The sequence below is a fragment of the Pseudopodoces humilis genome, chromosome 16 (genome assembly GCF_049639895.1).
Source record: "Pseudopodoces humilis isolate 2021_Gansu_Grassland_sample_001 chromosome 16, ASM4963989v1, whole genome shotgun sequence".
Taxonomy (NCBI): domain Eukaryota; kingdom Metazoa; phylum Chordata; class Aves; order Passeriformes; family Paridae; genus Pseudopodoces; species Pseudopodoces humilis.
In genome coordinates, this window is record NC_142215.1 from 8,063,666 (window position 1) to 8,134,926 (window position 71,261).

At 42.0% G+C, this 71,261-nt stretch overlaps 2 protein-coding genes across 3 annotated transcripts; both read right to left on the reverse strand.

Moving 5' to 3' along the window:
* Positions 1-16,834: 16,834 nt before the first annotated feature.
* On the reverse strand, positions 16,835-40,233 carry MTHFS (methenyltetrahydrofolate synthetase). Of its 2 annotated transcripts, none has more exons than XM_005521571.3 (3): positions 40,084-40,233; positions 36,337-36,601; positions 16,835-17,682 (listed from the first exon to the last, which is right to left on the reverse strand). In XM_005521571.3, exons 1-3 carry the CDS (start codon positions 40,195-40,197, stop codon positions 17,459-17,461), a joined length of 603 nt encoding a protein of 200 aa, XP_005521628.1. In that variant the 5' UTR covers positions 40,198-40,233; the 3' UTR covers positions 16,835-17,458. The 2 variants fall into 2 exon arrangements, with proteins under 2 accessions (XP_005521628.1, XP_014106527.1); XM_014251052.2 differs by lacking the exon at positions 40,084-40,233 and adding an exon at positions 37,363-37,431.
* Positions 40,234-42,788: 2,555 nt separating this feature from the next.
* Positions 42,789-45,245, reverse strand: BCL2A1 (BCL2 related protein A1). The gene is made up of 2 exons (XM_005521570.3): positions 44,771-45,245; positions 42,789-43,519 (listed from the first exon to the last, which is right to left on the reverse strand). The coding sequence occupies exons 1-2, from the start codon at positions 45,188-45,190 to the stop codon at positions 43,415-43,417; spliced, it is 525 nt and encodes a 174-aa protein (XP_005521627.1). The 5' UTR covers positions 45,191-45,245; the 3' UTR covers positions 42,789-43,414.
* Between the last annotated feature and the right edge of the window lie 26,016 nt (positions 45,246-71,261).

Here is a 71,261-nt window from a genome sequence, read left to right on the forward strand (position 1 = left end):
TTCTCTTCCTGTATTTGTTATCTTACAGAACCAGCAGCAGAATACAAATTAACCCATCCCATGCACAAGAGGGTGGGATCCTTCGAGGCTCTTGTTTTATGGATGAAATGAATTCAGTTGCTGGGGGTGAAAGGCTCTGTAAGTGTAAAGAAAACCTCACCTTCTGCATATCCTTTTCCTCTGGTCAAGAGCTTTCGGAAAGTGGTGTGAAGGGAAATGCCAACAGTGGCCCAGGACGGTCACAGTTTTGCCCTTATCGAGAGAAATGCTCCCACAGACTTCTACTCCTTTCATGGCAACTCCTTCCTTGGAGGAGTTGAAATGGCACTTGGAGATGACACTGAAATGGCACCCAAGGTATTGCTACTCATTTGGAAAAAAAATAAAAAAAATAAAAAGAAAAAAAGGGGAAACATATTTTAAAAGAAAAATGAGCTGACTAGGGAAAAGTATGTGAGCAAAAGTGGAAAAAAATATGTTCCTCATGTTTCAGCAGAGACTTGACAGTCTGTTTTTTTCCAGTTTGCAGTTTTCTACCTGAAAACACAAGTTTATATGTTTTACAGACCAAATCAGCAACTGTTATGCTCTGAAGGAGCGTGTATCTCCCTGAGAAGGTGAAAACACAGCAAGTACCAGGCTGGCAAAGCCATCTCACCTCCCCACCACCATCTCCTGCTCTGCACTGGCAGCACTGCAGAGTTATTTCCCACATTGTACCTCACCTTGGAATGCAAGAGAGATTTCACAGCTATCTTTAGACTGGACACTGCAACAAGAGATGAAGTTGAACTGAAAACATTCCCAATATATTCCTTTATCCCTATTTCTTGTAGATTAACACGGACACATCAATCTACAGCTTTTCAGGTTTGTGCCCTTTGCTGAAATATACTGATTTATGAGGTGGAGTCAAGAAATTGGTTGTAATAACAATATCCCTCACAAGCACACATTTCTTAAATTTCTATCATAGCAATTATTCTAGAGGTAGTGGGATTCTTGGGGCTCCAAGTACATCATGCCCAGAAAGTGACTTCTCTGTGAAATCAAACCACATTCAAAACCAAAGGGCACTTTTCAGATTTGTGATGAAATTCTTAATTATGCTGCATCAACCACAGCACTGCTATGGAGAAGCAAATTCTCTTACAAATTATGCACATACCACAAAACCACCCTCTGTTCCAGAGACAAATGCCCAATCATTCCAATCTATTTTGCCATCTACAGCAGACACTGCATCAGGCTATTTGATAACTATAAATTTTAATGTCTTTCCTCACTATAGTCAGTCAACTTGTGATTATCCAGACTTGGGAAGGGAGCTGAACTAGCCCAAATAAAGTGAAGCACAGTTGAACAAAACTGATATAAATCAGTCTGTGGAAATAAATGTTTTATTTTCTATAATAATCTTAGCAAAAACTGGAGTGACAATGTAGGAAAGGTCATCTAGGGGAATAAAAGTGTTTTAGCTTTGGTATAACAGGGTTCATTTGCAACTGGATAATCTGCCCACACATAATTAAAAGCTGACTGTGTCTGTATTGCAAGATAGGTGAGAGAGTCAAGGAAAAAGCAAAGTTGATTTTGTTTCAGTCTTTGCAAAGATTCTGCTGGCCCAAGTGATGGATTAAGATGGAGCTGGGATACAATTTACAGCTCTGCCCCCTGGGCAGACTTTTCAGAAAAAAAAAAAGCAGTGATGGATCAGCACAGTCCTGATCACTTGGCAAAATGTAACGTGCTTCCAAAACACAAGGGGCAGGGCCACAGACAGGGGTTTAAATAAAACCAGCTTGTGAGAGAAAGAGCTATAGCTTAGTGGGAGCTGCAGCCAGTGCCCAGCCAGATGGGGAGGATGGACCAAAGGCAGAGGAGGAACGGATCAATGTGACCATCACACAGCTCTTCTGGTGCTAAGACATACAGGAGTGGTGCACATAAAGGGGAGGCAGCTAATGCTTAGAAGAAATTCTGTACATTCAATAATCATCCTTTTCTGTACACTCAATAATCTCCCATACAGAGATTTGATTTCCTATTACATTATTCTGAATCGTATTAGAGGTCGCACACAGCATAAAGATTGGGCTCCCTCATTCTTTTATTCCTCTAAACCCAGATGGAATGCTAGAAAGCAATAAAACTCCTTTTCTTTATTTTTTTTTTCCCTCTTCCCTCTTTACTTAGAGGAAAAGGTGCTTAATAGTAGTTTTAAGATTAAGAAAGAAAATGGGTATTTAAAAAAGAAACATATTCCTCTTGGGTCACTCTGAAAAGCTGCTTCATTATTGCCTAGAACCAATGGAGATAAAGCCAGCATGTCATCAAATCCTTAATACAGCATTAGATCTAATTGAATTTTTTGCATCTATTTTTAATGAGCAGCTTGTTTGTTTAACGTGATGGCTACATAATTATGAGTATGGGTTTGTTCTCTACTTGGGACATATTGGTTCTAATGCAATGACATTTAATTACCACCTCTCAAGGAATTATAAGAAACAAGCTGCCAAGCTTGAAAATGCAGTGAATTATTCCTTGTTCATTGGACTGAAGAGCCCACACCTTGTTATCTGTGAGATGTCCCTGAGGGGGGCCAAACCTTTCATCCTACATTTCTCCATCCACATTTAGCACTGGAGCTCTGTACAGAAGCCAGCTAACACCAACATATGCAGATGGGTGAGACTTGCCATAAAATGAATCAAAATCCTCATATTACATGTGCAGTAGCTCAGAGGAGCAATAGTGAGCAATAAGAATGAGGATGAGATCCAGCTGTTGAGACAGAGACAAGAGCACACATTGGGAACGCACATCTGTTTTCTAAGAAACAGCATCGTGTGCTTTCTTTGCCCTCGTCTGACCCTGTTTCTGTCTACCCAAGAGCCCAGAAATGGCTTTAGAAAGCCACCAAGGCTCCTGCTGGGAGCTGTCTGTCCTGATTTCTGTCCTCCAGGCCCAAGACTCAACCTGCTGTCCCTGCCACATGTCACTGCCCCACACCTCCTCTGCTCTGCTCCAGCAGTTGGTTGTTGCCGAGGGAGGTGACAGGAGTGGAATTATTGTTGGTGATAACATCCATAGCAAATCTGGCCTTCCTGCCGTGCTTTGTCTTAACCAAACCTGTGCCCTATGAAGGGATCAATCACTTGTAAATTCCCCCAGTGCTCAAATGAGGGGTGGCTGCCAAGGCCCATGTGCTTGGTCGGTTTTGCCTCTTAGTGCTTCGATCGCAGGTATCTGTGATTAAATAGAAGTTCCCCAGTAATTAGTAAAACTCCTTAAAGATGAAATAACAAATCATTACCCTCCATCCAACCCCACCTCAGAGGGAACAGCCTACATCCCTTGACCTGTTCTTTTTAACCCCTATCAGTGTTTCTAGTTTCACTAAAAAAGGCTTTTCCCCCTGTTTTCACCGAATGGCTGCGTTGCTGTGCCTTTGCCCTTCCAGCCAGCCCCGAGCTGCCAGCGCTCCACTCAGCAGGGCTGAGCACAGGTCATTTCTCAGCCAGCCAATTTGCCATTCTCTCTCTTTATGCCATTACTCTTCCCTTTGTGTAAGCCTCCCTCACACACGACCCCATCAATAACGAGAGCTGAGCGCAGAGCTTCGCTCCAGAAAAATAGCCATGGATCCTCACTGCTGGTGCTTATCCAGCCCTTGCTTAAACAGAACAACTGTTTGGGGGCTGGTGGCCATAAGGGAACCCCTTCAAAATGCCTGATTTCCTTAACAATGTGTCCTGCCTGCTCCAATCCTGGGCTGCTGCATTGGCACAAGTTAATTGGAAAGCAATCAGGGAATATCATAACTCTGCTGACATGAGTAACTGCAGAATTGCCATTATTTCCAGCAGAGTTATAGTGCAGCCCCACAAAGAACTGTACAATTAGATAAACCCTGCTGTTGTTCTTCAAATGTTTTCTAGATAACAGGATCTGTTGTTATGAGGGATTTCATAGGTATGCATTAAGAAAATTAAAGATTCAGAGTTAGGCTAAAGTCAGAAACTTCATTGACATTACCAAATCAGTAAAGTTGCTAATAAAGTTGCTACTTTATTCACATGAAATAAAGCCCACGTAATTCTTGACACATTTTTTGCCACAATAAGAATGATTTACCCAGTAAAACACCACTGGACAGACACAGCTTCAGTTTTCTTATAGACTGTGCAAAAATGGTAACCCAAGGGACATCCAGAGCAGCAGTTCTGCTGGAAAAGTGATCTAAGAGATTACCCCATGCTAGGAAAAATCTGTATGGACTAGGGATGCAAATGTGTAGGGGAAAACAGAGCTGACAAAAGCCACTTTTAGCATTTCCACCATTTGTTCCAGCTTAGAACACCACTGCAATAGATTCTTTAATTTTATTTTTTTTTTTTGAAGTTGCACATTTTGTCCTTCCAACTGGAAGAAAGGCAGAGAACAGGAGGAGGAGAGGGGACAGCACAGATTAAAACACCAGCTTGGGCTGGCAGTGAATTATCACACTCAAATGCCTGAATAACCCACCATGAAGCAAAAATTAGACAAATTAACAATAAAACTGATTGTCCCATCTTGTCCTCAACAAATGGAAAAGTAATGGTAATCTCATGAAAAATACATGGTAAAGTTAGTTTAAAATGGATTTAATGAAAGTAAAAGAAGATGAGTACTCGTTCCAGGCTGCTGATTTATATTTTCTGTATTTTAGTCCTCATAACCAAGTTCTGTCTCATTAGCCATTAGAAGTTTAATACAGGGTTACATGTTCAGTCAAAATCCAAGCAACTTTTAAGACTGAAGGAGCAAAATGCTGCATTTTGAAAGATTAGCAAGGGCGTCCTTGGCTGGGTCCTTGCATATTAAAACATGAAGTTCAAACCTGGGTTTTTCTTGGGGGATGGGGAATAATTCAAACCATCTCGCCTTTTCTTTTTTTTCTTCCATTGAACTTGGTATAATGTAAAATTATACCAAACTTGCAACAAAAGGAATAAAGGTTTACAAAGAATTATCTAGAAAATGAGTGGCTCTTGTGAAGATGAAACATGCTCCAAAATTAGCTGAGGGTTTGGGTTTTTTTTTAAATTCTATATTCTTTGTCTTTCATCTGCTTGCAGATTTTAGAAAGAATGAGCTAATTTTTCCCACTTTGTCTCCTCAATATTTTTCCATGGTATAAATAATACATCACAAATAACAATATTTGGAAGAAGTGGGATCTGTCTTGGTGTCAGAGCCGTGTTGGAGGCAGACACGGTGTGGATGAGGGTTATGCACCATGGTGAAACCCTCATGTCAAACAGTGAGGACCACAAACAAGCAAACCCATCCTTAGGCAGGTGTGCTGGAGGAACATCTTCAGAGGGATGCTTAGGGATGAGTGACCTTTTAAACGGGCAAATAAGCAAATGTCCTTTATAAGGCAGGAGGATACAAAGCACAGCCCCAGGCTGCCCACACTGCTCTCTCTGCCAGTGACTCAGCACTGAAACTGAGCCTCTCCTCGCCCGAGCAGAGAGCGCAGCTCCTCTGACTCATCCCCAACACAATGGTGAGGCTGCCAAAATGCCAGCGGGGTCTTGTGACAAAGGTGCCACACACCAGCACCTGGGCTGAGACCAGCCCACCCACTCACTGTAGGAAAGAAAGGGCAGCAACTCTGGGAGGCCACACCTGACCCAGGCTGGACACAGACCTTGGAGTGAGAGCTTTGTCATCTCTGCAGGTGAATGGGTGAGATGGAGCTGCTGCGATGGCCAGCCAGGGGCTCATTAGCTAATAATTAATAGAAAATGGCTAATTAGCCAATAAGTAATTTAGAAGACTGAAGCTGCTGTCAGCTCCCCGGCTGCAGTGAGAGAGCATGGATCCAGATCTCTGTAGTTTGACAGCAATGTCCTTGATCTTTTTAGCTGTGTAAATAAGTGCATAAATAAACTACACACACGTGCTTTCCTTCAGAAACGAATGGGAATTTTCCACACACAGACAAGGAGCAACCCTCTACTCAAGGTTTCTTCCCATGCCTGTCCCCAGGACTCCAGTGTAACACGAGATCCTGCTGCAGCCTCCGCTGGCATCTCTGAATCTCAGCTGCCATAAAGCAGCTGCTGGTGCTAAGTGACTTTCTGCACCAGTGGTCCTCTCATGAGCAACACTGATTTTTCTTTCCTTAGCAACTGAAGATGCAGTGTGTGACTTCAGTCAATTGATTTTGATGGGGATTGCATCCGCTCGCACGGGGAGGAATTGGATGCGCCGCGAGTGCCTCAGTCCTGGAATGAAGCATTGTACCAACAGCAAGGACACAAAGGCAACACATCCCAGGCTGTCACAGGTAGCAGTAACAGTCCATCACCTGCAGGAAATGACTGTGGTACAGTCATTTCACCCTGGAGTGAAACCATCCTGCTCCCAACCTCTCCCAAGTCAAAGAAGTGACTCATTTCTTAATGAAACTCAGCTGGGCTTTATTTTCCCATGGGTTGCGTGATAACTTTGGAGTCCCCGACCAAAATGAAGGAATGCTACCTTGGCAAAGCGAGTGGCTTTTAGATGTAAATTCTCCTGGTGCCTGCTCACTGTTCTGAACTCTTATTCTGATGCATCAGTATTTATAAACCACAAGTTGCTTTCGCTTTTTCCATCATGGCTTGGCCTCTCAGGCCTCATTCTTGTTCCCAAAAAAGAGCCCAACCATCCCATCCCATCCAGTGAAGGTGACCTCTGTCCTGTGACAGTCTTGCAGTGCTGTGAAGGGATTGCCTGGGCACAGCCACATCCCAGCTGATTAACAGATGGGGAGAACTTGACCATGAGCCCTGCACTTCTCTGTGTTTGGTTTCTGGATACTTGTAACCCTAAAAATACAGCATCTGCAACCAGTAGGCTCTCAAATACCACAAGCAGGGCAGCCAGTTGTGTTTTCTGTTCTCCATCCCCTACCAGCACTGTGGGTTTTCTTCTCTGGTGCAGGAGGAGCAAATATATTACTCACCACAGCAAATGCCAGACAGACAAACACAGGCACTCCTCGGGCCCTGGTGAGTAGGGCACATCTCTCCCCAGAGAATAATCTCCCTGCGATCAACACATAACACTGAAAGACAAATGAGAATAAAAAGGCCTCTCAAATTTAATAGGCTCCATGAATTACACTGCCTTTCATCTACATGGACTGTCACTCTTTCCATTAAAGAGTCACTGTCATCAGTAATCCATTTAAGATTTATACATGTGGAGATTTATAGACTTGCTGTTCTTATCTGCCTTTTCTCCCCCATGCCTCTCTAAGGGCTCCCAAAAGGTGGGATTCTATCCAAAGCCTCTCTCCTGCATCTGAAAATATAAACCTGTGATGGGATAGAGGACTTTTGAATTGGATGCCAACAAAATTAATAATGTTGATAAAGATAGCAAGGATGGTAACTATGAGGGGGAGAGAGAGGAGCAATGACAAGGATGGGAAAGGATAAAAGATGAGCAGGAGAAATAAGGGGCATAATCCAGATTTTTATATATTTTTCCCAGTTCTCACTCTATAATTCTATAATTTCAAGAGAGAAAGAGAGAGAGAGAAAAAGAGAGCGAGAAAAAGAAAAAGAAAGAAGGAAAGAAGGAAAGAAGGAAAGAAAGAAAGAAAGAAGGAAAGAAAGAAGGAAAGAAAGAAGGAAAGAAAGAAAGAAAGAAGGAAAGAAAGAAAGAAAGAAAGAAAGAAAGAAAGAAGGAAAGAAAGTAAGAGAGAAAGAAAGAAAGAAAAAAAGAAAGAAAGAAAGAAAGAAAGAAAGAAAGAAAGAAAGAAAGAAAGAAAGAAAGAAAGAAAGAAAGAAAGAAAGAAAGAAAGAAAGAAAGAAAGAAAGAAATGAAAAAAGAAATGAAAAAAGAAATGAAAAACTTTACTCTGGTAATTTTTTTACTTAAGAGGAAAAAAAAAGCTTGCATCCTTGAAGTGAATGTATTCAGGTCCCATTTTTGCATCCAGGAAGGCCACTTTACAATGCTCACAATAAAGAATATGCTCAGGTGGGAGTATGCTGATATTACAAAGTCTCTTCAAACAGCTAGAGGAATTTTAGTACAAATGAGCCTCAAGCTACCTGCTTTGCATATTTTTATCTGATTCTAGTGCAGTGGCACAGTTTGTTCTGATAGTAGTTGAATACCCATATGTGGATTAATACCTCCAACACAAAAGCATTTGAGTATGCTCATGCTGCTTGAAACCAGTCTGTTTGCATGTGCAACTCTATTCTGGATAAAATTGCAAATACGTGACTTAGAAATCAAAGTACTATTCAAAAGCTTCTCACTTCATTCTGGATCTGGTTTTGGGACATGTGTGTGAGAAACAGATCTAGTTATCCTCATTCCATTATTCCTCGTATATTACTCTGACAGTAGACAGTGTTTGAAGCAACACTGAAGAAGAAGGTTTAGACTAAATTCCTTAAATTAAGTAACATTAAAAATCTCCATTCTCTGTATTTTTTTTTTCATGTATTTGTACCTGCTTGTTTGTAAGAAGAACTAGGACAAATCTTTTCTGAGTTTTTTTGCTGCGTGGAAGAAAGCTGTAATGTTTGGTGAGCTACCAAAGAAAATGCTCTGGTACAAATGGCTACAGTGTAAATCAGAGGAAGTCCGCAGGGAACACTATCCATGTACATCAAAAATAAGGCTCTCTTCCCAAATGCAAATTTACTTAAAGAGCAGTGAACTGTGGGGACTGAATGTGTAAAATATTCTAATTAGCTTCCTCTTAATCATAGCCATTACCACAGGCTATCACCATATTGGAAGCTGTGTCTATGCTGATCCTTTACACCATGCACATGTGACAGCTGCCAAAGTAATTATCAGCACAAATTTCACTTTCTGTTTGTATTTTCCAGCTCCAGACAAAGAGAAACTAGTGGTGGATTAATTTTGCTGTGCTCTTGGGGATAGGCTGGGCTAGGATTCATTTTACATTGATCCTTCTCAAGCTCTTCAGCAGACAGAGCTATAACCCTTGAAGTCAAGATCTGCCTTCCTCAGCTCCAAAGTGTTACACAGGAAGGAAGCCACGAAGCCAAAGCTGTTAAGAGTCTCCTCCTTGAACAAATAGTTGCCTTAAAAAGTGCTCTGGGCTCATTGCCTTTAATAGTGTTTTTCAGTGCTGCCTCAAACACTACCTGCTGTCAGAGTAATATGTAGAATAATGGAGTGAGGATAAGTAGATCTGTGTTTCACACACACATCCCAAAATCAGACTCAAAATGAGTTAGAAGTTCTTGAATATTAGTTTGCTGCTTTTTTTTTTTTTTTGGTCTACATATCGTTAATATGCTCGTATTTGTCCCCCAACACCATTACTCTCTCACAAAACAGCTCCTAGACTGGGTCTTTTTTGTACACCACCTCTTGCATGGCACAACAGATATTTGAGAAATAAAATTCAACAGAGCAGAAGGGCAGATGATGGGATTTTACTGTACTTACACTGCTCTTGACCCATCTTTCAGGTGACACCAAACAGAGGTCACTTCATGGAGCAACAGCATTGTGGATATCTTGAAAAGAAGCAGAGTGCTCAGCTGCAGGAAAATTCTTCCTCTCTGGGAAGTGTTTTACTGTATTTTAAACACCAAAGGGATGTTTGTGCTGTTCCATGAGCTAAGAAAATGGGAAAATAGCGTAGAACTTGGTCAGCTTTCCAACTCTACTCCTGAATGAGGAGGCTGTCCATGGTGGCTGCCTCCTCTTCCTCCTCTGCCTGAAGACAGCAGTTTGAAAGCACATAACCTGGCACCTGGGCACCTTCCCAAAGCCACAGACATGCTCATTTGGCAAATGGCCTCTCTCCTTCCCCACCTCCCTTGATTTAATGCCCTAAATCTCCAGCAGGGCCAGTTGTGCTGGAAAGCAGAAGGTGAGGGAGGACCATAGGAGGCAGCAGCCTCCATGTCCACATGCGAGCTTGAAGAAGAACAAGAGGGATCAGCTATTAAATACACCCACAAACAAAGCAGAAGATTGAAAATGCCATTTTGCAGCCTCCTGGCAGCAGTCATCATGCTGACAGGGAGCAACACAGCATCAGACAGGGGCAGAGCCCACACCTCGTTTTTTATACACACATCACACCTACTTTAGGTATGACTTAGAGATCAGAAAAAGGACTTGACAGTTTAATATTTAAACAAGTTATTTCACGTTTAGACCAACATGTTAATGATCTGTGTGTTACAACAATAATCAAGAGGGGTAGAAGATTGCTTGTCATTAGCCACTTCTCCTGTCACACTCTACAGCATCTCAGACCTATGGCTTCTAATTTTAGACAAATGCTTGCTTTAAAATCCAATTTACATTTTGTTTTCAAAATAATATCCACAAATACTTGTGTTCCCATGGTTCTGTATAAAAAGTTTCCTGAATGACAGGAGGTGAGTCTGTGACAGCCCCCAGTGAAGAGCTGCTGCCTTCCCTCCTCCCCAGCCATTCACCCTTTCTGCTCCTCTTCCCTCTCCTCCGTCATGCCCAGACAGCTGCAGCTCTCTCCCTGCTGTCCTCAGGGAGAAACATTTCATTTCTGGGTGCCACAATAAGCAAGACAGCTGCTGTGCCCCTTATGGCTTCTGTCCATGCACCATAGTCTGTCCTATAAATGTGGAAGGAGGATGCTCATTCCAAAAATTTGTATACCAGTCAGGGAAGACAGAGGCAAAGCCAGAAAATGATACATGCAGACTGGATTTGAAGTATTCGAGAGGTGAGAAAATAGCCTGGCTGGTCCTGCTGCTGCTCCCCAGCCCTTACGCAAAACCAGATTTAAGCCTATTGCACTATAATCCCCTCCTCTTACCTCTTTATTCTTGCTCTTGAATAATCTGCATTGTGCTGGGACTAATCCCAGCCAGAGGCCTGTTGTGCTGGAGATTATGCTCACAAAACCAAGACCAGTGTCACACAGAGCTTTAAACCTCACTTTAATTTTGATAGAAATTATTCAAAACAAAGTGTTCACAGCACTGTTCAAAAGCTGGGGAATTCCACCAGGAGCTTGTGTTATGTTGAAAAATGGTGATAGACTTTTTTTCTTCCTTTAAATAAAAGCAAACCAAGAACCTCATCACCAAGAATGGCTTCCACCAACAGTAGCCTGGATTGTTTTTACACCAGCAAAGAGTGTTTGACTGACAGCCCAGTGCGTATCAAACCTCAGCTGTGCTGTGGTGGAGCCCTGAGCAACAGCATCCACAGCAACACAGCGCCTGTGCCTCTTCAACAACTTTATTAATGCTGTACAGCCCAGCCCACAGATTTATGGCCAACTTCCAGGTCTCTCCCAGTGCTCTTTATTTATGATAACAACAGTGTTCGTACACCAGTGTCCGTGTTAGTGTGCCCAGCAGCGTTACAGCACAGGTCTGTCAAAGTCCTACCAGTCCGGGCAGGAGATGTCTCAGAGAAACAAGTGACTCCCAGCTAACAAGCTGCAAAGTTGCTTTTTCAGCCTTTGTAAAGTGGAGGTTGCTTTTTTCAGCCTTTGCAGAGCATTTATCAGGGCTGTAAAGGGACAGTTTGCATCTGGTCACTGACTCCTGCAAGGTGTCCCCAGGAGGGTGGCTGCAAAACTGCTGAAGTCTGAACTAAGTCCTTTCCCACCAAGTCATAGCAATCCAGTTCTTAGAGGGTAATCTTCTTTTCCCTTTTTTCAGCATGACTTGATTGTATCTAAACCTCCCTAAATTCCCACCTCAGCTCCAGCTGTTAAATTTACCTGTTTTTTCTTGCTATGTTTTTCACTTTTGCCTGTATTAAAAGGCTGGTCGGTTCCAAAAGTGGTGTTCCCAGGAGACCACGGCCTTTTCCCACACCAGGAATTACAGAAGTGGTGATGTGATGGTTCAAAGCTTCCTTGGGCACATAGCAAACTAGAGTTCAACCTGGCAATTGCTCTGGGAGGTGCTATAAAATGTTTCTATAAATACATTACAAATAAAAAGAGGACCAAGGAGAGTTTCCATCCTTTCTTGGATGTGAGGAGAAAGTGACAGAGGATGAGGAAAAAGCTCAGGTACTTAATACCTTCTTTGCCTTTGTCTCTAATAGTGAGACAAGTTGTTCAGCAGGTAGCCTGCCCCCTGAGCTGGAAAACAGGGATAAGGAGCAGAAGGAAGTCCCCAAAATTCAATTGGAAATGATCAGTGACCTGCTCCACCACTTGGATACTCACATACTGTGGGGGGAATGGTGAATCTAAACTATTTAATAGGAAATGATCCTTTCCAGTACGTATTTTAGCCATCCTAATAGAGCTTTTTTGTCAGTAATATTTTATTAAATTTGACAAGGTGATAACAAAAGGCTATAGAAAGGTATTCAGCTTTATTATAGCCTACAGTACTTTTCCATAAAGGTTAATATGGACTCAACACTCCTAATAATTAAATGGCAGTACTTCTGCTCAGAATATTCAAACCTTATAGTCCTGCACCTTCAAGAAGAATCCTTTAGTTTACATTCTGGCCCACTCCACTCTTCTTCTGTGGTTTTCCCCATCAAAAGGCTACATTTGCAGAAATTTAGGGATATCCTCTTTCTTCCCAAAGTGCTACTGGATATACTATAATAAAATTCAAACTAAAACCTACTGGTCAAGACAATTCAAAAGCTGACAACATATTTTGTTCACTAACTATATATCCAAATAATCTCCAAAGTATTGTAGTCTTCTCTTGGAGCTGATAAGCCATTTAAAATGCATTATACTGGTGACAGACAAGCTGGCATTTGCTACAAGCACTTTTATGATTCAGTAGTTTGCAGAGACACTAGAAAACTAAGCATCAGATTTACAGTATAACAAAATAAAAGCAGAGATCTCATCTGCCTGATGAACGACTAAAGCAGCTTTCATCTCTAGATCTGCAGATAGTTTGCCTGAAGGTGGAGAACTTATTGCTTAGGATGTGATAACAGAACCCTCAGGCTACCATCACATGGCATGGGCTGAAGACTGTACACATGCAGGGGGACAAGAGATTCCTAAGTCTGGGGCAATTTCCATCTAAGCAAGACATGCAAGTGCAAGACATTTGACAGAAAAAGGAGACCCAGAGTGAAGAGAGGTGCCCATATGTGTATATGGGTCCAGCAGCCATGCCTGGCTGGCTGCTCTGTGCAGCCCTTGGCTCTGTGGGGAAGGTGCCACAGCAGACATGGGGCTTTTCAGAAAGAAACAAATTCAAGGGCAACTGCAGCTGAAAGGCCATTACATACATAGAATTTGGCATCAACAGGCAGGCAGATAGAGTATTCCTGGCTGCCTTATGCCTTAGCAAACAGATATTAGATAATGCCTCCTTCTTGGCCAAGCAATGAGTCAGTGGTTGAGATGAAGGGGGAGCTTTCTTGACTTCCATTCTCCACATCTGACCAGAGATCACGCCAGCTGTCTACACCCACATTTGAAAAGGTTTGAAAAGGTCACAACATCTGCCTGTCCTTCAGCACCAAGGGACACACTCAGACCACCTTCCACTAAGGGTTAACCAGACTGTTTTGAGTAAAAATGTACTAGATGGTGAGAGAGTGACAGAAAACTCAGACTGCCCCAGCATCCTCTTATTCTGCCCCTCCATCATCTCTCATCTTGCATCTCCCTCTGTTAGGGCTTAGAATCTTGGACTCATAGAATCGTTCAGGCTGGAAAAGACCTGTTAGATCATCAAGTCCAACCAGTTTCCTCTGTACCCTATGGAAAAGCCCACAGAAGTCAGTTCCCTTCCCACAAAGGAAATGGCCATGAGACACTCTCAGATCTGGGCTCATAATAAGCCTTCTGAGACCAGTGGGAATACTGGACAAAACCAGCAATTGTATTTTCTATGCACAGACTTTTTGGTGCTTTCCGTATGATTTTTAAACCATGAGTAAATGTCAGCTTTCAAAGATTTGTCCTATATTTGAACTTTGCTCACAGTCACCCACTTGCTTAGCTGTAAACATGATTTTAACAAAGCCATTTCAACATCTTAGTTAATTTGGTTATGAGGCCTTTCTCTTCCAGAGTGTGTAATTAAACTAAAAGAGCCTGGAAAAGTCCCTTACAGTAAATAATTTACAAGTTCCTCCCTGGGGACATTTTTTAATTATAACTCCACTGGTCAGATCTTACTGAATAGTCTGAGATAGCACTCCCCGCTGAGATGCTGCAATATAATTAACTTATTCCTTTGGTAATGGTGTTTTTCCTTAGTTTATCTATTTCTTATGCAGGGCAGGCAGATTTGTTTATAAACAAAGTGGAGATTGATGGACGCTTTGTCATGAGAATAGCAATAATGGCAATCACTGCTCCAGACGGGGGCATGTCCATTTGAGGAAAGATGATACTGTTTTGAAGCAATTTTTATAAATCCTACCCTGACAATCCAGCATGGAGAGATACAAGAGAGCAACCAGACAGCCCCTATTCCTCTCCGTCTTGGCAGCCTGCCTCGCTCCCCGAGTGCCACTTCATGCATAGCAAACGTAAATAATCCTGACGCGCTTCCCACCCCCCTAACCTCTGTGCTTCAGGAACACTGCTATATACTATCAAGCTGACAGTGATTTCATGTTCTGTGGCAAAAAGAAAAACCCTGAGCGACAGCAGCAAGGCTGGGGATGCCAAATGAAAACTGTCACATTTATTTAGCTCCGTGATTCTCAAGACAATATACATAAATATAGTTTTACTATCCCCACCAGCTAAATGTTAAGAGCTATCTGCATCAGCCAGGGTCCTGCAGCTCCCCTGTAGGAGAGCAGTCTGTAATGATCAACTCCAGACTCAGGAGAGGCTGGCAAGGAACAAAGCACCAGCTCCTCTTGTTCCCAATGATACAGCACATTAAATAGTCTCCTCATCCTTTCCCACTGCAGCCGTAGCCAAAAGGGCAGTTTGGAGTGGAAGTGGCAGAGAATGGCTACACAAGGTACCAAAAAGTGATCTGAGACATAAGAAGTTTGGGGACACTCATTGCCTCAAGTCCTGAAAGCCTTCAAAGCTTGCTTGCTTTTGCTACACCAATTAGTTCCAGCAACTCCAGTGAGCCCACAAGGACAAAACTTGGAGCCTAACTGTGGCTGTGCTGGATGAGGGCCTGTATTTTGCATCCAAAATCTTGCCTTTCATTTCCCCCCCTCCTATTTTGAACTCTCACACAACAAAACCAAGTCCTTTTCTCTCAGCCCTTTGTTTCTGTACAGCTGCTAGTGTTGGCTCTGAAGCCTCTTCCCCATATGCTGGCCTTTCTGTACAAAGTTGTTCACCTGGTATCATCTGTAGTGAAATACCTACAAGCCAAGCAGCCCTTATTCCAGTGAATAAATCAAAGTTCAGACAGCAAGATCAAAAGCTAAGCCAAAGGGCCACACAGTGTTGGAGCTAATATATGCACTTAAAACATGAATCAGACGCAGGTTCCAGGTTTCTGCTGTGACAAGCACTGGCCTCAGTGTGGCTTTGTTGATGTTGGTGGCAGGCTGTGCCATATGGCACAGTGCTGGGCCTAACGTGGTAGGTGAACTCAAGCAGCTTTGCAGACAAAGCCAGGAACAGGCCTGCCACACACAAACCCTGCCCCATTGTTTCATTTTGTTGGTCACCATATGCTAATGGAAGTTCAGAAATGAAGGGATTAAAATCCTGACGTGATAGAGATTAAAAAAAAAAAGGTCTGATTTTCTCATCACTTTTATTCCCCAAAGGCCTGGAATGGCAGGACTCTGTCTCCCTCATGTGAGGCAGTACAGCTGGCAGTACTCAGAGCTGAGAGGACCTGAGGGACACGCCAACAACTGCACCAGCACCGATGCTGCCACCTCAATTTCTGCTTGCACCACCCTTTGTGCACCCATGGACACAGCTCTCGTTTGCAGGATGATAAGGAAGGGATGGAAGGCCAGCTCTGATCACCACTGTTTTTTTAAGCAGCCCATATTGCAAAGTGCTACCAGCTGCCTTGCCCAGGCTGCAGCTTTCCTGCACACTTGGGTGGGTGCACAGCAGGCCAACACCAGAGGGATCTTCAGCCTGGCCAGATGGACCTTGGTTAAGGATGGATGAAGCACCAGGGAGCACAGGCCAGAGAGATCTCAGTTGATAAGCTTATGTTCACCCCAGAGCCAGAGGGTTTAAATAGCTCCTGGATTAGCAGAATGGAAACAGCACTGAATATAAGCACTCTGAGAAGAAAAGGTTCACAGCTGCTGCAGGCATGGCTTTGTTCACAAAACCAGTTGTTATTGAGGAAGCCTTAAGGTCATTCCACTCTGGAGTTCATCCTTGAGAATTTAGGGATTTTTTAATGATGACACAGAGTAGTTTGGTGAAAATAAACGCACTGATTTATTGATTGAGGGAAGAGTTAAACATGCATAGAAAAGGTGAAGTTGCATTGAAGAAAGAACACAATATTCTGACAGTTTGATTGATCTTGATTGGAAAGATTGTGTTCTTATACTACAAGGACAGTGCAGAGGAAACTCACTATCTTCCTCTATATTTCCATGATTGTCTGGAGAAGCAGAGAATGACCAATCTTCCACCCAAAAATTTATTCCATCCATAAAAACTGCTCTCTGCAATTCTCAGCATCCCTCATTTTTTCACATAGCTCCACACAGTATTTTGGGGCATTATGTATGGCTTATGCACAAAATCAAGAGAATTTTAAGTAATTTTGAATATTATTTTACCAAAAAAGAGCTGTCTCCAGATAGAGAACTCCTTGACCATATTTTAGACTACGTTACAATCTTGTGTTCAGATAAAGGAAAGAACATACCAAAGTTACGGACATAAAACTTTTTTTATTAACAGAACAGGTACTCCCTTTATTTTAAGACAACTGCAAGGAGCCAAGTAAACAGTCAAAACTACTGCATACACTAAAATTAATTAAGGCTTTTTTCCCATCACCATTTTTTCCCAGCTTACTCTAAGACATCTCCATCAATTTCTTGCTTTGCTCATGGATGCACACAATATTTAAGTACTAAGAACTTTTACCATTACAAGTATCTAATTCCAGAATGGATCAAGAACTGTTATTACTAGACAGTTCACTTTTAAACCAGAATAATAAAATTGCTAACTATCAAGAAGCTTGTACCTCAAAAATATTATGAGAAGAAATGGTCCTTACTGTAATAAACAGTCACTCATTCTTGTTTGCATTGATTCTAGAATAACAATTCACACATTCAGATATTTGCTAATTAAAAGCAAATCAACACAATCTTCACTACTATTACCACAGTTACACTGTTTTTGGAGGTTTTTTTTTTTTCCCAAACACAAATAGTGTATTTTACTGGTCCCAAAGTTGTACATGACAATTAGAAAAAAACCATGATTAGTAGATTTGACACCTTTGGTTGCTTGCTCTGGAGGTGGGTTGGTATTGAAACACTTTCAGCAGTCTTCATAAAGGATTTCATCTATTGGAACATCATTTTCTGTCACAGGCACTGATTCACAAATCTGCTCTCTAAAAGCCAAAGCAATCGTGTAAGGCTTTCCACGGGGATGTTTCATACATCTTTCAAGATAGGTATCATAATATCCTTTCCCTCTTCCCAATCTGTTGCCTTTTTTGTCAAACCCAAGGCCTGGCATGAAGATAAGGTCAAGACCTCCTGCAGAAAAATGAAATAAGCATTAGTGGATGCCCTGTGGATTTCCTGATGGCTTGACTACAACCATATAACTTCAGATATTTACAAGAATGCAAGCTTTGTATTTTGTAAAATTCTTCCCTTTCTTTGATCAGATGAAAAATACTTTGAATACTAAACCTGTAAATTTACATTTTCATCTTATCAACTGCATACTAGTTCAGCTGAAAAATAATTAGATCTTGAAAAGCTGGATGGGAAAAAACCCTACCTTTTAACAAATTTATTTTATCATTTTAACCCCACACTTCCAGATACAAATGATTATGACGCTAAATCCAGACAAAGACTGAACTCAGGGAAATTAAATGCAGGAGGAATCAGAAAATCAAACGAACTTCAACATCAGACACAAAAATAGAAAAGGAAAGAATGAAAAGAAGACATGTGAGAGAGAGAGGGGACATCTTCTTGACACCACTGTAAGATGCCATGAACCTACTCTTGACCTTCCAAATCCAAAAAGCCTTGAATACAACATATTCTGAAAGTGGTAATTTGCCATTTAATATCAAGATGAAGATTTGAAGGCTCTTCCCTTTGTGATGTCAGGATCCTTTTGTCCTGAAGGACTTTCCTTCTTGGCCTCCAACAATTTTCACTGTTGTTCCAGCAGCACACACAGACATTTTGCTTCCCTGCCCTAAATATCCCTCCTTCCAGGATTTTTGTGAGATTGCACTTGATTGGAACTCAAAATCATTTAAAAAAACTGAAATAAGATGCATAAGCTGCTAATCACCTGGACTGGCTGGTGAAACTCCAACACAAGACCCCACCAACCAGCTCCAGAGAAAAAGGCAAGAGTTCTTGCTTTGCTCATGCTCTGTGAGGGGATGTGGATCAGCACCACGCCAGGGAGCCAGCTGTTTACACCTGGCTGCACACTTGTTTCAGGAGCTGATTCACATCACTGAAACCTTCTGCCACGAGGAGTGACCACCAGGCAGGGAGGCTGCTGCACATCCCCATCACTTCTGCAAGGCTGGTATGTTCAGTGTCAGAAGTCTTGCACAGACATCCTCCAAACAAATGAGCTGGACTGGCCTGGGGCTGACTCCTGAGCCCAGGAACATCCCACTTACTCCTTTCACAATGCAAAGAAAGCCTTTTCTTTCTTGCTGCTGTAGCAGACAGACGTTTAAGGGGAGAAGGGCAGGGAGTGGAAAGGTAATACAGACTAAAAGACAGCTGACACAAGTCTGGAAAGAAAGCAAATAGCAAACTCTGGAAAGAGTCTCAGTCCACTGCTTCTGCCTTCTCACAGGAACAGTGCTTAGCCTTGAGCAGCTTTTCTGTGACCAGACTCTGCTCCTTCACCAGAGCTTGGACCTGGTCAGGTATTTTTCTGCTTTTTCCATGCCCACACCTATTCCTTCCTGCCATTTTGGGCTAAGCTGATTTTACTACATCTGAGGGATGATGCTCACCATTGAAGGAGATGTGTGGGGAGCATTTAGTAGAAAAGCCAGAGCAAAGGAGAGTTTTTCAGTTTAGAGGAAATCCCATCTGAGATCACATATAAACTCCAAACTCTGCTTGGAAGAGCATGCTAACAGCTCACATAAGACCAACTCATTTGTACACACTTCCCAAGCCCCTGGAGATTTCTTTCCACTCTTCATTGTTCAGAGAAGAGTCACTGACATGAACACTCATCCATCATGATCTAATGTCTTAATTAGAACATTGATATAAAATATGCAAGGCAACACAGTGCAAAATGCTTAGAGAACATCAATCTTGCAGTTCCAGCATTGTACAGTCAAGAAGCACAGCTTTTCTAAGGAGGTCAGGGGGGTAAGGGGAGAGAATTAGCCAAAGGACACACCACAGAATAATACAGGTTGGATTAAAAAGGGGTCAGGGTGTTTTACCACACTGCAGTCAACTTTTGACACACAGGACAGTGAAATGAGTGAAGCAGCAAATGGCAAACAAAGAGAAAGAGAGGCCCAAAGGCAGAAGTACAGTCTCCCTGAAAAGAGATGCTATTTTCATGGTGCCACCATGTACATCATACAGGACATACCATGTCACATGCCCTCAGTTTGCTCTTGCAATTGTCAGGCCTATGGATTAGAAGCCAGAAACCAGCCCCCTGTTAGCAAGGTCAGGAATAGATTCTGCAGGTCAAACCCTCCCCAGGTTACTCCTACTTATTCTCTCCACAACCTGCCTCACATCAGCCTTGTGTAGGTATTCAGTTGGCCCAGAAACCAGTAAGTACCAATCAGTCATAATGCACAGAACTGAACACACTGCCTCATAGTCTGTTTCAGCTGTTTTCACTCCAGGTGCCTCTCAAGACAAAAAGCAGGAAACATTTGCAGTCTGCTGCTGGCAGGAAGAATGCACACAGGGGGCAAATCTGCAGAGCAAAAAGGTGCCATTTCTCCTTACATTTGTGTTAAAGACATGAACAAGACAAGTCAGGGGAAACACTAGGGAAAGACGGAAATGGCAAAAACAGTGAAGGGAAGAAATATATTTTCTGTGGAGTTTAACTGAAAGCATCAGGCACCTCAAGTGAATTTGGATGTATTAAAGCACTGTTTTCCTCTGGGTTCTCTAGAGAAACAGGGACTCTTTTAACAAGTTGGCTCCTCTATAATCATGAGGGGTTTATGCTGAAGAACTCAAACAAGCTTTTGCAAATCTCAGTATGAAAAATTATGCTGCAAATACTGTAATAGTTACCTTTATATTTTTCTTCTGTGGAGCACAGCAATACTGACTGCCTTTCTCTGACTCACTACATGTTCTCTGATATCCATGCAACTCACACTGCACAAGATTTAAGTAAAATGTCTTTCAAGATTTTTGGTAGAAAAAAACGGCACAACTAACCCTGCAAGAAGCCCAAGGGCAGCTCAAACAGCATTAGTCCCAAATCTACCATCAGGATCTAGAATGGATGGCAGAGAGCTGCATGGAGTAAATGCTTCTCCAACATATAACTTGGGGAGCAACAAAACCTCTTGTGGTGTCTGTGGCAGTGTGGGGGAAGAGGTGTCACAGGAAAAGAGGTGACACACAGATGTGACCAAGATTGCAGACACTTAAGATTGCTATCAGCACTGAGGGTACATCAACAGGATGGCAGCTGAGGATACGAACATGCCCCCTGTGGCATGGGGTCCTCAGGTTGCCCAGCTCTCCCAGCCCTGCAGGACTACTGTCTGCCACTCAGAACTGTGGCTTGCTCCATCCTCACACCTGCTGCCCTTGTTCTTACAGCCCACTGTGTGAAATAGCATCCTTGTCTCTGAGAAGACAGAGCAGGTACTCGAAAATCAAACACCACATCAGGCGTTTTAGTGCCTCATAAAACATGTTAGGGGAAGTCTCCCATTCAACATCTGCCCATCTCCCTGTAATGTCCACTGTCTCCCATGTGTCTGTAGACATTAACTGATGGTTCTTGGATCCCCAAGGGTCCTGTGTCCACATGCCAAGAGCCCAGGAAAGCACATCCACAGTCAAGAGAGTTTTGTTACAGGTGAGCCATGCTTCCCCTAGAAAACCTGGATGTGGTCTGCAAATTGCTGAAAGCTGGAAACACTCTCTCAAGCAACAACATTTTACTCCAACTTCTGTGTGGAGAATATCCATGGTTCTTGCACATTTTAAGCTACTGGATATACCAGTAAGGTTAGTAATTATGGTGACAGTCACCTAATATTCAACATATCTATGGCATAAGCTCTTGTGGCTACAGCTCCTCCAACTGTGTAGCACCATGAATGAAATAATACACCCTGACTTGTCTATCAGTGTGGGCACACAGCCATGCTGACACGGCCACACAGGCTTCGTTTATACTGCTAAATGCAGCACAGCCAGAAAACAAATTGATTTACAGGATCACAGGTGGTCGATACCTTAATTGTCAGTGCAGTGTCTGGCACTGCTGGACCAGGTGACACCCATGACTGCTCCAGGGGACAGGATTGCCATGTGCAGTAAAGACAAAAGGGTACAGGTCTGGCTCCTCCAGACAAACGAAGAGAACCCAGGTTCTGTGTAGTGTGGATGGGACTTATCTGTGCCACTTAGCCCTGTGTTGTCTGGCAGAGTAGATGCAGTCACAGCTTCTGAACCTATCCTATGGGTGTACAGGCACACTCTGTTTGCACTGACTCCCTTAAAATCATGTAGACATACCTCATGCCACAAAGAAGTGAAATGACTGGCCCAAGGACTCAAGAAATGTGTGGCAAAACTGCATTCAAGAGGCAGGTGTGCAAGCTGTACATGGCCTGACTTAGGCAGCAGACCAAAGCATTAGCATCCCCTCTCAGTGTTTTAAATAAGAATACATAGTTTTGTTTCCTCTAGGCAGCCACAGTGAACCTCAGTTTGGCAGTGCATTTCTCATTACCTTTCATGATGGTATCAGGTTTGATTTGTTCCCCAGGGAAAGATTTTCTCCTTGCACCTCATTACCTCTCTTCTCCTTAATCTGATGTTCCTATTTGAAATGCCAGCCGGCATTTTCAGAAGTGTTCTTGACAATGGTTAATTATAGAAGGGCCCATCAAACTGCACAGATACAGGTCATGTACAGACTGCTGGGGACTTGTTCTGCCCTCAGAAGGAGCAGCCAGCACAGCCTCTCTCCTCCCAGGTTAGAAGGGGCTTCAATAGCCTGTTGTCACCTGCTGTGTGGGGTCACTCATCTCCCTCTGCACAGCTTGACAGTCCTAATGGAAGCTGAAACTGAAATACTCTGCCATCCCAACTTCACATTCCTTGCTGCCACTTGCTTTGTGGGCACAGCAAAGCACCTGGGACCCATCAAAGTGGGAGCTAGGACTCTTTTGATCATCTCCTCAAAAGCAGTGACAGGATGGGGCAGAGGCCAAGCTGCAGCAAGTCCTGTGTGCCTGTGAAGAATGGCAGCGTGCCCACACGAACCATGCTCACAGCACAGACACTGTCTGAGCCTACAAGAGGTCAACAGTGATCAGCTCTGTGTCACTGCTGCTGCTCCTCACAGCAGCAGCTGTGCAGTCTGAGCTTCCCCTGAAGCACAGGAGTTTGTGCATTGCTTATTCCATCACCACAAGGATGGCTGCATCCTCACAATCTGCCACCTCAGGCAAGAATGAGTTTCCAGTTTGTTGGAAATCAGGTTTTGTTCCACACACACCTCACTCATGCGTTGCTCAGATGTATATGATTACATAAGGTGCAGGAGCAGAATAATCAGGCCAAGAACAGTTTTCTGTTTAAAGGAAAGGAGTGTTCATGTTGCTATGCACACCCTAAACAATGTCAGATCTGTGCAAAACCTCTGCTGAGCTCACAAGTAATTGAAAGCTGTTGATTACAAGGAATGAAAACTTTGGTCCTTTTCTGACCTAGCAAAGACCACAGTGGATTAAAAGGCAAACCCTGTTTCAGGAAAACCTTACTTTTCAGAATGTAGAGTGCAATAACCATCTGCTGCCTCTGTATCTGCTACTCCAGCAGAGAGGAAAAAAATAATCATTTGATCCTAATATCTAAGTATTAGTCTTGGTGACACACAGGGTATGAGCCAAAGAAATTTCTAATTAATGAGGGAGTCATCACTGTAACTTTAATTACCGTCAGCATTAGCACAGTTAGGCCTTTTGGGTAGGTGTTTGCTTTCAACACATACCCTTATAGGGCACAGATCATGATCTTGTTCTCTATTTACACAGCACCTAACACTGTGGTCTGAGCTAATCAGCAGATCTCAAGGAAAACAACTCCACAAAACAATTTCACTTATGCTGCAGCAAAACAAATGCCTTTCCCTTTATGGTTTCTCCAAGAACACCCTGGGTGCCCCAGCACCACTCCTGAGGTTGCCAACGCTTACAGTTTCCTTCCAGATAAAAAGGTTTCTGCCCTTTGGAAAAAACCTGCTCTGGGTTTCAAGCACAGCATCTCTGCTCTTACATGTCTCTTGGTAAAAGATCAAAAAGGGAAATGCCAGATCTGCTCACAACAGACCTGATCCAGATCCTGCCGAGGTGCATGGCTCCTAAAGGGCTGGGATTGCTTCCAGAGGAAATAATCTCTTTTCCCCACAAACCTCTGGAAAAGACAGACACTGTTATATGCCCAAGGAGACAAAAACATTATCCTTTGCTGCAACTCATACATATTTGAAAAAAAGGCATTCATCTAAAGCCAATGAGGTGCACATCCAGTAACAGAGAGGATTGCAGACATAAACAGCAACATTGCTTGCCTTGACCCCAGCCAGTCTGCTAAAATAGAAATCCAGTCCCTTAAAAATAAAGGAAACTTTTAACTGATAATTCTTATTTGGTTACATGATACATTGTCAGAAGTTCAGTGCGAATTCACAGATTATTCACAATATGTGGTGTTGGTTGTTCATAAAAAGCTCTCTTAAAGTGCTCACTCTGTAGCCTCCTTAAGATCCCAAAGAGATACCTAACAGATACCTAACAGGACTGAAAGTTGTGTTTCATATTAAAGTAAAAAAACCAGACCATTTTAAACTGGAGTCAGTAGCTTTTCCTCCAGGTATCTCCCCTGTAAGAACACCTTTAATTGTGCACTACCACATCACTTCAGCAGGACACACTGCTTTCTACCTATTCACAGACACCTGTTGTCACAGAAATACAGAATACTCTGAGTCCCTGGGAAGGGACCCACAAGGATTATTGAGCCAGTTCTTAAGTGATCAGCCCACACAGGGATTGAACATCACAGCCACCATGCTCTGACCAACCGAGCTCATCTCAGTGTTGTTTCAGAAGGAGACAGAGAGACACTCACTTTAACCCAGCACAGGAATCAAAAGTCAAAGTATCACATCCAAATCTCACAGGCTCCATCCAGAGCCTCCTGCTATGGGACTCACCATTAAATCCTCAAAGCCTCAACTCTTCCAGGGAGAAATGCTCTTAAAAACAGGGGTAATTGCTTTATTTTCATTCTTGTGTATGGGAATCACAGGCACTAGGAAGGCTTTGTCTGCTTTTGTCCTCTAAAGAACATTTTGCCTGTAACCCACCTTTCACAGCCATACAGATGCCAAGCAAACTATCTCCTCTGCAATCCTGGCGCCCCAGCTGCTGGCATGACAGCGACAGCTTCTGTTATTACTTCAATAAAATATTTTGCAGAAAATAGAACCATCAGCAGAATCTACAAACAAGCACTGAGCAACTCAGCGTTTGTCTACTCATCCATGTCAGTGCTTTGTGTCAGCATGAAACATTGGTCTTCACAGTTCACACTTGCCCTGCTGAACTACAGCGTAATAAAATATTTATCCGCCTCCCTGAGAAGCTACATGATAGCCATCAGTCATAAAGGTTTAAAACAACTGAGTGGCAGCCACTCACCTGTTATTAAACCTCAAAAACATACAATAAAACTGCTTGATCAGTTCCTCTGCTACTGAGCTGTGCTCAAGTAAACACCTCTGGTTTTGAATTAGTTTTAACCAAAATCTTGCAGGTTTAGTGCCAATGCATCTGAAAAGCTAAGTGTGCTGCACAACATCAGCTGTACTTTGTTAGCCCTGCTCAAACAAACCTGTTTCTGCTCCACATAAATATCCTTTCATGTTTCACCAGAGAAGCTACTATACAAGGCTAACACTTGTGTTTCTGGCTGGTTTCACAATGTGGAAATGCTGTGTGAGGCTATAATCATCACACTCATTTCCCCTGAGGTTTGACTTACAGTAAGATGGGGACTAGAGTCTCATTTTCAGAGTTCCACCTAAAAGAAAATTTGAAAAGTATTTTTCTATTTCACTATTATTCATCGAGCCTGCATAAGCCCTGTAAATATAACATGATCACTCAATGCCACCCACAAAATGTTTGGTTTTGCAAATTCAGAGCAAAGGAAAAAATAGCTTAGGACTTCTCAGTTATCAGTCTGTGAAAAATGACTTAATCTGTTTCTGATATTCATATATGTGAGCACAGTCTGAATGGGAAAACATGGGCAATCAAAAATGTTTAGTTCCAAGGCTTGCACCTGGATTCTTCTGTGATTTTAAAACACCAAAATACTCTGAAACCAGATGTACCAAGAAGCAATTGCAAAGAGAGGAGAAATGGCATTACAGCCACTTTACAGCACATCTTGTTAAATCAGCAAATGCTGACTGCAAATCTGCTACTTTAGAGAAACTCACAAGGCATAGATGCTTGAACTGTTTATGTGGGGATACTGCTGCAGCCTAAAATACCTAAGCCTAATCTTTGTGTAACTTCATGCGTTTTTATGGGAATTTCTCTATAGTCTTATCAGCTATACTTCCATGGTGTTTGCCTGAGTATTTAAATACAACCAATGAATACATGTGCATGTCTTCACTCTTGGTCCTCTTTTGCATACTTCTGTCTGGGTATTTTTAAGTCAAAGTAAGACAGAGGTGAATCATCTGGGGTTTTTTCAATACTTTATGCATCATTATCAATATTTCCAATACCTTTTGACTCACTCAGCAGACATCCTATCATAAAATACACAGAATTGCTCATGAAATATAAACAGCTAAGACAACAACTTCCAAGTCAGTGCATAAACCTGGCTCCTGTAAGGAGTGACACCACTTGATGGGAATATCAGTCTGCTTACAGGCAGGGTTTATTGTACATGCAGAGTCAGCTGGTTGGGAGCTGATGGCACCTTCACAGTTGCTGTCAAATGTGTTAACACCACAGCAGCTGAGAAATTCTGCTTCTTCCATCACAAGATTTTCTTTTATCTTTTAAAGCTTGCACAGTTTAAAAAATCCAGTTCTCCCTGGAATCCTATTCCTCCCTCACTTCACTCCCTGATTTTTATGGGAAATTAGGCTGGAGCATTTGTTCTCCTGTGTATGTGAGTGCAATGCCTAGATGAGATTTTAGTTATAGGAAAACAGACAAAATGACAGCAATGCTCCATGGCAAATGTATGGAATGCTGACACCTGCCGGCAAAAGGCTTCATGTCACTCCTGGACAGGAATCTGCCCTCATCTACATCCCAAAAACTCATTGCCATCTCACATGCACAACAGCCAGCCCAAGCAGGGACTGAGTTCAGCGTAACACCAAACATGAAGATCCAGAGCTATCTTTACACCATGGAACAGCAGCAAGAGTCTCCTGCTCCGTGAAAGCCAGTGGCTCTGGGCCAGTCCAAGGAGTTTCCCACCATCCAGGGGAAAAACTGTGTATTTTGAATCTCAGCAAAACCAGCAGGGATTAACTGTGCCAGAAAAACAAATCTTTTGTAGCTGGAAAAGTGCTGACCTGATTTAATAGCCCACTAAGCTGGCAGAACACCAATCCTAGGAAAAAGAAAGGAAAAAAAGTGACAAATTTCTGCCAGATTAATGAACTGAATCTGCTCAGCAACAAGTACCAGAGATGGTACCTGGGATGAGGGGATGAGGGGAGCACAGAGATGGGCACAAGGAAAAGGCATCAGGACTGTCCCCTCTGACACCAGGTAGCTGTAAGAAGGCTCAGTTTTCTCACCAAACCAAATCTTCAACCCAAATTCCCCACACAGGTGGGCAGCAGGGAAAAGCTTCCTCCTGTCCCCCAAGTTATGTGCACAAAGGCACAGAGATGAGCTTGGTGCTGGGTCTTCCTTTTCAAAACATGAAAATAAAGGGAGACAAAGATGTCTGTTTGGATTAATTACTGCAGCCAGAGATACTTGCACATTGACATTTCCCCTGCATGCGTTGTTGTACAGACTCCTGCCACACTCCAGAAATGAATTTCACCTCTTATGTGCCTTTCAAAGACTCCTGTCTCTAGGAAACTGTATGAAAAAAAAATGACAAAGCTACTGTTCACACTCACGGGAGCAAAATTAGCCCTCTTTGAAACAAAACCCTCGAGAGTAACTTGCAATGACTTCAAGGCCCTTGCCCATGTTGCTTTCACTTCTCTTCAGACTTTAATTGATCACAGCAGAAGTAATCTTTTCAGTTGTTTTGATGAGTTTTCTGCAAGAAGGCAAACGTGGATGAGACACTTAAGATGATTACAAGGAAAAACACTCTTTTAAAGCCTTAATGAACTTTATGAAAGCAAAAAGCTGTAGTGTTCCAGAGCTCTCAGCCTTTCAGGTTCACTGCAGGACACCCTTGGCACGGGTGGCATTAAAATTAAACCACACAGCGCTTGTGGTTTAGTGTGCATGAGGGAAATTCAGGACATAAGGACACCAAAGGACATTAGAAAGCAACACCATATAAACACATATGAACTTTTGCATTTCAGAGTGTTTTTTCAAATGCCTTTAAAAAAAAAGTCTCTGTATCATACCTGTTTCTGATCAGAAGCACTGGGAGAAACTCAGCTAAAAGTTTCTGCCTTCACTTAGCAAATTAAGTGTTGACTATTGAGCTGTTTCAGAGAGTTCTGGAAGCTGGTGCAGACCTCAAGGGAAGGGCTGAGAGCAGCTGCAGGGGAGAGTGTCCCCAGTGCTGGGAATGAGTCACACATCTTTTAGCTGAAGGCTGGGATGTAGAAAAACCCCAAGGGAAACTTGCAATCTCTCCAAGAAATCATTTTCCTAGATCTACCTGCTAAGGAACAAGCTAAGTGGAATAATATAAAATTATTTTATAGATCTCTACTAGTGGAACAGGGCCTTTTGTAATTATTTTGTAATGATGTGTTGTTCTGGAACACTGGTGTGGAAACCAGTAGGACATCTGTCCAGTGAGCTGATTTGAAGAGCAGTGTTATGATATATACAAAAGAATTAACATCTCCAGTGCTACTACACACATTTCACAGTATTTCTTTACCTGGACATAAAATTTTCTCCCAGGCATCTTTTTTTTTCCAGAATAACATCAGAGAGATTGTAAAGGTTGAAAGAGCAATGGCTGGAACTCCTACAGAAAAGCTTCTCTACCAGAAAAATAAAGCAGCCTAAGTTTGATAGAAAATAATACAATAGATATAGTACAGGTGTAACTAAACAATGAATAATAAAAAGAATGTAACTCAAACATCCTTATTTACTTCTCATCATAGAAAAATGAAGTATCTCTTGAACTGAAAGCAGCAAATTTAAAATGAATACAAGGAACATAATATTTCACATGTCACAGGAGCATAATATAATATTAACATAATATAGAACATAATATTTCACATTAGAACTAACTAACCAGTACAACTCACAGCTGTCAGAAGGCAGCAGAGCCAAGGGCTTAATACAAATAAAATTTAATGCTTAGAGGAATGCTCCAAATGCCTGCTGGTAAGAGAAACCAGAACCTGTTTGTAAGGCGATAATCTGGGGTCTGCAGCTGCAGAGGTGGGAAGATCCTTCAGTTCTTGCTACACAGCTACAAGTTGTGAGATTTCCTGGCTCTTGTAAAACATCTGATGCTGTATTGCATGTCCAGATCCTGCACTGCAAGAGGAAGGATCTTCTCTCCACAGCAAGATTCATGACTGGAATGTTAATGCCTCATTTGCACTGAATTTTGTTCTTCTTTTGCATATCAAAAATACTATGGATCATTGTCTCCAAACAGAAGTTCATTCCAAACTTTAAATCATTTCATTAAAAAATAAATTACATTAGCAGCTAAGCCTCGATTTTCAATTTTGTATTGTGCCATGCTCTCAGGTTTTCTTTTTATGACCAGTGTAAAAAAGATTTTAATTATAATCTATCCCTTGACATATTTTGTACTGCAAGTTTTAATCAAGTCTCCCAGAGGAAAAGAAAATCTAATAGTACCTTCAATCACTTTACAATCTTGTTTGGGGTATTTTTTTTTTAATTTTTTTTTCTTAAGCAGAAACATTTAACATCTTTGCTTTTCACATACCCATATTTCATTTATTCCTGAGACATTCCTATCTGCATATAGCTAATTTAAATATTCCAGTTACTTCTGAGCATTATTTACTATATATTTTTTCAGAATGATTAGCATCATTTTGTATGGTCCCATTATGCCTTCATGGATAGCTGTACTACATCTAATGCAGCTGAAGTAGGATATTAGACCTTCCCTATGCCTCAAGCCACAGCATATTCTACTCACAAGTGTTTTTTATTTCTAAACACTAATGTGCCTCATCCTTCAAAATCCTCTCACTTCTGGTGCATTTTTTTGGGGTGGGAGGGGGAGGAACACATTATCTTTTTTTTAAATCCCATTTTATTTTGCAGTTCTAAGTCAAACCTATTCCTCTTAAGATTGTGCTGCCATAAATTCAGTCACACTTCTGAAGAACTGTGCTAAAATTTGGAATAACTAAGAATACTGATGGCATCACAAGGCCATCAGTCCTGGCAGCAAATGCAGAATCTTTGAATGCATGAATAAATAGCAGGAATCTAAAAACAGGTGAAAAGGAGTTTCTGCAGACAAAAATGCTTCTGCAGGGCAAATCCTGATGGCAAAATTTCAAATAAGGTTAATGGTCACTCAGGAGTAATTTCAAACTACTTGAGGTTTGGAACTGTAGCCCACAGGTAGCCAGCAGTTTCCTTGCAAGAGATTCATGTTTGCTGGCATAAGCAGCCCTTATATATATATATATATATATATATATACCCCCACACAGGTAAGCTGTCCCTGTCTGTTTCTGCTACCAGCAGGTTGTTGTAATTTATGCTACAGCAAGTCTCACAGTGTTCTGGAAGTTAAAAGGGCAGAAAGATAAAACTACCTTAACCTTAAAAGACAACATTCAAAAGGTTATGTGAAAACAGAGCTGCAAGAAGTTGCTGCTAGACATATTTTAGTATTTCCTTATTTTATTTCAAATTCAGATATTTGCTTTTTATTCATAATAATTTTTTTACCGTTATTGAAAGCATGGATTATCTAGTTAATATTTCATTAATTATCTTGAAGTTACAATACAAATGCTGTGATCAGTAGGCCACTGAAGTTTTCAGTGCTGAAAATGCCAGAAGTCTCTGAACTAAATTAGAAAATACAACTCAAATTCGAATACATTAATTTCTTTAAACAAAAATGCATTATGCTGTAGTTGAGTAATAGCAGATTATTCAGCATTCCCCATTGCATGTAAGATGCTATATTGTCAAATGCTGACGTTTTTCAGCCTGGGTACTTATGCCAAACTGAGCTGGGGGCAGGGGGTTATGTTTGTTTTATTCTCACAAAATGGTTCACTGGTTTCCAAGATCAAAGCTAGTTAAGAAAAAAGAAAAAAGAAAAAAGAAAAAAGAAAAAAGAAAAAAGAAAAAAGAAAAAAGAAAAAAGAAAAAAGAAAAAAGAAAAAAGAAAAAAGAAAAAAGAAAAAAGAAAAAAGAAAAAAGAAAAAAGAAAAAAGAAAAAAGAAAAAAGAAAAAAGAAAAAAGAAAAAAGAAAAAAGGGAGAAAAACTCTGTTGCTCCATGCCTTGTAGCAAGAACTTGAAATCTTGCCTGTAGTACCTTCAGTGGTGATGATGTGGCTTTAGCCCTGTTCAAACCCATTTGTGCCAGGCTTATGCAATGCTGCAAGTGTCTGAAAAGCTGCCATTGGTACATGGCTTAGGTACATTGGCTTAGGAGAGACGTGTCAGGGTGAATTCTGGGGCTCTCTGAAGATGCTCCCCCCCCGTACCACTGCTGGACTCACATCTGCACGGGTGGCCCCATGACTCTCTCAAGGAACCTGTCCAGGATGTTCCCTCCTTCCTGGCTACTCATTCCCTCCTCCCCACACACATGGCCACATGGTAATCCATATCCTCATCTGGGTTCAAAAAAATCCCAACGAAAACAGGAGAGGGGAAAGAAGGGAAATAATCTTCACCCAGAGCAGCAGGTTGATCCAGCTCACCAGAGAGAGGCAGGAATAGGCTGAAAACATAAGGAAGGAAAACTCCTTAGGCTGGCATTGGTATACAGATGGAGCACATGGAGCTGCAGGCTCAGCTCCTCCTGCCAGACCCATCTCAGCTGTGAGGACTCCGAAGGACTTTCATTTGACTGGCTGCTCCTATTCCTACTGCCTGGGGCAAGACTGGGAACTGAAATATGGAAGGAAATTATGACTGACGTTTCACTGAGACTTGTTTTGGCATGACACCCATTTTCACAACTCCTCACCATCAGCTTCCTAACAGCCCTTCAGTTGCATCAGTCTAAACCTGTGTGGTGGTTCTGTCTGAGAAGAGACTTCTGCTGGTGCTGGGTTGCTCCTAACCAAGACTGGTTTCCCAGTATAGGTCCCAAAGTGGCTGCAGCACCATCTGTGCTGGCACAGGAGAGGAAGGGTGGGGAACAAGAGGAGAAAGGGCAGCAGCTTATTTAATCAGGCACTTCCCAAAAGAAACAATCACAAAACACTGTCTTTTGTACTATTTAGTAGAACAAGTGCTATTAAACAGTGAAGTTTTTATAAGCCAAGGAAAAAGAGAAAGAAGCCAGCACAGTGAAGAAGGAAATTAGTAAATTGGGACAGAGATTCTTGTATGTCTGGAAGCAGACAAGTGAAAGAAGACAAAACACATGATCTCTTCCCTTTTGGCAGAGACAAGCTATTTATGCTGGCCCAGCTGCCCCTGAAATGACAGGCTGGGACTGAGAGCAGGAGGAAATGGGGAATACAGTAAGAAAGGCCAGAGAAGGACACTTGAGGAGGGAGTTTCAGAGAGGCCGGGCAAAGAGAAGAAAGATGGAAAAGGACATTATGGTGGTAGAGAAATTAAAGCTTGGAAAAGGAGGTCTAGTTCAAGACTGAGACAAATCTGGGAAATTATTGTTTTGGAGGGGGCAGAGAATAAAACTTAATGTTGGAAAAACAAGCAAAAGAATCTGTATTCACTGGGGGCAGCTCCTCTGCACAACTCCAGCAGCAACAGGATCCTGAGCCTCTGCTGCTTCTCCATCAGCAAATACCACTTAATGTCTTTAAGTCACTGAATGGTGTAGCGATGAAGAGCCCATACAGAAATGCAGATCTCCATCCCAAGGTTTGAATAATGCACAGTAAAGAGCCCTGCAGCTCTAACCTGAGCAGGGAGAAAGCAAAGACTGAGCAGATACTCATTACTGGCAAGCGTTAACAGCAAGCAGTGTTCATCTTCTGCCTCTTTGAAAGAGCCCAGACCATTTCATCTGGGCTCATCTTTGAGGGAGTTCACACCTGAGGGACAAGGACCATGTAATAATGTACTGAGACACCGGGAAAGAATTGACAGAGATTAAGAGGCTGAATTAAGTCTGTACACATAATCCCATTTCTTCCATTTCTTAGAAAAGCACGTCCCAATCCATTAGAGTAAGCAGATTCAGAGCTGTAATTTCTAATAAGGCTTCATTTTCTGGCCAAGAAAAATATTTAGGCCAAACCCCCTCTCTCCATCATGCAGATGAATGTTAGAAAAGCTGTTTATAATTTATTGCACACCTTCAGCTACCAGTCAGTAGTTCAGTTATGAACAGTTAAGCATATTTGCTCACGTTCAAGCCTTCCAGCTGAGACCACTGGCTGTGTGCCTCCCTTCAAAGAAGCCTCCAAGAATTTTACCATATGGAAACACTCAACCTAGCCTTTTATTTTCTTTCTTTTATTTTTTTCTTTTTTTTTTTTTTGTCCTAGTAAGAATAATCTCTTTTTCAGAAGAATAATTTAGGTTTTCCCTCATAGTTCTCAGAAAAGGTCTAAGTAATAATAAATAACATTACAAATGAGGGAACCCATGTCCAGCTCGGTGAATCACAGCACCTCCCTAAACCACACTGAAAATGAAGCTGCTGGTGAAGTGTTCTTTAAACTTCTGTAGGAGTAGTGATAAAAAGCAAATAGAGAGTACATTTTTTATCTGATTTACTCCTTCCAAAGTTGTGCAAGGTTTCTACACTTCTGTAAACAAATACTGCAACCTGCCTGAACTTTCATCAGCAATATTACCTTGGGTAAAACCCAGTACCAGTGCACATTAATACCTCTGATGGGCAAGGATAAAAATGGGAATTGGTACCTATTAGGAAAATGTACCAGTGGCTTGCCCCAGAAGTTGTCTGTCTTTTCAATAGATATAGCTGGAAACAAACCCAGTCATGCACCTACACACACCCCTACTCCAAAATATCTGAACTTCTTCCACCTTTGTTCTTTCTGTTATTGTGTTCATTTAGCCTAAAGAAAGCAACTTTTCATGTGCCAGTGAGTCACCCACATGTGGTAGAGAAGATGACAGACTTTCTCCTACCACAAAAGCAGTGATCCTTGTTTATGCCAACACGGTGTGATGTGAGTACTGCCAAGATGAAAAGAGGTAAACCCTGGTCCAACAGAAAAAAGGATCATCTCCAAAAGGAGGGGCTCGTGTCTATTCAACACTGCCCATGAGTGCTACCAAAGACTGGGAAACTCTATGCAAAAATGATACCCAGTCTTGTATTTGAGCTATTCTTAACAGTAACCATGCTTTAAGGACAGTGTGAATTTAAGCTTTTTGTCATGCCAAATGAATACACTCAGAAATGACATGGCTTATTTATGTACCTGCAGGCTATTTCTTGAAAATTACATAGTAATTTATGCCAGCCATGGGAACATTACTAATGTAACACCATGTTATCTCCTTATAACAATGTAAATGCCTCAGATCACCAAAGTATTTGATAACATCTCTGAGATAAACGTGCCATCCATGCATCATTCCAACAATGGAGGACTGATGCAGCAGCAAGGCAATTTGCATTCTTGCAAATGTACCAAAGTTCAAAAAATATAATAGGTGATAAAAAAATATAGCAAAAGGCATATAAAGACACATTGAGATGAAGTGTGTGCTTCTGTGAGACAGATTAGGAATGTGTGTCTGATGCTACAACAGTGGAAAAAAACTAAATTTATTCTCTAATTTACAAAAACTGTTCTAGGATAAAGGACCAAGGTCTGACTTCCAATCCAAATGGCATTATTCCAGAATTACTGTACAAACAGTACAAACAGACTAATATTGAGCTTCAGGCAGAACAAGTCTGACGCAGACACACATCAGTTCTTACAACTGGTCTCCTGCCACCTCTCTGTAGAGCACAGGAGCTCTTCTGACATTGCTCTCTGCCCATAGCCTGGTGCAGAGAAGGAAGCAGCAGCTCCAGAACTAGGCAGGTACCAAAGTGTGTTCCTGCCTTCCCCATCTTCACTGTCTGGCACCCAGGTACATCTCAGTGCACTCTATACCTGGAAGTCCTTGCTCCCATCACACCTCAGATTGTGTGTTTACTCTGTGATGTCTGAAACAGACTCCTTAAATTCAATTAACAGAAGCTCATCAGTAGTACAAAAGCTTGTCAAGAATGCCTGAACTAAGCTCAGTCAACAGAACTCTGGATATTGTTTTAGCCTACCTTCAAAAATCCCTAAATCCCACCAATATTTTTTGACAAACGTTAGAAAAATGATAAACAGTGCTAAATACTAAATGTAAGAAGATGATTGTATGAAGCAGTGAAATCCCTTGCTAGCTAAACTGTAGACACAGAAAGGATTATGAATTAAGGAAGAGGTAATGACTGAAAATAAAAGAGAAACAAACATGGTTAAGCATTCTGGGAAAGTACATTAGCATCCCAAGGCAAATACAAGCCCAAGTTCAATCAAACAGAGTCATAGAAATGTTATGTTTCTTTACCAAGCACTAAAAAGCTGGCAAATGTGTGAGAAGTGGAATCTGTTTGCATGGTGAATTTCAACCTGGAGAAGACCTTCCCAGACTGAGGTTTCAAGCACAAGCTCAACATGAGTTTTCCATTAATAAGATTAAACATTCTGCAGATGTTTTGAGAAGATATGAAAGTGTTTACAAAAAAGAATGCAAATAATGAATGCAAAGACACAAAAAGTAAACTTGTTTACAAGTAGGAGCTGGGGAATTTTAGGTTAAGAGAGAGGTTATTTGGGGATCAAAACACAAATACACAAGTTTGATCTTAATGAACTTGTACCTTCTCAGCCCTATGAAGAATCCAGTGTCTGAGACAGCATTATAAGATCAAAATAAAAATATGAGAGAATCACACTGGAAAAGACTGTAATATTCATACAGGCCTAGAAGAAAGTCCTTTCATTATCAGTCTAAGGTCTCAGTCCAGAGAGCTGTTCTACAAGGGCAGGCTCTATATCAGCACTTTGATTCATCCATGCAACACAATTCATAGGATCAAAGATTTCAGAAAATTCTCAGTCTATGGGCATCACTTGAGAAGCTCTCAACCTTTCAGGCAGCACAAACCAAAGTTCTCAGAGTACATCCTAAACCTGGATCCCTGTGACTTTCAGTGGCTAAGATACCCCCAGCAAGCCTCCCTCTCCGTTACAAGCCTCTACAGGCTTCAGACTCTCTAAGGCTGAGACTGTGCTGAGGATATTCATGGATCAGACCAAGAAGATTTATCTGGAGGGTTGAGTTTTCTTTCAGTTGGACCGGTGCAGTCTTGTTCCTGTCCTGCTGGCATGTCACAGGGGTGGCACAGGGAAGAGAAAAACAGGCAAGAGCAAAGAGCATTTCTCTACAGTGTATAAAACCAAGGTGTAATATTTAACTTCATTCTTGCTATCAGAGTATTTCCTATCAGCCTCCAGGCTACTCCTGCTCAACAATCCCACAATGCAGCAAGAAAATGCTCACCGCCAGCAAAAGCTTCTTCTCTTGCAGTGTCATCATCACTGGGCTGAAGAATATTCCAGGATGTCAAAGCAAGTGAAGAAATGTCTTCAGCTGATGATAACTTCAGCATGTCCATGTGATTGCTCTGAGGTTTGTAGCGGGGTATGAAACACTCTTTGCCTTGCTTAAAAATGTCCTTAATGATTTCCTCTGTCTGGACTTCATCTGGCATGCTCAGGAAGATTGCAATTCTTTTGGATTCTTGGTACTTGGGATGGGCAATCACCTACATGGGAAATGGATGCAATCGGTTTAGGAAAATTTTTTGAAAGATCAACTTCCTTTAATTTAACACAAAACTGGAGCAAAATATTCATTGAAAAGGGCAGAGATACAAACTTAGATGCATCATAAACAGAATAAACTGGCTTTGTTGCCTACTCCAACATTTCTCCATCAGCAAAATCAAAACAGGCAAATTTTTGCATCTAGTGAACTAAACACTGCAACACAGGTTTGGGTGAGCAGAAAACAATTTGGCAGACAACATTCCAATCCCCTAAAGATCTGTACCATACAGTGCAGACATCCTCAAATGCTCAACATCACTGCAGAAAGATACAGCAGGCCAGAACTGCCAGCTTATTCAAGCCATGAGGGTTTAGCATTCCTTTTCTTCCATCCTTTTTACAAGCTGCATCTCTCATCTGGGCCCAGGCAGAACGGGAAGCGCCTCACTGATAATAACTCAAAGGAAAATTAGCACCAGAGCAGATGACTGCAGAGCACAAAGTCTTCCATGACCAGGCCCCTCTTTCTTTTGTTAACCTGAATGTCTTCCCTCCAGCAAGATGAGATATATAACTTCAAACATCACCTGCTTCTAACAGGTGATCTTATTACTGCACATTTTTCAGAGCTTGAAGGAAAGATGGCCTTGCCGCTTTTTGCTTTTCATGAGACTCTGTGCTGGGCTTATAAAAGGCTGAATATAATAGGGAAAATAAAAAATGCTTATATGGTGAAAAAGTGTTAGCAGACTCATACCTCACTTGTCTGCCCATTCCAGACTGAATTCCACATTAAAATTTGAAAGGAAGCTTTTAAAATCTTGTCTTCTCATTCTCTAGTACCTTACATATTTTGTCACTTACATCTGAACAAAACAAATATAAATGTGTCCCTACTCATTTAAACGTGATTTACTGTTATTCTACACACTTACAAAAATCTGTCAAAAATATCAAACAATTGAGAAACTCTCTACTATCTACAGAACAGAGATCACCAGATCCCCTGCTCAATGTTTGTATAACTGCAGGGTAACTCACTCTTCTGAACTTTAGCTTTTGCCCTGGCCTTGTTTTGAGATACAAATGCCCATATCTGAGTCAAGATATGGTTCCCACTACATTTTTTATTTTCTTTCCATCACAGCAGTTAAAAACCCAGGTGAAATATTCACAAGATGGATGTAATTTTGTAAGGGAAAAAAACCTAAAAACACTCCAGACTAAATGATGGTGCATGTGTTGCTTGGCCACAGAAACATCCTGAAAATTCAAAACCGCATTTTATTTCCTTTTCTATCTGTCTAAGAGTACACATGGATTTTTCCACAGGATTAAGCTCTTAAAATATCAGAATTTTCATCGTAGCTTTTGCTGCAAAAAGCAGACTCCAGAAAATGGCTGTGGCTCATGTTGAGGGTCTCCAGAGCCAAAAAAACTTTGCATGGGTTTGGTGAAGAGAGAAAGTGAGACACTGAGACAGTTCCAGACAAGGGCTGTGTGCTGTGGGCACCACACAGGTCCCATCTGCTCTGATGTATCCAGTAACACATTAATTAGGCTGCAGAGGAAAAAAATGAGGCTGAAGATGTAAATCCACATGTGAGCAGGAAGACACAATTTCAGATGTTTTCAGAATTGTTCAGATGCTCCTACTATGACTCGGAGCGGTTTCTGAGAAGACTGAAAAAATTTCCACACTTAAAAAATATTATCTGCCCTTTGTTCAGCAGCTGATGACACTTTTTTTCAGAATCAGAGCATGCAAACAGCATGACTTTAATCATGAACAGAAGCATTAAAAAAGAATAATCATCCAGAAGCTAATTAAATACTAGTGGCTAGGTTGGCCTGTGAAGCTATTTCACTTTGAATTTAAAGATTATTTTGAAATGAGGTTTTACTACTAAAAATATTACTCAGGTGTTATAAAATAACCTGCTCACTTTTATTAGCTGCAAGCACTGATGTATGTTACAAAGCCACATTTTTGGCCTTATATCATTCCAAATATTTTCTTGGCTTTCTCCAGTATTTCTCTGTGCCTGTTGTATTACCCACTCCCCATGAGGAAGCCGACTCTACTCTCACCCACTTGCCCAGAGCCACTCTATCTCAAGCAAACTCAGGATTTTCAGTTTTTGTCAGATTATTAAAATGGCAAGATAACATCAATTTATGTCATGTTTCGTGATGCCTTCTCTTAAGCAAAACTAAGGCTGTGTCTTTCGGTGTGCTCACTAGAAGAAATGAGTGCTCTGTCGTTGCATTTTTCAGCAGCAGTTGGACAAAGGCGGAGGGCTCCTTAAAATTCAGTACTAAATGGGCTAGGTGCTTAAGGGTTGGCTGAGGACTCTGAATTTTTGAAGAGGATGCATGCCAGTATTTGCTAAAAATTGAGAGATTTTTATATTTTGTATATTGAGAGAGCTAATTTATAAAATTACTAAAATGAAATATCATCACAGAGTAGGGGATATGTTTTTAAAAAGCATTCCCAGTGAAAAAAAGTTATGTAAGTTCCAGTTAAAACTTCCTACAAACTAAAGTTTCTGTGCTGCCATATCCCACTCATGAAGTGGCTACACATTAGTAGTAAATGAAGTCTATAAAGTGATTTGAGATCCTCTGGCAGGAAAATAACCATATAAATGTAGATCATCTAGAAGCACCCGCTGGTGCTGCAAAAAAAATGAGGACTGTGCTCTATTACATGCAGTGACTGCAAAATAAAATTTTATTATGTTTATTAAAATGATAAAATACATCTATATAAAAACTGTGTAATCCAAACACAAACAGGACATTTCAGAAGTACATACCCATATCACTCTGTGCTAGGATACCAGTTAGACAAACCCTGCTTGATATCTTTTCGAGTGTAAAAATTATATTAGAAATAAAATTGTGTGCAAGAAACACTGCTGGAAGATACAGAAGGGAGATGACAGCGCGTAAAACAAGAGGCCAAATCAGGCAGTGGCTGGGTTTTGAATGTATGGACAGAGCCAGGCTGGTGTAAAATGTCTGAGATGAACACCTGCCCCCGAGGAGCTCTGCTTGTGGCGTGTGGCAGTCTGCCCCCACTGTCCCCAAAAATCCACGGGTGAAGAGTGCCCACCGCCCCAGGGTGAGGTGTCCCCAGCAGCCCAGGGTGAGGTGTCCCCAGCAGCCCAGGGGTGAAGGGTGCTCACCCGGCCAGGGGTGATGATGCCCACCGCCCCAGGGTGAAGTGTCCCCGGTACCCCCCGCTTTAGCCGGTGCCACCGGCAGCTCCCGTCACACCGGCGCCACCAGCCCCGCTCCCCGGCACAGCCGAGGAAGCGACAGGGAAGGCTCCGAGGGGGAGCTCAGCCCCCGCTCGGCGGAAGGGCCCCTGAGTCACGGTTTCGGTCACCGGCGGGGCCTGGAAAGTCCCGGCCGTGCTTCCCGGCGAGCCGGGCCCGGCTCTGGGCCGCGCCCGGGTGTCCGCACCCACCTTGCGCCCGAGCAGGCGGGACTGGCGCTGCTTCTCGGCCGTGCCGAGCGCCCGCAGGCGCTGCCGCAGCTCCGCCCGCAGCTCCCGCTTGGCCGCCCTCAGCGCCGCCGCCATCGCGGCCCGCTCCGTGCGCCCAGTGCGCCCAGTGCGCCGGGCGGGCCCGCGGCAGAGCCGGGCAGGGCCGCGGGGGCGGCCCGGGCCCGCCCGGCCGCCGCTCCGAGCGCGGGTGGCACCGGCCCCACCGGCGTGGGGGGTCCCTGCCAACACCAGCCTTTTTATTTATTTTTTTTTTCCTTTTTTTTTTTTTTCTCCCTGGCGGAGATGGCAAAGAATTTCCTCTTCTCTAATTTTGCTGTAGGAAGGGAAAGTACATTTCGGCGGGACGTTTTAGCAGCGTCTGCCGAGCAGTTTCATATATCCCCGTGGCGGTGCCTGGGGCTCAGGTGGCCATCGGTGCCCTGCCCAGGAGCTGTGCCCACAGGGAAGATGTGCCGGCCACGGCCCGAGGGAGGCCTTTGGGTACAAAACACTGCCCAGGGAGGTGGTGGAGTTACCATCCCTGGTGGTGGAGTTACCATCCCTGGTGGTGGAGTTACCATCCCTGGTGGTGAGGTTACCATCCCTGGTGATGGAGTTACCATCCCTGGAAGCGTTCAAGTCATGACTGGATGTGGCACTTAGTGCCGTGCTCCAGTTGACAAGGTGCTGACCAGTCAAAGGTTGGACTCAATGACCAACCTTTGACTGGTCTAGCCTAGAAGTTTTTTCTGATTCTGTGATTTTAAGTGCAGAAAGAGACATTTCTATAGGAGAACAGTTTTCATAAATCTCTTCCGTGTGGCTTTTGATGACATTTCAATTCAGCTACTGTGTGTATGGATGAAGTCATCAGCTGTCCCACTGGGCAGCTCTTTGACCTCACCTTTTGCTCTAGAAGCAGCACGTGTTTCTCCCCTGGCAGATCCAAGGATCCCTTAAACAGGAGTGCCCCAGGACCTGGGCACTACTCAGTGTCATGTGTGAATAACTTCATGCCAGTTACAGCTATACTATTTTATAAAACTTAGCTAGTAGCCCTGCTGTTTTCAGGTGTTTTACACTGCTTAGAATTGTGGTGGTACATCTCATCACTGCTTTTCTTACTCTGCACTGAAAAAATGGGGTTTAGTCCTGGTGAAGTTAACCTGTACCCCACTGGACCATTAATGATCCAGGTTTCTTTTGTTTAAACCCTGCCCTTACCATGAAAGCAAGTTCTAAATTTATTGTATCACCTACATTTTGAAAAGACTCAGTCGCCCTTTATATTTAACTAAAAAATTGTACTTCTGAATATGAAATAGGTTACTAGATCAGTGTAAAAGGAAGTGGATGTGGTATTAATAGATTGGTGTTAGCCACTATAATACATGCTCGCAGCAGTGCTCAAAAAGGAGCTGAGTAAGAATTGCTGTTCTTACCATGAAGACAGACTGCTAATAAACACGTATATGCCACACCATGTTTTGAAATGTCATTTCTGATGGGTGCCACCATAGGTGTTGTGGAGCTGGGTGTTTTCCTTTAGCTGCCCCTTGCCCTCTGAACGCTGCCATCTTTTCTTCAACAGCAACAAAGTTTACCTCACAAATCCCACCTGCATGTTAATTATTTCTTCTTTTCACCAGGGAGGGAGAGGGATAAATACATGCTGTAACAAACATTAACATCTGTTTGTGTTCTGTGGTTAAACACACCAAGTTAGACCATGGAATCACAGAAAGGGACATTGAAAGCTCATGTGGTCCAGCCTTTCCTGGATTAGGGAGCCTAGATGAAACTGTCCAGTGCCCTGTTCAGTTGTATCCTGAAAACTGCCAGGGAGGAGGGCTCTACCACATCCCTGGACAGGCTGTTCCAATAAACAATTGTTCTTACTGCAAAAAAAAGTCTTATGTTGAGATGAAAGATGGAGAGCCCATAGCAGAAGAAGCTAATTCAATCTCTCAGTGTCACAAAGCTGGATTTTCTAGAGGGTCTGTCTCAGACAACAGTGGTGGTGAACTGCTGGCTCAGTTTGGTTCACCTCCCAGCACATCTGAAAAAAGAAGAAGGGTGTTTGGACCCAGCCTTAGTTCCCTGATGGAAAGTCACTACAGCTGAAGAAAACCCTTCTAGAATGAATTCTTGAAGAACTACTGTTTAGCCTTTGAAAGCAAATGAAATGAATTCGAGTAAAAACATGAATTGCCCCAGACTGCAAAAGTCTGGAAGTCTCTTGCATCACTCTCTGAGTTTGCTGAATTCTATGTTGTATCCTAAAACACTAATTACTGTCATCAGAGCTGATCCAGTTCATTTATTTTGCCACAAGATACCTGTTTCTTATACAAGCTTCCAGATAGTAACTAAAAAGTACTGCAGAAAATTAATGTCTTGACATCCATGGACATAAGATCAAACCCTTAAACTACCTGGATTTTCCAATAGATTGTGATAACTTTTCTAAGATTATTGTCCTAAGGCAGATCTTTTCCCATGCTCCAGATTTTCTGAAAAAAAGAGACCAATCTTATGACTTTAAATTACATATTTTAATGTATTTTCTTAAAATATTAGTGTATTTACACAAATTTCTCCTATAAAAAATATTTTCTACTTGCCTATTTTTAAACATCTAGTTTAAAAAACATTCAGCCAAATGACTACATCACACAAATATAAAAGAACATTCGTTGTAGATGTGAGAGATTAAAAAAATACAGCACAGAAACACATACCATTGCTATAACAGTGAGTGCACATTTTTAAGTTGCTATTTTCCACAAACAGTTCTTCCAATAGAAATTGTCTGTGTCAGTAACTTCTACCCACTTCTATACTGGAGTTCCTGTTTCTTTATTCTTCAAAAAAATCCCCCCCACCTTTTTCTTATACAGAGGTTGCAATAAAATGCATTACAGTAGTATTTCATTTACAAAACAAATGAAATAAAAACTTGTTTCTTAACCCATTGGATTGTATTTCACTAAGACAATGTCCTTTCATGGAGATGCAAGAGAGATTCCAAGAACTGTCTGGATGTGGAAAATGATCTCAAAGCAATGCTGCCTGTAAGGGTGGACTTGAATTGCTGCATGATGTTGTGCAGATTCCCCTTTGGAAGGATCTCATCTTCATATTTGGTAATTAGGTTGGCATGTTAAACATTGTATTTAGTCAAAATAAATACAAATAAATTAAAAACAAATTATAAAAGGAAATTATTCTCTTGTTGATATTACTTGGAGGAAGGCTGAGAAGTGAAGCTTGTGGCAATACCTAGATTACATGAATGGCAGATCCTTTTACTTCAGTAGTACTCTCTGAACAAGGAAACAACAGCTATGAGCAGGGCTGTAATTTTGGAGAAAGACAGTAGTGATCTTCTTTCAAACTTTGTTAGGAAGCCATTTTCCTGTGGAAAAGAGCACGCACAGTTAGGGACAGTTTAAAAACAACATGCAGGGAAACCACACGGCTCTCTGTGTCAGATTAACAGTGCTGCAGCAGTGTGCAGTGAGGGACAGCCCTTCAGAGCTCTGCCTCCAAAAGATGAATAGGGCTTTAAAAATAGTAGCTGAAAATAGCTGCACCTTGCTGAATGTTTGTTTTATCTCCAAATCAAGACTATGCCCTCCCTGTGTAAATAGAAAACAAATGTGAACTCTATCATCTGAGCCCACATCTTCCAGGAAGGTACAAGTGCTATGTTTCTGATGTAGTAATACACTCAGAAATATCTCCCTTTAAGCTTCCTTATTCTACTATGATGAGCCACCTATTATGACAGAATGTTGCCAGGAGTTGATACTTCTCTGAAATAAAATTGACTCTATTTGAAAGAGTTGGAAAGAGAAGCCTTTATAATAAATCTGATGCATCAAGGGGTTATGAGTCACTATCACCTTTTTTTTTTTTTGCTGCTACAGAGAAGGATTAAAGCAAGCAGAAATTAAAAAAAAAGAAAAGCAAGACACTAGAAAATAAATCGGGGGAAAAAACTAGCAGGAAATATGAGAGAAGTGGGATGAGAGGGGGTGGAAAGAGAAAGTGACATTTACATATAAGTAAAGGAAAAAAGTACCAAGGAAATAACTTGTGTCATTGATTCTCAGATTCCCCTAACTGCAAAAAAAAAAGAAGTATTGGTGTGATAAAACTTTGCAAACTTTGCAGAGCAAAAGGAAATTTCCCTTCACTGGCAGAATGGGAATTTTAGCAGCTTGGCAAAACAGTCCACTTAGTAATGAGTATTTTTCTCAGCGTTGACCATTCACAGATGGAAGTTCTAGGATTATCTCAGTCCAAACAGAAAAGATTTAATACCACTTGTACTTATCTGTACATTTGTTGTAAGTAAAACTGATTTGGGGGATTAAATAATGGCTTTTTTGAAATCCACAGCTGACTTCATTTGTGAGGATCACACCTGTGTATTCTTTCCTTACCTTGAAATTAAGTATTTTTGGACCAACTCCTCTATGAAGGCAAAATTGCTGCACTGACCTTAGGATGCCACTTAATTTTAGATTTAATAATGGAAATTTTAAGGCGACAAATATTAAACCACCAAATAAAACCCTGAATAAAATGGCTTTGACAGTGTCTATAGTAATAATTAATGAAATCTCCTAATCTAGACTTTGGTGGAAAATGAGAAACTCACCCAGCCACCATTTGCATCAATCCATTCAGCTTTGTTGTTTATGATGTACTCTGTGATGAAATAAGAGATCTCCTCCTTCTCCTCTGCAGTCAGCTGAACTCCATGCTCTTGAAGCTTCTTGGTGAGAAGACCTCCAAATGTAAATATGGTCATAATTCGTCCCCAGTTAGTATTTCCATCAGCAAACTTTTCATCCATGACTCCATTGAAAATTCTCTTGGCAACAGCTACAGAGGTGATGTCAATCCTGTCCAGGAGTGGCCTGAGAGCCTCCTCGGTTTGGTCTTGCAGGGAAGATGCAATGGTTCGCAAGACATGAGCAACCCTGGTCTGGGCTGGTCCGAGCTGTGATTCCTGGAGCACATACTGCAAATAATCCTGAGCTAAGTAATAAACGTAATAGAACTCAGCAGTTTCCATTCAATACAAAATGCAGAGAGCAGTTCACTGCTCCTAATCAGGGTTGGCAGTGAGCAGCCACAGAACATGCACACGGTTTTGTTTCGTCTGGTTTTGATGGAATCTTTCTGTTTTTACCACAGAATTTCCTGTAAAAGGTAGTGACTTAGTGGTGTGCGTTGGGGAATATGTCACAGAGGAAATGAAAGAAAAAGTATCTCCTTTTATGTCTTGAGTGATTTATTTCTCCAAATAGTGTGGTTCCGCAACTAAAATCGACCAGATTTTACCACATTCTTTAGCAGCCGAAAATGGCATTTTCTAGGGACTTTTGCTACATACCACTAGCAAAGGTTTGGCATTTGGCTTGCAAAATTCCAAGAATGGTGTGTGCTGGCAAAGGTTAGGCATTTGGCTTGAAAAAAACATGCCCAAGAAGTGCACACTGCTGGAGATGCAGCCCCCCAGCACCCCCAGTCCAATCTCCTCGCTGCCAGGGTTAAGGCTGTAACCTGTATTGCAGGTTTCTGGGTTATTTCTGGTCACAACTTTGTGAAGAAACTGGTAGACATTCCCAACAGGATGGAAGAATGGATAAACTTCAACACTCAGGGAGTTTTACAGAAGTGCAAAAAGTGGGAGCACAACAGTGGTACAATTATGAATGGACAAAGGGGAAAGTCAGCTTTACAGCGTTATCCCTGTTCCAGACTTTCCCACACACTCTTCAAGGTCCTTCTTTGAAGATCTGAATGGAAAGCTTCAAAGATTTCTTTCTCCCATGGGGAGTTCTGCTGTAAAAGACATTAGAAGTATAAAAGACAATGCTAATGCAGGCAGCATGTCAGAACATGAGATGGAAAATACAGGGCCAGTGTTGTGTGATACCACCTGAATCTTTTAGGACCAGTAACAAAGAAGTATCATGATATCTACAACTGCTCTTAGATTCAAATTTTCTGTCAAGCTGTTATTTTTGGGAGAAGAGGTAGGGGTATCTAGCCAGCTTTTTTCCTACAAACATCTTCTCCTGACGCAATCCAATCTTGGTAAAGGGCCAGGATGTGTCTGTAGAGAACTTCACCCCATTGCAAAGGCTTCAAAGAGCAGCAAGCAGTTTGATGTCTCTCTCCATCTTTCTTTATCCCTCTGCTTCTTACCCACCTCTCTTTTCACTGCTCTTCCTTTGAAAGCAAAAGGCACTCCCAGCATCCTGCACCAACAGCTTTTCTTTGTCCCAGGAGTGGCTGTGAGCCTGTTTCCAGTCCTGGGCACTCCCTGATGCTCAGTCCTATGGAAGAGGAGAAGAGCTGCAGTCTCAGATGTCAGAAGACTGGTACCTAATTACACTGGGGAAAGCTTGTCTGGACTGTGAAACAGCTCTGGTGTCAGCACACTGCTAACCCTAGCCAGCCCCACAAAATGTGTGCGCTGCTGCTCTGACATCACAGTTTTTGCAGAAACCAATTGAGTAGGCCAGGGTAGTTTCCATTTCCTGCTCAGGGTTTTTCTGTATGTGGTCAGTCTGGCCAAAAGTGACACAGTAATCTTCCATCGTTGCAGGGCTTGAAACCTCGAGCTGGAACCAGCTCAGCACAGCATCCAGCACTTCAGGATTATTTCCCTCACTTTCTCTTGGAAGCAAAAAGGGAGGGGGCTTGGTGTTGTGTTCACCGTTGGGAGAGAATGTGTTTCAGAGGGCAATGCAAGCTGGAAAACTCCAGCTAGCATCTAGTGTTAGATGTTACCCCCAGGGAAGGATGTGATACCAGGACTGGGAATGGGCTGGGTGTGGGAAGCTTGGTGTGGATCGCCCCTCTTTCATACACTCAGGTTCTAACCAAAGCTCATTTTGAAAGTTCAGAGGTGTTTCCTATCCAGTACCTGCAGCTGTCGCTTTGGCAGAGCTGTCAGGCTGACTTTTCCTTTGTTATGTTCAGTGATTTCAGCAAAATGGCATAATTTTATGAGGAATGCAAATGGCAAAAAAAAAAAAGAAAAAAGGATGTAACAGTCCCTCTTTCCAACTGGACAGGAATTTCTGGTGCAGAGGGAAGTCATTGCTCACCCAGACAGCTCCCCTCCTCTCAGATGCTTGCTGTAAACAGGGCTGAGAGAGGTACTAGGACAGACATCACAAGAATCTTCTTCCTATATAGCACAGTCTGTGAAACTCCTGAAATTCTTAGTAACTGATTAATGAAAAGCTTTTTGTATTCTCTGAAAATATAATAGTTGAATATGAGAACAGTGAACAATACCTAAGGAGACCAGTTTTGTTTTCTTCATCATTGACAGTAGCAGAGCACAGGCAGATACAGCAATTTCTTCATTAGTGGAACATTTAGGATTCTGAGGAGAATGATGAAATAATATGAATATGTCACCATTATTGAAAGAAAAAGTTTTAATACCTTTGCAATTTCAGTGCAAATGCTGTTACTTGTAGTCTCTTGATTTCTTAAAGGGCTGTGAGGTGAAGCTGAGGGCCCAGCTCCCAGAGTGGGGTGGCAGCTCTGAGCAGAGATCTCCAGCTGTGACTCTGGAGACCAGAGCTCAGGATGGAGCTGTTGAAAATGCTCCAGGTCTCTCTCCTACAGTGTTTCCAATAGTGTGCAGGGCAGGATACCTTTCCAAGTGCTGGATGTTCAGTAGCAGTGACAGTTTATGTATTTATACACACAAATGATAATGGTCCACTCTGAATACTCTAAGAAATCAGCTTTGGGATCTCTTGCATCATGCCACTCTAATGCTTGGATTCTCATTTTCTGCGTTAGGCAGTGTCTTGCTTGCTTCTAGCAGACTTTATTCTCATTTTGTAGTTGTAAGTGAATACCTCTGAATTAATGAAACTTTGTTTCCTACCTGCTCTGTCTCCTCACTGCTGCATAAGCTGCATTCTCATACACTGCACTGCTTCTTCCTTGTTTTCCTCTTTGCTGGATATACTTTCAGTGTTAATTGTTAGTAAAAGGCTTGAAACAGAAATCAGCTTGACAGGGAAGCTCAAATGTGAACCCTCCCCTCACTACTTGGCAATTGGAAGGAGCTTCAGATATTTTGATTTAAATCTGTGCCCTGTGGATTTGAATCCACATCCTACTCTAACCTGAAAAGGCTCATTTTTCCAGAACAGATGGGGACTGAGTTGACAGATCCTCATAAAATTGACTTGTGAGAGACAATGTTATCTCATCGCGTTCGAGACAAAACCAAGCCAAATAACAAAAGCTTTGCTGAGCTATCCGTGCTGCATCTGCCTTGCCAGAGTGGTTCCAGTTCCAAGCGATTGTGAGAACTGTGATTTTTTTTTTTTTTTTTTTTTTTTTTTGGTCTGGAAGAACAGTCCAAGAAAAAGATTGAAGATTTTTTTTCCCTTCCCTTTTTTGAGGTGCGCACCAGCGTGACTTGGTTGTTGTTGTTGTTGTTGGGGGGTTTTTTGTTTGGTTTTTTTGGGTTTTGTTTTTTTTTGGTGTATTTTATTGCGAAGGAACATCTCGGTTCACTTGTAGCTTAGCAGCTGCCCTGGTGGGAGCCCTGGGGAGGTTTGCTGGCTTTTCTGTGCGCTGCGCTCGGGCGGAGCGGTTGCGCAGTGGAGTGCTGACATCTAGCGCCGGGGGAGCGGCGCCGCGCATCCCACACTGTGGGGCTCTGTGCAGCCAAAAGTAGCGTCCCGTGGGATCGGGACCCAGCCCCGCTAGTGAGATGAGTTAATAAGTGGTGCTGTGTTTCCCGAAGCCCTGGGCTGCAGCCGCAGCAGCGTGAGCAGCAGAGCAGGGAGGGATTCTCGGCTCCGGGACCCCACCGCAGCGCTGGGTCCGTCCCTGGGGTCCCCGGCACAGCGAGGACATGGACCTGTTGGATCAGGTCCAGAGGAGGCCACTAAGCTGATTAAATGGAGGGATCATCTTTCCTATGGGGGAAGGCTCGGAGAATTGGGATTGTTCAGCCTGGAAAAGAGAAGGCTTTGGGTTGACCTAATTCCAGCCTTGCAGAGCCTGAGGGATGCCTGCGGGAAAGATGGAGCAACACTGTTTGCAGGGGCACGGATGACAGGACAAGGGGTGATGGCTTCAAACTAAAAGAGGGTAGGTGTAGATTAGGTAGTAGGAAAAAAATCATTACTGTGAGGGTGGTGAGGCATTGCAACAAGTTGTCCAGAGAAGTTGTGGCTGCTCCATCCCTGGAAGTGTGCAAGGCCAGGTTGGATGGGTCTGTGAGAAGCCTGGTCTAGTAGAAGGTGCCCTTGCCAATATCAGGGGGGTTGGGACTAGGTGATCTTTAAGGTCCTTTCCAGCCCAGACCATTCAGATTCTCTAATTCTATGAATTGTGCCAGCCAGGAAGCACCAAAGCCTGCAGTCCAAAGCATGGAAAGGTCATCTCCATAAATTTTGGGAGCAGTTAACTTTAAAACATTTAAGACAATCTCCTAATGGTTGTAGGATGGAGGTAAAATATCAGGATCCTGGATCTCAAATTCTGTGGCAATTGAAAGAGAGACTTTGACCCAGCTTGCATTCTGTGTGTCAGACATGCACTGAAGGCAAGCTCCAGAAAGGATGGGAGGTTGCAGCTGGTTTTGCATCCTCTGGGCCAGCTGATGCATTCTGGGCTAATTGGAAACCCAAAGTGGTTCCCAGCATAAACTAAAGCAAGTAACTACTCCAACTTACTGTTGAGCTGTGGTGCAGTCTTGAATGACTGAGGGCTGAGCAATATGGCATAAGCTCTCTCCTGCTCCCAAAATACCACACAGGAAAGGCTGAGAGGATGGATCAAATAGAGACGCACTTCACGGTTCTCCATTGCTCAAATAGAAGAAGGTGGTCATTCAACTCCCCTCATGGCTCCTCTGTAGCACTCCAGAGACCCATGGGAACTGTAGGAATGGCCAGCTTTGGTTGTGTTACTCAGGATTCAGCTGCTGCCTCATCACTTCCGTGGTAACTCATCTCAAGTCAGAGCCTGTTTTCCTCTGAACCCTGGTTCTGTCATCACTATGAGTCAAGGAGCAGCCAAACATCCTTCTCCACTGTTCATGTGTCACGTGTCATCACGTGCATGTGTGCAGACACATGCTCTACATTCTTATAAGCCTTTCCAAATGTTTATCTTGGATTAGGAGAATTTGTACACATAGTCATTGTTGTCAGCAGTGAGCCACAGAAGTGTAAAGATCCCTGAGCTTCCCAGACATGGGAGCATGGAAAGGTCTTGGTAGAAGCTTAGCACGTTCTTGCAGATGGCAGCAGAAACACTGGAGTCAGCTTCATGGCTGAAAATACTTGCTCCTAGAAAGGGAAAAAGTGAAAACCTGCTTTTGAGTATTCATGAAGTAAGAGGTCAAGAGCTCATGCCTCAAAACAATAACCAAAACTTTGCATGTCCTGGTACCCATGAGTTAAGGGTGTCACAAGTCAAGGGTGGTCTTGAGTGTTGGTTCATTCTCCTGGGGAAGATGAACATGAGCACAGTCATTTGTGATTGATTAGCAGCTTTAGTTCAGATCTCTGTCTTTCAGCAACATAATATTGCCAGGAGAGACAGGCATTCAACACCTAAACCTATTTTAGACACTGGTGGTACTCAAAATGTGGTGAGACAACATTTCAGTGACGTATCTGAGCCTTGCTTAGCATACAGAGAGTCCCACTGAATCATAAATCCAAATATGAACAAGATTTAGGTAAAGAGCTTCCACTGAGCATGGAGAAGATATAAGTGCCCAGTTCCTTCAGGTGTCTTTGGAAAAAAATAAAAGCAGCTATTCATGAAAGCAATTGATAGTTTAAAGTCAGGCATGCTTTTAAATTCTTTGCTGTTTGATTTTCCAAGAGAAGCTTATGTATCTCATGGTTTAAAAATAAATCTCTTTAAAATTCAAGCTCACTTTAGCAATTACTAGTTACCTGGGTGCCTTGGAGCTTTGCAGTCCTGTACATCAGCCTTCCCAGGAGTGTGCTTGCTTCCGAGCTTCTCCATCTTTTAAATCAGCCCTGCATCTGCTCCTCTACTTCTCCATTATTTAAATCAAGGCTGCATCTGCTTCTGGTACTACTGGTAACCTTTGCCCTGGGTCAAGTGTTTGTGATCCATGGATTAAATATCTTTCCTTTAGAAGAGAATGTATTCTCTTAATAAATCATTTCACCCCCCTTTTTCCATATCCCCTCTACTGATGACCCTGGAAAAGAGGGTTGCAGCAACACTGGTATTTCCACTATAAATTCCTCTTCATGGAGGTTCATAACTCATCTTTAGTTTGTTTTACATGCAGGGTTCTGGTCTGGGAGCACATTTGTTTTTACTCCCCTTTCAAATTGTTTTGAAATATTTAGTTATAAAAGAAACAAAAATACAAAAGTACAGTGTATAGATATTTTCATCTTTTATAATCTATCCAGATCTTTGGGTGGAAATTATGATGAGGAAATGAATGTGTAATGGGATTTTAGTAATTTTCATACCTTCAAAATAAATATTGATATTAAAACACGTTTCTGAACCCTAATTCAGTAATTTAACTACAGTTTTATTACCTTTTCAAAAGTGTATTTGCATGAAAATGTCGTGGTGCTGGTGCCTATTGCTTGCAGCCTCCTTTTTTAATAAAACTTTTAAAAAACCCTTCATGTAGAAGAAAAAGACACAGACTACATTGCTGTTTGGAAGGATTTTTCTGAAGTCTAAGGTCAGTTGTTATGAAGGTCATTCCATCCACCTACAGCCTAAGAAACTGGGCTCCATGTGGTAGAGTAAAATCTTCTTCATTACTCAACTGCAAGGAAGAGCTTGTGAACTTAATATCCCAAATGACCCTTCTGGAGGATTCTTCAGCCCTAGCTGCATTTCTCATTTTCCTGATTTGCACCATTGCAGCAGACACTCAGCTGTTGGCACTCTGCAGTATTTTCAAATGATTATGTGTAAATTGCTGCAAATTATAGCAAGAAATTAGCTGTAACTCCCATGGCATATTTTTATCCTTGTGTTTATTATGATTTTCTAATCCTCCAAAAAGCATGCTGAGATGGCATTTCTGTGCTCCTAGGAGGAGGCTGTGAGCAGAAATAGCAAACTAATCTGTCTCTCCAGGTATTTATACCACATTCATCGCTGTGCTGTCTGAGCATGGAACACTGTCCCCTCGATCTTTTTAAGTGAAATGATGTCCTGTTAAGTAAGTGTGAAGAAAGCTGATGCTACCATGACTAGTTATCCAAACCTGCTGCCATTCTTTAACCGAAGCAGGGTAAAAGGAGATTTGCTTTTGAGCTCATTTTTTAATGATGGATCTTTACAGTGCTCTGTGCTTTGAATTACATTTGTCCATCTTCATTGCCATGGCTGTGTACAGAGCCTGGGGTCATCGAGGGAATTAAACCTGTAAACATCTTAGCAGTGATACTGATCCCAGGGCCTGCTCAGGCCCTAAAATGCTCTGTCCTTAAGAAAGCTGAATTATTTTAGACCCTTCCAAATAACCTCAACTTTTAGCTTTTTAGCCAGCTGCTATGGGCAATAGAGCAACACCAAAATGCCCCAGCTGGGAGTGGGAGTTGTTCTCTGGTGGGAATGCACCCATCCAAGCCTGGAGGAGTGTTCTGCTCCAGCCCACTGAGCATGGGGAGAAGCACTGAGCCAACACAAACCCCACTGGCCTCACATAACTGCAGGAGTGGGACAGTGACAGCCTTTCATTAGGCAGGGGTGAGGGTGATTTCGTTTAATCTGTGAGGCATTTTAATGGCTATCAGTAGCAAGGGCAAGCAAACTCCATACCAGCAGTTCAGTGCACGTCATTCTGAGTTTTCACAATAAAACCCCAGAATACCCACTCATCCTCAGCAGACTTGCCTTTTGTATCAGTTTGGGACTAGATTCTTGGCATGCCAGGGAATTATGCATCATAATGACTTAATCAAGGGCTTTCACAGTGTATTCTGGAGCCGAGAAACCTTTTTAAACCCAAATGCAGATGGAAGCTTGGACCCAGCAGCGAGTGTTTTGCTCATGAAGTCAGAGGAGCTCTGCACAGACTGACCCCCTGTGCCTCTGCAAAGCTGTATTGATTTTGGTAACTTCATCTGTGCAGGGATGTGAATCTATCCACAGGGAGCTAAATGAAGTCTAAAGTTATCGATTTTCAAGAGCAAAGAACTTTAGTTAAAAATCTCTTATGTTTTCTTAATTATTCCTGGTTTTGAAACATGGGATCACAGCAGAATAATGATATTAAGAAGCGACAGTAAATAACTCAGCCAGTTGCATGTGATTTAATGCAGTAAGAGCAGAGAGAATGGGACTGACTGAATTAGACAAGGTTTTTATTTGCTCTTTGTGCTGGATAACTGTTAATCACTCAATGAGAAACGCATTTCCAATGGCCAGTGCTCAAGCAACATAAATAATAGCAACATCCTTGTTTCTCCTTTGCCCTCAATCTCCTTTTGGAGGCTTGACAATAAACAGCCATTCCCAATCTATTTCGTAACTCAGAACCCAGATCCAAAAAGCCCCCATGAAACACAATTAGTTTACTTTACTTGTCTCTCCTTTATATTCCTGAGCTAATAAATGGCCACTGCAGTTCCAGAGGGAGTTAATTTTTCTGGCTGCCTAAAGGGGATTGAGAGTTGTTGTCTCACTTGAGCACAACTCAGTCCTTTGCTGGGTGTATCAGCAGGGGCCTGTATTTGCTACAAAAGGTGGCAAACCACAAAATCTGAACTCCAGTGTAAAACTTGGTGTTCCTGTGGTGTGGCAGACTCCTTCAACCTGCTGAATTTGGTTTCCCCATCTATTGGATAGGCTTCTCCAAAAGATTTGCCGACTCTTGCAATACGACTTAACTTTCTAGTTATGCCTACATGTCCTCGAGAAAACCACTGGTGTCTCTGTGACCCAGTTCCCCACTTCTAAAGCAGAGGAAATTTGAGACTTGCATTCAGGTCTGTGCCTGTTGCCTGTATTTGGCAGCCTCCCCAAGGAGGTGTGCTGGGGCAAGGGGGTTCTCTATGTGGTGCCTCCGCTGGGCTGGACCATGCTCAGGCTATTGATGATGATAATTCTGCAGCCACAAGCTCAGTGGAGCTGAAGCAGGTAAGAGCTGACTCAAAGATGCATCACTCCAGTCATTTGCCATCTGTGTGTGAGTCAGAGCCCTAGTATTTGTTTTCCATCCTTTGTTGGAAGTCAGTGGAGCTGTTTATTTATGCAGCCGTTGACACACTGGGGCCTTAATCTCGGCCAGGCCTAGGTGCTGGTTTAGTACACAGCCTAATGTAGCATGTTATGAGAGGCTGGCTTTGCCTTTTCTATGGATGTGCATATATGTCTTGAATGCCATTTTTCTCCCACATGACATTGTAGATAGCAGTTAGGTCTGCCTTAGAGATGCCAAAGATGTAGAGCTCATAATTCTTTGGACATGTGTTTTGGTTCAGTCACCTAAGATTGAGTGCTAGTGAGACAACCTGAAAGGCAGTTTTATCAAGTTCATCTTTTCAAATCACTTTTCTTTCACAATATGGCTCGCTAGCTGTAAAATTATTCCATTAAACTATGTTACCACACTCTGAGGCAATTTGTTTTCTTGTGCATTGATCTTTGATCCAGGGTACTTGCTCCTGAAAACATTCTTCCTTTGTAACCACTTAGATAGGAATTAATTTTGTAGAAATTGGAAATTGGTGTAGAACAGCATTTCTTTTGTATTCTGTCCTTTGTTATTTGCTAATCACTTTTTCTGGATAGTCATTTTGTGAGTGGATTTCTATTCAGTCATGGTCAGATTCTTTGGTGTTTAGTGTATTAAATTAATTTGTTGTGTAACTCTCCAAAATAGTTTGGAATTATAGATTTCATAAAAGAGTAAAAATCTCATTTTAAAATAAATAAATTGTTTTGCTAGTATGTAATTTTTGGCAAATTGGAAACAACTGCAATAATGATAAACTACATTTATTGTTAATTAACTTGCAATCTAATGGAAACTAATCTCCCCTGGAAGGTAGAAACACAACACACTTGCATGATGTAGTTAGGTTTTCTGTTCATGGTGTCCAGCTGGATACCCAACAAAGAAAATGTCTGGGGGTTTATTGCAGCAATCCCTTGCCAAACAATGCTGTCTCCATTAGCCATGGCCTCGTGTGAAATCAGGAGGCGTTTTAGGTGCATTGGGGACCTCTAGCTATTGTTTCTCTTTGAGACATGGTTTTCATCCTAAGACATTCATGCCATCCTTCCCCTTTCTCCCTTTCTGTGGATGTGCAGCCCTGTCCTGCAGCCTCACATGCACGTGTGTAAGGTTTGCTGATGGGGCATCCTCCTGCATGGAGGGAGACAGAATGCAGCTGCAGGATCCAACCTGAGCAGCTTCTATCTCAATTCTAAAGGCTTCCTGAACACTTCTCAGGAAGCAGCGCTGGGCAACAAAGTCTGGCCTGGGAGCTCACACTCCTGAATAGGGATCAGTTTTAGCAAACATACTGGCTAATTCCTGGTGATATTAGCAAGACAAGAATTCTGAGAAAAACATTTACAACCCAAATAACACACTGAAAATTCTGTTCTGATGTGAAAAGTGACTCAGTAAAAATGTTACTTCCTGGCTGCAGGAAACTGTTCTCACTGAATCCAGACTGAAGTTTAAGTAAGCAGTTTACAAGCAAAAGCACAATATTTATTTCTTAGCTTTATATGTCTATATAAAGGGCCTATGCTCTAGGTTGGTTGCTCCACAGCCCACATAGGTGTTTCCCCAGATAGGTGTTGTAGTCATGATTCTTTGCCTCTGCTCTGTATTTGCAACAGGGAGGTTGCAACTGGATGTGAAAAAGGTCAGAATAGGTTCCTTCCTTCTGATAAATGTACACCTGCTGGAATTGGAGCAGCCAGTCTGCCTCTTTGATAACACAAAACAGAGAATTTCAGTTATTACTATCTGTGTGTAGCTCATAAATGAGCTAAGACAGGCTCTGCTAGCTAGATGAACCTTCACAGTTTTATAATTTTATTCCTTTTAATGGTTTTGCAGAAATGTAGCACTCCAGAACGCTCTGATTCATGCATGCTTCATGATAACTGCTGTGGTTCTTCTCCCAGGGCATTCCCCTTGGCTCTTGCACTGGCTCTGGAGCTACCTGAGTGTTGGTGCAGTAATGTTGTAAATCTTCTTTCTATCCTGAGGCACCTGTTTGATATTCACCCAAAGTTTGTTCTGTACCACTGGTAAGTTTTACAGGGGGTTCAATGGTTAAACAACAAAAATGATAAGATTTTCACCATTAAAGCTAAATACCTTCTCTGCTGGTGTCTTTATGACTGTGTTTCCGTATGTCCTGTACTTATTTGAGTTAGGGTATGGTGACAAAACATTCTGTCATCATTAACACTACATGAACTAATGGTGATGTCTCTAGTCTCCACCTCCCCCTTTAATAAAGTTTGGTATTTTGAGATCTTCTGACATAACTGGATGAAGAAGGATGCTGAGTCAGCACAGCCTTTTTACTATGAGTAAGTGATTGCATCAGTTTTGACTCCTAAGGAATTTGTAGAAATTTATTTCTAGAGAGCAGTTGAGCTATCGGCCTCCAGAGAACTAAATGATAGCAGTTGGTTTCAATAATTACAGTGCTTTTAATTTGGCATGTTGTCCTTTTGTCATCACGGGGTTTCTTCTTGCTTGAGAAGCCTGAAGATAGAGAATATTGACATTTGAGTGATTAAAATCTGGGAAAATTTGCTTTCAGTTTGTCTGTAGCATCTCTGCATAGACAGAGCAATCTGTTGAAGTTAAAAAGATTATTAAGGCAATACTGTGCAGGGAAATTTTAGTGCCAAGAATTTAACCATGTATGTCTGACCATATTAATGGAAATCCTAAATCCCTGTGCACCCTGGTCCATAATTTACCTCATGATTTCAGTTAAGCACAAAAAACAAGCACCATCTGAAACTGAGAGTGCTTAATGCATGGGAGCCAGAGAGAAAACAGCATTGCAGTGTGAGTATCTCAGTCCCCAGCACTGGGAGTGAGGGGTGAAGATGGGCTTTAGGATAAATGTACTCTGAGATGTCAGCACACACTGTAGTGGATTCATAGCATAGGCTTCGGATTCAGCTTTTATCCCGCTGTGAGGAATGGACCTTTCTTACCCTCAGCCTCAAGAGTCCAGTTGGGCAACACTTGTCTGATTTAAGCTCCTGGCTTCAAATATGGCATTTAACTGTAAGCTCCAGGAAACCTTTAATTTGCAGATTTGGCATCGTATCTAATTTGGACATAAACCACTACTTTTACAGTAAATTTTTCTGTATCTTCCCTGTATGTGAGATTTCAGCTTTGGTATATGCTGGTTTGCTATTTCCCATCTGTCTTTGTCAATAATTTTTCAAGGGAAGATCTCATCAGTTGTTCTCTCTTGTGGTACAGTTCCATTCATATAATGATAGATTATACAGGCAGCATGATATGGACAGTCTTTCAGGAGCAATCTGCTATTTCAGGCAATAACTAAGTCTTCTCATAACTACATATAGCAACACAGTGAATTTTTAAAAGTGACATAATAGAATTTCTCACCTTCCCTATTTTCAGCTCTGATTTTATCCCTCAAGTATACGTGGCAGAGCCAGCCCCAAAGCAGAAATTAGAGCAGACTTTGGGAACACACTAAGGATGCCTCATCTCTCAAAGTCCAGTAGAATGCTACATATCCTCCTACTATACTTAGGAAAGATTTGCTGTCTGTTAAATAAAGCGGCATTATCTACATTACAAGTCAGACATCAGCAAAGCACCTACACATCCCTGGCTGAAGGCTGCCTGTCATCCACCTTCCCACACATATCACATGTTTGGGCTGTAGGGAGTAGAGCTGTGTGTGCTCAGGTCCTAAGCCACAGAGGGCTGGGCTTCACAAGTCACTGGACTGCTTAGGAAATATCCTAGAGAAACTCGTGCTCTGCTAGAAATGAACCCTCCAAGTCACAGCTGTGTCCCTGGGCTCAGCTGGAAATATTGTGCTGATCATGGTCACAGGGAACCTAATTGTGGAAGTGCCTTCATCAGTCACAAGTGATGAAACGACCACAAAATACTTTGGAGCATATTTTTACAAGCAGAAGCATATCAGCTCTTATGTCCTCATGAAATTCCAAATCAAGCAATTACCTTGCAATTCCAAATGGCAATATTATTGTTTGCTTCATTACCTGCTGCACTCGCTAATGCTGTTTGTGCAGGATGGTCACCATTTCTCCAGCTTAGCAGCAGTCACGTTCCAGCAATGAGCAAAAAGACCCATTATCAGCCTTCCACAGCACCTTGGATCTCTTCAGGATGAATAGTGCAATATAAATGTAGAGGATTATTTAAAAACCCATTGCAAACACTTCTAGCGTATTAGCCATAATAATAGTCTGACTGTTTTATTTGGCAATAATCCAATTCTTTCATCAAGATACAGTACCTGCTGCATGTACTTGCAGACCAACTGACTGGCTCATGAAATAGCAGGGTGGCAAAATTATCAGGAAAAACAATGATGTGCTTTTATATTGCTGTAAGTTATGGGTGTGTAATAAAAGGGGAACATGAAGTTCTTGAGCCAGTAAGTGAAAAGGTGAGGGGTTTACAGCAGCTGTAAGTTCTGAAGTGTGCATTTAATACTGTGAAACTTTTAGCTGTTCAGTCTGATTTTTGTGTACCTGACTAATAACAATAAAGGTGAAGCAGATAATGTAAGAGTTGGAAACTGTGGAAAGGCAATTTTTTCTTTGAGAAAAGAGCAAAGGAAGATGTGAAACACTTCAAATCAAAAGTAAAAATGTACAGGCCTCCATAAGCGCACAAATGAGGCGTTGGCCTAAATTCACTACACACATGGTTTATTTGAAATCTGAGGAGCAATCCATAGAGAACTTCACTTTGATATTTAAGCAATATAGCGATAATAATACAAGTACAACCAATGTAGTTTCTGTGAGATTTAGTTTCTAATCTAGTGCTTATTAACAAATCTGCAGCCACTCTATGAAGGGGGAATGAGGCATAGCAGGGTGCCAGCATTGACAAAAGCAGATATATCATATTCATTTGCACCTCTGAATTATGTATGTATATATAAATGTTGATAATACTCATCACTATTAACCAAATAATTCCTGAAGAAATGATGCCTGGGGATCCATGCAACTGGCTTTTTGTTAAAACTTTATTTTCCAACCAAACATTGGTTTGACATGAAGAAAGCCTCCCTGGAAGGATTTCCTGAGTTGTGCTCTTGTGCTGTAACTTGTGATTGGTAACAAGTTTGGGTGTTGGTATGCTGTGTGCATTCCAGGCTGGCAGAAATTCTACAGAGGAGACTTGTACTGAGCTCCAAACTCAGCTCAGACCTGGAGCAGAGCATCTCAGGCTTAAGTACCATGATTTTTAGAAGCATCTCCACGAATATATTGTGATCTTCAACCTTTTTGCTGCTGACTCAGTTGAGCATGGAAGAGGGGCAAAGTGATCCTTCATCATCTTGCCAGCTACTCAGCTGAGTGGGTGGGCTTGCCAACAGAGCAAACCTCAGCTCGCAGACCTTCCTTAGCTCCTGATTGTTTGTTCCTAAAGAAAAGCCTGGAGAGAAGCAAATCCTGACATCTACATATGGCTCAACTAATTGAGAGATACTTTAGGCATAGAGCTAATCAAGCCTTAGAGAGGCTAATCAAGCTAATAGAGCCCTCTGTGCTGCAGACTCTTCTCTGTAACTACAATGGGGCTCTGCCATTCACCTCCTGTGAACTGTGGAGTTTCTCCCATCACAACTGTTGTCACCAGGGAAGAAAGTGTTACCCAACACATGTAAATGGGACAGCAGCTGGGTCTATGGTTAAGTCTAATCTGCTCTGAAGTGAGAACTGGCATAGACCTAACCCTGCTGGATGAGTCAGTGGCAGAACCAGGATGAGAAGAATCCCTTATTACCAGCTCTGTGATATAAGCACGTGCCTTCCCTCTCTGCCTTCCCAACCCTTCATTAAAACAGCGGTAGCAGTTAGATTTAGGTTGTTTTTTTTTTTCTCAAGATCAACTTTCAATTTTTTGAGTTAGGCAGGAATCCTTCTTCTCCTCGTCTTGCTCTTCCTCAGCTTTCTCTCTTTCCATAAAGCACCAGACTGTCAGGCTCCTCATATTTGCCAACATGAAACAAAAATTGCAAAGAAATACAAATGTTACATATATGCTTGTTTGCCCCACACCTGTCACCTGGGTATAGCTCTTGTAGCTGCATTTCATTCTTTGTGGGGCACTGCAGCCCCATATGAACATTTAAAAGCTGTGAGTCAGGCCTCTAAGAAAAGCCATGCATGACTTAAAATCACAAGGTTGATCAAAAACAATAAAATGCATATTTTCAATTTGCCTTTGGGTTTTCTAAGGTTGTGAGGCACACCCATTTCAGGTCTTCAAGCCCTGATTTGCAACAATTAAGGCTAGAAATTCAGGGTATTCATTTGTCATAGCTACACATAATCCTTGTTTTCAGAAAAACAGGAAATATTATAAGACCTAGTGGCCAGAATTGGCAGCACTGGTGCTGACACTAAATGTACTTACTGAAACTAAATGCATATTTTTTTTCCTTTCCATCTAGAATTAGGGTTTTGCTTTTCACTTCAGCACAAATGTCTCAGTGTTTGGATATGTCAAACTACTTAAGAAGTGTAGATTGCTTTTGCTGAGGCTTTTTAAAAATTGTATCAATGTGTTGGTGTTGGATGACAGTCACAGTGGGGTGGACTGTCCCTCAATTCTGCACTTTCAGCCTATGGTTGACTGTGCCACTGATTTGTTTTGGGTTTGGCATATTTGTTTCACCTCTTCACACAGCTCCATACACTTGGACTGAATACCATTCTGAATTTATGAGAAAAATAAGTAAAAAAAAAAAAAAAGGAGACAAGACTAGTTTTCTTTTTCTCATTGTAAATTTTGGACATCATAGCAAGATGGTCAAATGGCTGGACTTGGCACATCCCATCCTCCAGACCTTCAGACTAAACACCTCGCTGGCAGCTGCATCCCTCAGGTGAATAGGATTCTGCAAAATGACAATGCAGCTTGTCTGGGCAGGGGACAGACCACATCCCAAATAAATAATGAGCTCCCTCAGAGGCTCATGACCATCACAAACATCACCACCTTCTGCTTCCTGTGTGAGATGCAATTCCTAGAGCTTGTGTTTTTGCATGCAAAGAGAGCACTTAGTACCTGCCAAGACATGTGGGCCTTCCCTTGAAAAAAGGGTGAGAAAACAAAATACATATGATAGATGTTAGTCATGTTGCACTGCACTGTTGGCACACTCTCCACCTGGGGCTCCTATACTCACAGCCAGGATCTGGGGATGAGTCACACATACTGCATATGCACTTATGGGCAATCTGAGCACACACAGAACATAATGGGAATTTCATGATGTCCCAACTTGCTTTTGCTTCCTTTTGTGCAATGAGATGTCTGTAAATCCTAGACAGAGCCCTTTTTCTCTGAGATGAGTTTGCTGAATGGAAAAACACAGCATGCCCACAGGGAGCTGCATGTGTGGAACATGAGGTTTTTTACTAGAAAAATAGACAAATGTTGCACGTTACTGCTGGCCATGTGGCCTTGGTGATGATTTTCTGAAATCTCTGGATTCTGGAGTCGTGGTAGCACTCAAGAATCTCTATGAAGCAAAAAGTTTTCAGCCTCCACATTTGTAAAATAAAGCTTGTTCCGTGTGATTCCCCAGCATATCAAAAAATGAAGACAAATAAGAACACACTGAACCTTTATTTTGAAGACTGAAAATCTGCAAGCCAATCACATGGCTTTGGGGGACCTGAAATTATTTCTGAACAGCTTGTGTTGACAACTTTCTAATTTTCCTTTAATAGCTGTGTCTGTGCTTGTGTGGTTTGGCTTCCTACACCTTGTCTAATAAAGGTATCAATTTATTCTGTATATGTTAAACTTTGTTTTATTTTTTCTTCTAGTTCCTCAGTCAGTAACAGGAGATAGTGTTATATGCAGGGCAATTATTCAGGCATTCTAGGATGAAAATGTGGACTGTATTTCCCTGGGAAATAAAGTTTTCAGACAGTTTTTTCCACATATGGAAAAGGAATGAAAGCTTCAACACTGCCTGTTCTGGTTCCCTGGTTGCAGCAATAGATATGTTGGTTTGGTTTTTTTTCCTTGCTTGAAAACAGAAGATTGCTAAAAGCAAGGATTCAGAAGTAAGGACAAAGAAGGCACAGTGCTAACATAAAAAGTTGAAGAGAAAATGTTTGTTAGGCTTCAGCAGTAGTGTCTCACTTCCATGAGGTTGCTTTACTCCAGGCAAAACACAACACAACAATGAATAAAATATTAAATGCTGTGGAGATTTTTAGAACAATATTTTTACAGTTCTACCAGGTGCAGTGGCATTCTTTTAATTACCTGGGCATGACAAAGAATGCTGCAAAGCTGAAATGTTAATTCTCTGCTATACATAAGTCAATAAAGGTAACAGGGAAGGGAACCAAGCTGCAGGTAGAAGATTCTGATCTGTGCACAGAGATGGTCAATGAGGTTTGTTCTCATCTGCCCATAGTTATAACACTGCTAACAGGTGGAAATCATTTTGAAGGATATAAAACCCAGTCATAAAAATTATCACTTGATTTATCCATCAGATGAATTCCAGGTACTGATGTCTTCCCAAATGCTGGCACTCTACAGTGTTTCCTATTGTGTCTTACTCCATTTAATATATGTAGCACTGTAAGGGGTAACATGCCAAGTCACCTGCTAACACCCACCCTTGTCTTCCTCCAGACATTTACTCAGACATTTCTCAAGACCTTACTAGGAGCTCATTCTTCAGGGGAGGAATCAGCCCTGACTCCACTGAAATATTTTCTATACTGGTGTCAATGAGAAATCAAACCACATTTTTTAGCAATTAATCAAGTTATCCCCCAAGTATTGTGAGTGTAAATACTTGCCCCAATGCTAGATCTGCTCCCTGGATGCTGGTTAGAGAAATGCTTTCTTAGCAAGAGGCTGAGCCTGAGGCCACCTGAGCATCTCCCATGCCCTCAGCTCCTGATGACTTCAAGGACAACGAAACTCATCCCATTTTTATCTGCCTTCTGCAGGTCCTCTCCCTTCGTCAGGACTTGATATAATCCTACATAATAAGCACTCTTTGACACTCAGCAGCTCACAACATGAGGGATTATAAGGTAGGGAAGTATTATCTAACATCATGGCACAGAGAAATTGTGCATTTTGCCCGAGATCATACAGAAGATCTGTTGTAGCATTCAGAAAAACATCCCAGAGAAGTAACTTTTTGTTAGGTATTATTTCCCCTGTTTTACTTATTGCTTTGCTTTCACTGATTTACTCAAGACTTAATATTAATTTTGAACTACACTGGGATGTTGGGTTAGTAGAAAGTCTTCTGGTTTATGGTTTGTGTTTCTTCCAATTCCTCTCTTCCGGCAGTATGGGCTCTGGCAGCCCAGCTCCAGCACAGTTATCAGTAGTTTTGTATATGATCAATGCTTCTCATGGTATTTTCTGCAGACACTATTGTAGCATAAAATAGCACAAAAGGTTGTGTGTCTGTACCACAATTCATAATCCAGCATTTTAGCACCAATGCACCTCTACCACAGCCTTCAGCTGTGAGCTGGGCCAGCTGAATTATAAACTAGGTGTCCATCCCTTTCTCCAATCCCTACCAGAGAGGTGGAAGCATCTCACAGAGAGGAAAGATGCAGACCCAGGGCGTTGATGAACCATATCCTTCTGTGGCCATCCCCACCAGTGCTCATCTGGAGAGTTGTGACCCAGGGCTGTGATCACTGCTGTGTAGGTACATACTGGACAAGGTCTTCACAAGCTGGTTTGACTACCAGTAATATTGAAGTCATTAAAGCCAGAGTTTGGCATGGTCGAGTGAGTCAATGAATATTATTCTGATTGGTTTGGCAGCCCACATGGTAAAGTGATGGCTGCTGGTAGCAGAGCCTGAGCTTCAGCTGAAGGCGGGTTGAGCACACCTGTGTTACATAACAGCCATGCAGACATAACTTAATGTTGACATTTTCAACAGTATAATTAGGTATGCCAGCAAATGAGCAGCAGTAGTATACTAAGCACCATTCTTTTTGAGCTTGGTGTGGGGTGTGTAAATATTTTGCCTCAGTTAAGGAAAAGAAATTAGGGAAAATAAATATTTGCAAGCACATCCTAGAGAATGCTAGATAAAAGAACAAAAGCAGAGTATAAAGCAGATTTTACAAGGCAGTATTGATGAAGACCTTATATTACTTACACACCCCAACATTTTCATGGCTGAACTGCATAGAAACCCACTAAATCTTCGCATGCAGGACACAATACTCTAGGAGGTGTGACTTCCAGGAATACCAGAGTTTTTGAAGTAAAAAGGAAAAAGCTAAAACACTGCAGTGCTCTACTGTGGTATGCTGCTCTCTCTCTGCACAACTTGTTCTTTATTGCGGCAACTCTGATAATTAGCAGTTTCCCACAGGAGGGGAGATTTTGCAAGCCTGAAAGATGTCCCCTTCCATTTAGAAGAGGAGTAGAAAAGTAAGGAGGAAGCAGAGAGAAGCAAGCTGGGAGAGAGGTGTGATTTATTGCTCTTCAACTGTAGACCTGTCAATGATCCAAATCCTTAATCTTGTTCTGTGTGTACTTTTCTCAGGAAGTTCACTGGGCATTTCCTGTGTGTAGCTCAGGTAAGTTGTTAGTATGATTTTTATTATCTCCTGGGCAGTGCACAAGACATGAAAAGATGGTATAGGGAATCAGGCATCAGAGTTTCTTCATCTTAAATTAAATTAAACAGTATATCAGCTGGACCAGATCTGCTTTTATGAAATGTATCAGGGATAGGGTAGGAATGAGGATGGACAGACCTCTGCTCTGTCACTGTGGTTCTCACATAGGCTACAGCTGTGCAGGAGCTGCTCAAATGTGATACTGCCCAAGGGATTTCCATCTGTTACAGGAGAACAGGAACACGATACCACTCCCTCTCTGCACCTTCCTTGTACATATGTAGAGTGCAAGGAGCATGGTCTGTAATCTCTGTTCACTAGCAATTCCCTGGGAAACTGGCAGTGCAGAGGAGAGAGATGGATAGACTCTGTCCCTCCTGATGTGATACAATGAGCAAAGTACACTGTAGAAAGGCAGCAAGGCTGTGCCCAGTTTCTCACTGGGAATACTTGGGAATTTCTGTGATTGCTTTAGAATCCTTGAATGAAAGGTACTACCCAAAGGCAGCCCCAGCTATCAATCTTCCAAAAGGTATTCTTCTGAGGGAGAATACCAGGACAGCAGTCACCCCATCTCAGCTTGATGTCCTCTGCCAAAGTTAATGAGAGAGATCAAAGCTGAGTATGACACAATACTTGGATATTGTGAGACAAAAATATGTGCTATAGGTGTATTAAAAGCTTCAGCTTCAAATTTCCTAAAGAAAGCATACAAATCTCAAATGCATTTTGAGGATCTGTGAAGCTATAGAAATGTCCTGTTTTATAACTTTTTCCAGTAGAACGTTTTAATTTTTTAAACATATCAAAATCTAATGTTATTTTGACAGAGAAGAATAATTGTCTAATTTAAGGAAACACTGATCAGATCTGCTTTGCTGTAAAACATTTGATCACCTGCAAATTTCCAGCCATTCAAGTATCCAAGATTGCTTTAGAAAAAGACTTCAGGCATTATAATTTTACAAGAAGTGAGTAACTGCTTGGAGAGTTTTGCAGAACAAATGGTTTGCTTCTCAGCAGTCAAAGTGATGTTTTAGCTTCCCTAATGAGGTAGTTCCCTCAAGGAGCTGGAGAATACTGACACCAGATACTCCCTTTGTTGTTGCAGCAGATTTCTCTGGCATTGACAAATAGCCCATCTGAGCTAGCAAGGTCAGATGGACAGGAACAGAACAAACAAGAGTGCCAAAGCCGTAGTAGTCTGGTGCTCCTGGCATTCCTAAGCAGGTGGGAAGACGTCTGAACAGACATTTTTGTCATTTGGGACATTTGTATCTAGATCCTTGACAGGTGCTTCAGGCATATTGTTTGCTCTCTAGACACCAGGATGTGTCCAGGCACTGAGTTTATTCACACAGAACAACCCTCTAAATCCAAGAATCCAGTGACACAGTATGAACTAAGAGCTCTCCTACGTGCAGTGGAGACAACAAAAAGTTGCAAAAGCAGAAATTGGCTCAGAGTACCTTCAGGGATGCATGAAATTTTACGGGATTTAAAGGTCTCTGAAGGAATGCTGCTATTAAAGGATCACCAAGCAGTGCTGCCCTGACAATGGGATCTTTGCTCCCCTTAAATTTCAGGGACTAGTGCGGAAACAGGTAGGCCCAACTTTCCTGAGTACATGGAGACTTTTCAGTGGCCAAAGCCATGCTGTTAGAGCATCTCTGGTCCCTGTGTCCTCACAATTTAGCAGCTGGTCGCCAGAGCAGTTGATAGCCTCTGGGCTTTCTGTGCAGTGACCCATTTGTGGAAGGCTTTATGCATATGGTATATGACTACTGTAATGCTACAGAACTTAGAAGTCCAGATTTTAAATAGTAATTAATAGTAATTAATACTCAAACCCTATAGCATCTACAAAGCATAGACAGATGTGTTCAGAAGGTTGTGCTATGGGTAGGACTGGGGAGCACAGTGAGGCTCCCAGTGACACTGGAGTTGCTATGTTGATGACTAGACACGCACAGCATGAGCCACTCCTGCCCTGAAAGACTTTACTATCTACACAGACAAAGCAGATGCGGGAGAAGAAAAAGCACAGAGGTACAAAATAACTTCTTTACCTAAAGTTACTCATCAGCCCACAATGGCACACTGTTCTCCTGAACGCTCAATGAACTACTTAACATGGATATTAAAAGCTTAAGTAGGGAGTCGTTAGGGCTTTAAAAGGCCCCAGCCCAGATTTCTAAACAAGCCTATCTAGAAGGAAGCTCCCAGATTTGTAACCACGTGGCAACACAATCTGCCTCATTTTGAAAGATGCTGAGTTGCTCAGTGGCTCCCACTCGAAGCAGAGCAGCGCAGCCTGGGGAATCCTGCTCCCTGGCCAGGAAAGGTCCCCGAGCAGCCAGCTCGCTGCCAGCCTGTGCAGCTCCAAGGGCACCCATGAGCTGCCGGCCCTGGAGCAATGAGCTGGCTCCACTGCCCACTCGGACGCTTTCAGGCAGTGGTGGGCATTGTCTGATGCCTGGCATCTCACTTGCCTGTTTTCACACCTTTCATCCATTAATTCTCTATTTCTACCTGTGTTTTTACCTGCTATCCTTGGTGATCATTCAGTTTTCACCAGATGATTTTTCATTCCCATCCTCTGAGAGGCAGAAAAACATTTTGTTATTTTTAAGGATGGACTCATGTCTCTGATTGGGAAACCAGTATACAGAAAACAAAAGCAGAGTATTAAAGTTTTGAACATTACAAGGCTTTTTTATTCCAACCATTTTCACAACAGACTTGATGAGCAAGGGTCCAGAATGCCATACATAAATGCCAAGAAATTGGATTTTCATTTCTGCTTTTTTTTTTTTTTTTTTTTTTTTTTAAATGAGAAATAGTCTCTGGGTTGTTTTGGAAAATGAATGCTGAAAGCTGGAAATCCTGATGGTAATTGATGTTTTTTCATTTCCATATGTGCATCTTTCTTGCAAACTATGTAGCATCAGCACAGTAAATATCCTTTATGTAATTTAAAAGTAAAATGCATCATGGAGCATGCTAATAGAGCTTGATGGTAATATCATATAAACAGAAGCATGAGGGAGTCTGAAAAAATCCTGGGCCAATTTTTGCTCTTGGCTAAAATCTTACAACCCCCTTGAAGTCAGTGGCATTCTGGACTTGCACATACAAGAAGAATTTGGACTCTAATTCTGCAAATCTCTGAATGTGGGCATTGCAATGGAAAGCTGGCATTGCTGCTCATGAAGGCCACTGCCAAATAACTGCTGGGCCCAATTTCCAGTAGGCCTGGGTAGTTGAAACTCCAATTCATCCTGTTAGGATAAGGCTTAGAACAGGGTCAAAGTACCTGTGGATAAAAAAGAAATCTAGTGAGACTCAGAATCAAATAAAATAAAATTTAAGATTCACTTGTTCAAAAGAACCTTGTGCTTATTTCTTTTGTATTTTTATAGGCTGTCTCTCAGGAAGCATGGGGTGATTCTGCTCTCAATAAACCCATGGTGAAAATCTCAGCAGAGTCTGGAGCTGCACACTGGGCCCCAAACAACAAGATTAGAACTGAAATGATGTTAGCACTTAACACCAGATCCAAACCCCACTGAGGTGAAGAAGAGACTTCCCATTTACCAGCTCTGAAGATAAATTTACCTCAAAATGAATACATTACTAAGATTCCTCTAGTGATTTCTAAAGCTTTAGCAAAAGAAATAACAAGCCACTATAGCAGAAGCAAACATAAAAGGAGCCAAAGGAAAAGGTCCTCTGTGTTAGCAGATAGATTAAACGGATTTGGGAGTAGGGAGTAAAAATCAGAAGAAACCTCTTTCAGAAAAATTGTGCCCGTATTTTCTAAAGAGGTATATGAATAGATAGTCCTTAAAATCATAAAAATAAGTTGTGCTGGAGAATGAAGGTGATGGGAGCATTAATATATGAAAGCAGATCTGAGTAATGAAGGTCAAGGAGAATAAACACCATTCCAGCTGTCGCTCACCATTTTGCTGTACATCATCAAATCACTGGCACAGCTGGGAAACCTTTCACCTTTCTCCTGGGTGTTTCAGCTTGGACTGGGATCCCCTGCCTAACTGGAGTTCCTTTTGGATTTCCCTGTCAAAGCAAAATCATGCCTGGTAGAATGAAGTTGTTCCATGAAGAACATCCCACTGAATATCAGGCTTTCCATGCTTCAGGCAGTCCTGTGCCCTACTGAACATTTTGTGCACTCTTAAAAATTATTCTGATCAGCTTAAGGTGGACCAATAGCCTCCAACTCCTTCTCTGCAGCGGTCCACAGAAAACAGGCTTCTGTTTTCAGCTGCTGGCTCAGAATCACGTTTGACTTCTTCAGCTGATTTCAAAGCCAAGGGTGCCCTTATCTGAGTGGTTAACACCTTAGCCATTTTTCTGGTTATACGCTTCCCTTTTAATCCTTATCCTACTTGACTTCAGCAAGGTTTTTTAGCCTATTAGTCCTGAGTTTTTCAAATCAGAAAACTGAACACTATTTCTTCAATATTATGCTTTTCATTCACAGTGGAACAAAATGTACATTTAATTTTTAAATGCATCCTTTTTTCTACCCCAAGAATAAACCTGGCCATCTTATTTGGGAATTTTCTTCCTCAGAGACAATTTGATTACTGGCTTTTTTAAATGCAAATGGAATAAAACTTTGTGTTCCCTATTTTGCTAGAGGTTGATTCACTCTTCTGAGCTGTTGCAGCTTTCGACTGTACCAAACATAGTGATTCTAAATGCTCCAAGAAACCCACCTACTCCAGCATTATTGTAACTGAGTTTTCTCATTTTGGCACAGGAGAACTGATGAGCGTCATCCGCAACTTGAGTAAAAGCACATTTGAACATTCTGCTGCTCCCCCTTGACACCTGATGCCACAACTTAACATTTGTTGCACCATGTGTTGCTGGTCAGTAACTCCTGGCAGGAGGTGTCCGTCTTGTTCACTGTTTGCATTTCCCTTGTATTTACGCTGCTGTTCTGCCAGCTGCTGTGCTGGTCACTCACAACTGCAGAACAATCAGTCGGCCTTTTCCTAAGCAAAGGATGTTGTGCCCTACTATTCTGCATTTATATTTCCAATGATGACATAAAACTTGACACAAAGAAAGCAGTCCGAGAACAACCAGAGAGAATTCAAGGTTTTAAAAAATCATATTAAAAGGAGATGATCATGGAGAGGCTGGGAGGAATGTGATCATCACTCCCCACAGCTCCTTATGATTACTGCCAAGACCATGAAAGCGCTCCAAATAATGTTGTGGTGAATGCTGTGATACCCACATGCAATGCAGGTCATCTGCTCATGCAGCCTGGCATTTGGAAAACTTATTGCATCAGCAAAGACAGCCAAGACTGAATAATCTCTACCAAAATAGCTGTAAAGCTATGCTAGCACTTCCATGCTGGTTGCACCAGCATTTTCTAGTGTTAATCCAAGCTCAGATATTCAAAACAAACAAGCAAATAAGGTGTTTTCTTCCCTTTTCGTGCTTTTTCCAGGTTTATGGATCTACCTACTCAGCTCTCAATGTGGGTGACAGCAAGCTCCTAGCAATGAGAAGTCTCTGCTTGGATTTAATCTTTGCTGAAATCTTTATGTGTCCCTTTACAGTGCTTTCCTCTGCTCAAAAAAGACCCAAAATTCTGAACATCTTCACAGTACCCCTAGGAAATCAATGATCCTGATGGGTCCATTTCATCTCAGTATATTCTGTGATTGTATAAAATGGGAACATGTTTTAGCCAGCCTCAGCTTCTCTGGCTGCACAACTGCACACTTTTCCTTCCCTCCTCCTTCGCTCACCTCCTGGCAGCTGCTCTAGCCTTGGCCCGCTCCTCTCCCCTACCACAGATAAAATTCTTTTATTTGGCTTGTTTCACGTCCCTGGAATCCTGTACTCCCTATCTGCTTCAAGCCATCAAGCCACTCATCATCCTTCCATCTTGCCTTTAAAACCTCCCTGCATGGTTTGGGCTACAGCCGGCTGTGATAAGTGAGGACAGTGTATTAAAAAAAACAAACAAACAAAATTAAAATAAAACTAAAAATCAATATGTATCAGGTGTGAGGTGAAAATGGTGTGCATGTAAAGAAGCTGTAGTGGATTGTCTCAGAGCCCCACAAGGAGAGAAGGAAACACAAGCAGGTGACATTACACATGACCAGATACTCCAAGCCCACCGCTGCCTTCCCACAGGGCACAGAAGGGGGGGGAGCTGTGAGGGACTGAGCCTACACAGCGCC

Excerpts from the sequence above, each read along its gene's own strand:
- MTHFS (XM_005521571.3), bottom strand. The coding sequence starts at position 40,197 with ATGGCGGCGGCGCTGAGGGCGGCCAAGCGGGAGCTGCGGGCGGAGCTG. Across the intron at positions 36,602-40,083 it reads CCCGCCTGCTCGGGCGCAAG|GTGATTGCCCATCCCAAGTA; the intron begins GTGGGTGCGGAC and ends TTTCCCATGTAG. Across the intron at positions 17,683-36,336 it reads AGAAGAAGCTTTTGCTGGCG|GAGGTCTTGACCTTATCTTC; the intron begins GTGAGCATTTTC and ends ATTTTTCTGCAG.
- BCL2A1 (XM_005521570.3), bottom strand. The coding sequence starts at position 45,190 with ATGGAAACTGCTGAGTTCTATTACGTTTATTACTTAGCTCAGGATTAT. Across the intron at positions 43,520-44,770 it reads TTGATGCAAATGGTGGCTGG|GAAAATGGCTTCCTAACAAA; the intron begins GTGAGTTTCTCA and ends TCTTTTCCACAG.